The 72089-nt window shown below is 40.2% G+C and overlaps 1 pseudogene; it reads left to right on the forward strand.

The window, feature by feature from the left end:
* The first annotated feature begins 855 nt into the window (after window positions 1–855).
* On the forward strand, window positions 856–45157 carry LOC149143676 (uncharacterized; annotated as a pseudogene).
* Window positions 45158–72089: the final 26932 nt, after the last annotated feature.

Here is a 72089-nt window from a genome sequence, read left to right on the forward strand (position 1 = left end):
TTAGCCGTGATGTTTTTCATCCAAAATCTTCGTCACTATATCCTCACGCGTACCACCAAGGTCGTAACAAACTCCAACCCCATGACCTTCCTATTGAGTCAGTGGATCATTAATGGGAAGTATGCACGTTGGATCATCATCCTCCAGGAATTCAATCTCGAGTTTGTTACACCTAATAGTAAGAAAGGTTTGGCCCTCACCGAACTCATTTCTGAATTACCCACTGGTGCATGTGATCTACCGGTTAACGACGAGCTCCCGGATGAACACTTGTTTGTCATCACTTCAGACGATCCTTGGTATGGAGATATTATCACATATTTGTGAACCCAAAAGTTTTCTCCACATCTTTCCTATGATGATTGGCAATGGATTCGATACCAGGCCCCTCACTACCTCCTCATCGGTGACGACCTCTACTGTTGCAGTATGGATTTTATCCTCCGTCATTGTCTCACTCATCCTGAAGTAGAGCAAGTGTTAAGTGCTTGTCATAGTGGCGCTTGTGGTGATCACCTCTCCGGTATGGCCACTACCTAGAAAGTCATGCGAATTGGTTACTTTTGGCCTTCTCTCTTCAGTGATTTCATTGAGGCAGTCAAACACTACCCCAATTGCCAACATTTTTCCCCAGAGACAAGAGCCCCACTAGCTCCCCTCCATCCTGTCATTGTTGCTAGTCCTTTCTGTAAATGGGCCATTAACTTTATGCATTGTTGACCACCATATTTTAATAACCATAAGTATATTATCATGGCAGTTGATTATTTTACCCAATGGGCTAAGGCCTTGCCAACATTGTGTTATCACTTAAGAAAAAAATTTGAAATTTTTCTTAATTTGTCAAAGCCTATCATGCAAGATCAATATCTCGGTGTGCAAGTCGGTGGATCTGATGGGTGCATAAGCAGGGGCGGAAGGTTGGTTGTGAAATCGCACTCATCCTTGGTTTTTCTGACATCTTGCAGTCCTCTCGGGGAGAAGAAAATTAGCATAGGCTTACAACAGGTTATAAATTCAAGGACCTTGCTGTCATCTACAGCCAAAGATTCAGGCAAAGATGTGGAGAGAAGGGGTCCTCTAATAGAGTATGAAAGGCGGATAGCAGCAGGAGAACTCATGGCAGGTGACACATGTCAGGAAGAGACCCTCAGAGCTCTCCAGATATTATATGATGAGCTGGTAGATGCAGCTGAATCTTGTGGATTGGAAAGATCCACATCTTCTAATAAATCCAACAGCTGGTTCTCATTCATAAAGCCACAAGCTTATTTGTCACATGTTCGTGGTTTGTACCTATATGGTGGGGTATGCACAGGCAAAACAATGTTAATGGACATTTTCTATGAGCAACTGCCTGAATCTTGGAGGAAAAAGAGAATTTACTTCCATGATTTTATGTTGGATGTACATAGCCTTCTTTAAAAGAAAAAAGGTCTAAGTGATCCTTTGGATGTTGTTGCTAATGATATTTCAAGTGAAGCAATTATGTTGTGCATTGATGAGTTCATGGTAACAAATGTGGCAGATGCATTGATCCTGAATCGGATGTTTAGACATTTATTTAACAAAGGAATTATCTTGGTTTCCACTTCCAACAGGGCTCCTGATAATTTATATGAAGGTGGTCGAGCGATGTGTTGTTCATGAGATTGGATCTTCCACTGACTATCGAAAGCTCACTTCAACTCAGAAAGGATTGTATTTTTGTGGCAAAGATTCTTCTCATTTGCTCAAAGGAAAATTTCAAGAATTGATAAATGGATATATGGTCACTCCAAAAACTGTTGAAGTTGTCATGGGACGGACATTACAGATTCCTTTTGGGAGCCAATGGTTGTGCTTATTTCCAGTTTGAAGATCTCTGTGAAAAACCTTTTGGTGCAGCAGATTATTTTGGGCTTTTTAAGCATTTCCATACTCCTGCACTGGAAGGTTGTTCTAAATAATGCTCCCCGCAGAGCTCTTGGTGGTTTCGCTGGTGAATTTTGTGGCGTTTCTGGCCTGAAATCCAATCAGCCTCCTATTATAACAAACACCACCATATTTGCCAACAATTCGTCCAGCAAAATCGGATTCTCAGCTGCTAATTCCCAGCCTTGGGAGGTGTACTGTTTGGTTATGATATTGGTGCTACTTCAGGTGCCTCTGTTTCATTGCAGTCGGCTGATTGAGTGGGATAACCTGGTACAATCTACCATCTATTCAAACTGGTCTGGTGGTTAGTGGTTCCCTTTATGGTGCTTTATGTGGTTCTCTACTAGCATTCAACGTGGTAGATTTTCTAGGGAGATGGAGGGAGTTAATTATTGCAGCAGTGCTATATTTATCAGGAGCTTTAATCACAGTGTTGGCACCTGGACTTCCTGTGCTTATAGTTGGTCAGCTGTTGTTTGGACTTGGAATAGGTTTGGCTATGCATGCAGCTCCTTTATACATTTCTGAGACTTCTCCATATCAGATTCGTGGAACACTTGTATCCTTGAAGGAACTTTTCATAGTTCTGGGAATCTTGCTTGGTTACTTAATGGGTAATCTAGAAATTGATGTGATTGGTGGCTGGCGATACATGTATGGCTTGAGCACACCAATTGCTGTAATCTTGGGTATTGGCATGTGGTGGTTGCCACCATCCCCTCGTTGGCTTCTTCTCCAGGCTGTGCAGGGTAAAGGCAACATGGAAGAACTGAAAGAGAGAGTGATTTTTGCATTAAGCAAATTAAGAGGTCGGCCTATGGGTGACATAGCTAGTGATGTACAAATAAAAGAAACCTTGAGATATTTTGATGACTTACCTTGTTGCAGTTTTTCTTGAAGAATGATGCATCTGCATTCACTTTTGAATAGCTTCAGGGCAGTTGAAAAGGATATTTCAGTATGAAGAGGCGCAAAACAGTAAAATTTTGGTTCAAAGCTGTGTTTTTGTAATTACACAGCAGTTTCGTAGCGCGCTACGAAACTGCTGTAGATGATGCCTAATGCACAGCAGTTTCGTAGCGCTCTACGAAACTGCTGTAGCTACATAATTAAACTCAGTCGACCAATTTTGAGTAATCAAGGGAATATTTTTTGAAAGAGGAGTGTCAAAAAGGATCAGTTACAATGTGCAAGCAACCGGCAGAGGTAAAACAAGCGGAGGAAAAGATATATGAACTATAAGTTTTGTCATACAAATCACCGCTAGTTTTGTCCACGACATTCCAAACGGCTTTGAAGAAGTTTTGTCTCCATACGAATATATGTAAAGGGTCTACAGCACATCAAGAACGTGGCACTCAAATACACTCTTGTGTAATCAAAGAAGACATCTGGGTTAATTGGTCTCAAACATCCTTGAGGAAACCAAACGCAGGAAAACAGGGGCAGTTTCCTACTTTGCAGGAGCAGTAAAGGAGATAAGACATTAAGGGCCAGCAAGGAACTTTAAACATTCACCATAGCTAAACTAAAGAAATACCACTTGTCAGAGAACGAGTTTTGATTGTAACAAATGCTGCTACCAACATGATGAAGAGTTAGAATCCTAATTGTTTTAGGTTTCTAGAGCTGTCAATTAGTAGTAAATTGCTTTTAATAGTTAGTTTAATATGTCAATAGGTGTCATGATAAGGAGAATTCGAGTTCCCCTCATGCTTGAGGAGGAATCTCAGTTAGGTAGAAGAGCTCTATATATAGGAGAAAGAGCAATGTAATAGGGGTGGGAAATTCTCAAAGAAACAGAGGACTTTGGGTTACTGTATGTGACTGTATGTTTTCAGGATAATATAAGGAGTTGATTTCACTACTCAGGATTCAGCAAGGGTTTTTAATGTTTGATTTTATTCATGGTTTCTTTCCTATACTTACTTGTAGTAGTACAGATACATGTTACACAGAACTCATTTGAAGATGCTCTAATTTCCTTCATGTATTTGTGGACTGTGTTCCTGCACTATATCTCTGTTCTACTCCTATGTGAAAGCCCTCTATGCCCTGACTTCCATGTGAATTTAATCTCATTGTTGTACTAAGACACACCTTGACTCCATGTCCCAATGGAATTTTGTTAATTGATATTTCAACCATTCATATACTGCTGTTTGAATTTTTCATAGAGTTAGCCATCTTAATCTTCAAAGTAAAATCATTAACCCTTTGAGAGAGCCCTCTCAGGCTAAGGAGGCTAAGCCTTAGCTAAAAGATCGGTTTGAAAGAGTTACTTGAAATCTACCTGATCATAGCAGCCTATCAGGGTCTGATTTTGAGATAACGTGTTGAATAATGCAATAGCTACCGCAGCCCTTTTCTTCTTTAACCATGTTATCGCTTGATTTGGGGTTTTGAAACAATTGGTCTCTGACCATGGCCAACATTTTGATGATGAGGGATGACATGAACTATCCTCACTGTTGGGCTTCCAGCACCAATATTAATCATCTTATTACCCCCAAGGTAATGGACAAGTTGAAGTAGTCAACAAGATTCTCAAGGCAATGCTTCAACGGATGGTGAATAAGCACAAGACCAACTGGAACCTTATGCTCTTCCCAACTTTGTGGGCCTATAGAACTTCTGTTAAAACCACCACCGGGTTTACTCCTTTCCACATTGTCTTTGGTGAGGAGGTAGTCTTACCAATCGAGTGTGAGATCCCTTCCCTCTACCTAGCTATCGAAATTCTCCCCGACACCCAACCATTAGAACAAAGACTTATCATGCGCTTGAACGCCTCTGAAGACCGTCATGTTTCTTTTTAAATCATTGAAGCGGCCAAAAAGTGCACCAAAGCTCAATATGACTGAAAAGTCACCCCTTGTGCCTTTCACGAAGGTGATCTTGTTCTGGTGTATGACCAAGCCCATGATACCCTGGGGCATGGGAAGTTCAAATCATTATGGCTAGGACCTTACATCATTCGTAAGAACTTAGGTAAGGGGGCATTTCTCCCAGAGGATTTCAAAGGCCAACTCCTTCCCAATCCTCGTAATGCACTCTACCTTAAGAAATTTGACCCATAACATTTCCCATTGATTTGCGTGTATTTATTTTGGTCATGCATTTAGGTAGGTTGCACCACTTCATTTGATGATTTGACACTTCACCCAAAAACCATTTTCCAAGAAGTTCGTTTCATCGTCTCTCAAAAAAAACTTCATCATAAAGTGACACTTGTACTTTGAGGTCCACCTCCTCTTAATACTTGTCGTACCATATGTCAACTTTCGTCGTGAGTAACCATCATTTACTCATGTTTTCATGGTCCCCATCGGGCCTAGTCTTTGTGGCAGCAATCGAGTCACCCTTGTTCAGATCATTCGCGATGAGTCACCCTTGCATTCTTGGAGTCTATTTCATTTCCCATCACTTCATGTCACAGTATTCCATCAATATCTACATACCATTCATCTTGTGTTGCCCATTTTTGGCCTCTAGTCGTACTGTCCCCATCCCCTCCGGAGTTGAGTAAGTTGTTGCCAAGTCAATCATGCACTTTATGTTTTGACAAGGGTAATCATATGTTTGTCCCTCATTCCCCCTTTCCCATTATCCCTGGTGTCATTCCATCAGTCACATTACTATTTTCCCATGTGCTTTAGTTGAGGACCCTCATTGCCTCATATATCGCAGGCCCTATTTTGTTGACATCAGCTCATTTATTCCAAAAGAACGGCATAGAGGGCGGTGTATCTTGGTTCCAACTTCCATTCATGTTCGGCACATTGGATCGAGCAGAGGTTCTCATTATTTCCCTTTGACTTGGTCATTTCATATTCGTGATCCATACACTTGATGGTCTAGTGATGCAGCAGATTGTACCAGTGATTCCTGGGTGTGTGTGAGATGCTTCAGACCTCATGAGGGGGTGGCCCTTCAAGTAACCCCCCACATGCCCGGATGTATACCTACTATGCTATAGCCTTAGATGTAGTTCCATAGAGTTGATGGGTTTGGTTCCTATCGATCGCAATGTTCATCACATGCACGTCTCCTACATATGATCCATTCAGTTTTACAGAGCCCTTCCTTGTTCAGTAGGTCTTCTTTGGTTGTTCTACCCTCCTTCCCACCCATTTTTTGAGGGAAGGGGATTTGTATCTCATGTACTCAGATATTATTGTATTCAGTATTGGCTCATGTGTTTACCAGGTGCATTATGTATATGGGACACATTATATTATTTAATGGATCTATTATGCCAACATGTCATGTACCATTTAGCATGTACTTTATTAGTCAGTTTCATATTTCTAGGAAAACCATTATTTTTGTACTAAGTGATCTTGGGAAGTATGGGTATGCCTCCCCTGCCTCATTGAGGTCTGATACCACAACATAAAAGGATACTTGCAATAGTATCACCCCCTCTGTCACTATCCTCTCTCAACTTCAACTTCATTAGTCTCTCTCTCTCCCCTTGAATCCCCTGTGTTGTCTAAGTGATTGTGTCTTTACAACGTACTTCGGTTGTACGTTTTTATCCTAACACTCATACATTGGGGGGAAATCTGTTATCACCCAAAAATTGATCATCTAGCCTAATTTACTAGATCGATCGAAGTATACCATGTAAAGCCAATTTTACCCTAGTAAAATTGCTTTCACTATGAGAAATTACCTAATAAACCACCTTTATTAAGTAATTTATAGTTAGACCCGTGAAGAATAATTAAATAAATCACTATTTATTTGATTTTCTTCTAGGAATAATTAATTAAACCAATTTTTATTATTATTCCTTGTTGAATTTGACCCAATCATAAAAAATAAACAGATAAATCATTATTTTTCTTATTTTTCTTTAAGAAAAACTAATTAATTACTATTCTTTGTTAAATTTGACTAAATCCCTTAGGAATAATTAAATAAATCATTATTTTTGTATTCAAGCTTATGTGATCCATAATTAATTAAGCAAAGTCTAGTTGCTTTTGTGGTCCTTCCAGAAGCAGAATTAATTCTAATCAAATCTCTGCTCTCTGATCTTGGGTTGATGGTGTTTCTCACCCTTCCACCATCGAAGGTGAAGCTGGAACAATCTCGTATTCACTGGGTCAGATTCCCTCAGGTTCGTTGTCCGTTAATTCTTCTTTGGATTTTGTTGGTTTTGGTAATAGTGTAAGTGGTTCTATTAAAAATAATATTCAATTGAATAATAATAATAATTGGTTTAATAGTAATACTAATAATAGTGATTGTATTTTCACCTCACATAAGAATAATAATATTAAGAATAGCAATAGTAATTTATGTTTGGATGATAATAATAATAATAATCATATTAATGAGGTTAGTGACTCTGTTTTCAATTCTGATAATTTCAATAATAATAGGATTGGTAATAAGACTCTAGGTTTGGATAATATTGTTTGTTCTAATTTTCTTTCCTCTTTTAGTAATAGGGTTGTCAATCTCTCTAGCTTTTCTTTTGATACCCCTGTCTTTAGTATTTTGGAGAAAGGTTTAAATTTTTCTCTTGCTCCTAGAAAGAGCTCGGTCGATGATATCATCTGTGACATTGAATATGGTATTAGAGACTTACTGGACGTCACTAAAGATATCATTCGCCAAGACTGTGCAGTTGTCCTTAGAAAGGAAAATCCCACCAAGAATACATCAGCAAACCTGAGTTTGATGCTCTCAAATCATTAAACAATAATAAGAATATTGTTGTTCTCAATGCCAACAAAGGTGGTGTTGTGGTTACTCTTGATAAATATGATTATCGTCGGAAGATGTTGGACCGCCTCCATAATAGCGAGAGCTACAGGAAACTCAACAAGGATCCCCTGAAGAAGATTTACAAAAGTGTGGTTCTTGCTATAAAGGCTAGTAGCTTGGTCAGCTCGCTTAGTCATAAGCTTATTGAAATTTGCCCTCTTACCCCCAGAATCTATGGTCTACCAAAGATTCATAAGGAAGGGGCTCCTCTGAGACCCATTGTCAACACAATAGGAGGACCACCTTATCTTCTTGCTAAATGTTTAGCCCAGAAGCTTAAGCCCATTGTTGGCCATACAGAATCCTTCGTCAAGGACTCTACATCATTTGTTAATGAGCTAAAGAGTTTCAAGCTTGATCCTGATGACAAGCTTGTGAGCTTTGATGTGGTCTCTCTCTACACTAATATCCCTATCAACAAGGCCATCGAAGTCATCAAGCGCATCACAAATCCTGATACGGCTTATTTAGTTGGTATTTGTGTTACTTCTACTTTATTTTCATTCGATGGGTAATTCTATGAGTTCCCCCCTCTCCCCTGTGATAGCTAATCTATTCATGGAGTATTTTGAATCAAAGGCCTTAGCTTCTTCTCGTATTCTACCTAAGATGTGGAAGAGGTTTGTGGATGACACTTGTGTCATCTAGTCCCATGGTAAAGAAAAGTTGGAATTGTTTTTCCTCCATCTTAACAATCAATCTAATTCTATAAAGTTCACCATGGAATTTGAATGTAATGGTAGTCTTCCCTTCCTTTATGTCCTCCTCTCAAGGAATGATGATGGCTCTTTTTCTCATCAGGTATATAGTGAGAAAACTCATACGGAACAATATCTTCATGCTAATTCTCATCATCTCCCAGCTCAAAAGCTTGGTGTTCTCAACACCTTAGCGACTAGATCTTTAAGAGTTTCTGATGAGAACCATCTCAAGGAAGAGAAAGCACATCTCCTAAGTGTTTTCTTTAATAATGAGTATAGTAGACACCAATGCACTAAGGCTTTCCTCAGAGCTAAAAATGGTCCTAGTGCTAAGAAAGATACCAAGGATCAATTTTCTAGTGTTAATCTTCCTTTATTCCAAGGTACCACTGACAAGATTGCAAGGATCCTAAGGAAGCATAAGGTGGCCTCAACATTTTGGCCTTTAAATACCATTCGAAGCTCCCTTAGATCTGTAAAAGACCTAGTGGACCCCAAGAATATGAAGGGTGTTTACATTATCCCGTGCTCTTGTGGGACTCCCTACATTGGTGAGACTGACCACTCAATTAATCAAAGGATTCGTGAGCATGCTTCTGACATCAAGCATGGCAGGACCCACTCCTCGTCTTTGGTGGAGCATGCAGATAAATCTAAGCATCACATTTGCATTGAGGAGGCCCAAGTCGTTGCTAGGGTTAGTCATTTCCATCATTGTAAATTGAGGGAGACCCTAGAAATTGAAAAAAGACCCAATAATTTGAATAGAGATGATGGTTGGAATATTAGTAGAAGTTGGGTCCCTGTCCTATCCTCCAAGTTTTTTAGGGATTTTTTTGGGATTTATTTTGTTTGTTTGTTTATCTTTGTAGGTATTGGAATCCTTTTTATAGTATTTTTTGTTGATTTATTCTTCATTAGAGTTTATTTTCTTGATCCTTCATGTTTTTTATGTATTTTATCATCCTATTCATTCTTAACTCCTTTTAGTATTTTTGTTATTTGTTTAATGGGCCTCAGCCCCATATTTTATTGTTGACCCTGTTTTATTTATTGATTATTTTTCTTTGGATATATATATATATATATATATATATATATATATTGACTTGTGTATATCTTTGTTTTATTTTTTTTCATTAATTATTTTTAATTTATTTTATTTTATTTCCATTAATTATTTTATTTATCAAATGATCTTGTCTTGATTAGGGTCTTCACTCGTTTTTATAATTTTTGACTCCCCTCCTTTAAAGTTTGACTTTGATTATTTATTATTTATTTTTTATTTTAATATTATTTCTCAAAAACTAGATGTTTAATATAGCAGTTACTTATTAATAAACTAATATCACAATTTAAATATTATTTTTCAAAAACTAATAATATTTGGTTTTAATAAATTAATTTAAATATTATTTTCAAAAACTAATCGTTTAATATAGTCGTTACATATTAATATTTTTAATAAATTAATAAACTAATATCATTATTTAAATGTTATATTTCAAAAACTAGTAACATTTGGTTTTAATAAATTAATTTAAATATTATTTTTCAAAAAATAGTGGTTTAATATAGTCGTTACCTATTAATATTTTTAATAAATTAATGAAATAATATCATTATTCAAATATTTTTTCAAAAACTAGTCATTTAATATAATCGTTACTTAATAATATTTGTTTCTAATATACTAATAAATTAATATTATAATTTAAATATTATTATTCAAATATAGCCGTTACTTGAAATTATGTCTCTACATTTCTCTCTATTTAAGCCTTTGTCATGGTCTGCCTCTTCATCTAGTCCTGATGATGAACCACAGTTGTTGGTTCGAAACGTGTCAGCCAAAAATTTTCTCATGTGATTTCTACCGAAAGACTTTACTTAAAGAATTATTTGTTTATTATTCCTTAACTAATTCATTGAGATAATAAATAAATCATTTATTTATTTATTATTTCTAAATAAAAGTTTAAATATGTTTTCCCTCCTAAACAGATATAATAAAATATTCTAAGTGGTAATTCCAAGAATGGGATCAATAATATTTTATTATTGCTCATTATTCGAGGATAACTCAATATTTTGTTATAAATAGGAGGGTTTTCCATTCATTATTCACTTTTTATTATTTTCATTGTTGCACTCACTGTGGTAAGTCTGATTATTTTCATTGTCGCACACCATATTTTTGTTGGGTTTATGCATTATAGAGGAGAGAGACTCTACAGAAGCTAAAAGCGTTAGAGGATTTCCAAGAACCCATCCCATAGAGGGGAACTGGTAACATATATTTGTTCCCTTCACAGGTGTTATAATAAAATCATTCTTTACATATCTAGTTTCCATTGGATGTTTTGGGGTTATTACTCTTTATTTCATTGTTTAACAATGATTGCAGTATAGATCAGAATTTTGGCAGGTTTTGCTTTTATCAATAGCTACAAATCTACAATGTTTTGCAGTCATTTCTATTGTTGAGATCATTTGTCATCCACGATCTTAAGTGGGTTCTTTTAGTACATCATTGAGAATAAAACGCTACAACACCATCACCTCTCCTTTCTGGAGTATCCAACAACCTTCCATCTCTAATAGTGTCATCTCTATCTGAAATGTGACCACCATGATACCTACTTCCATATGCCTCATTAGTTTTGTCATCATGTCCATGGCAGATCCGAAGTGGCCCTTTTCGCTGTAGATCTAAAAAAATTTGAAGAAGTATTGCATTAACCTCTACTTGTTTCTCTTGTGCTTATATGATTTTGCCATTGTCCCCTTTACAACTCCTAATTCCTTACTTCAAGCTTCTTAATGAGTCTGCCAAATCAAAAGAGTGCCCAACACCACGCTACTCATCTGATTCATAGGGAGAGTCTTTGTAGTCTACCATCTTGCTAGTCATTTTGATCTTTCTCCTGCAAGGCATACTATGTCAGCTAAACCAAATCACAATAAACCAACGTACCTTAGAAAAATTCGGGGAGGATATCTCATCTACAAGATCATCAAATCAGCGTGATACATGTATAAACATAATCATAATAGAATATAGACATATAATACATAAGCACATAACCATTTAACCATCAATCTAGTTAGAGTCAAGTCGTCAATGCATGAACATATAAACCACACATATCATAACCCCATGCATGGAAACACAAGCATACCAATGTACACTGACACTACGAAAGCATAAAAATCATGTAACCAATCATACACTCACGACGAAATACTTCATAACAACAACATCCTCTTCCACATGGCGCAATTGCTACAACCATAATTGACACCATGCATATGCAACAAGCCCATATACCACAAGGATGATTAGTCACACATGAAAATGACATCAATGCATGACCAACACACTGCCCATCCAGTCTAAGGGGTGAACCATGCTCTGATACCGCTTTGTAACACCCTCCTCCCACATCTACCCAAGTAATGGTCAACTGGGGTAAACATGTGAAGAGAGGCTACTATGATTGGATTCAACCTCATATGTGACATTAAGGAAGTGGAATAGATGGAAACACAACATGTAGACCTTCCACATCAGCTACAAGGCTCATAAGAACCATCCCAACCACTCAGGTAGCTAGCCCCTGGGTCTCACTGAAGTTTTTAACCACTTGAGCTCTAGACGCTCCCGTGCTATAGGCTTGCCAACATCTAAAAGGCTCTAGACGCTCTCATGAAAAGGCATGCTAGCGTCTAGGGACTATTTTTCTCAGGGTTGTGCTAGTGTCCCCAGGATTTGAGCCACATTTTCAGACCTAGAGCCTAGGTCACTGCCCATAATTAAATGACACCTTCAGAATATTAAGGTAATAGGGAAACAATGATGCAAAAGTAAATACTTGCACAAGCCCTTATTCGGATCCCCACTAGCCATGATAGGACTTTCATCAAACATATCACAAATATGTAATCTATAGGTGTAAACAATAGATTTAAGCATAGGGATCTCATACTTATCTGAGAATTGCTAAGGACCATTGTTCCCTCATATCATTTTCTGCATTATCATCTATTAGGTCATAGATACATTGTCCATTCATTTACAAGTAAAAACATGTTGAGAGCCATACATAGCCACTGTCATAAAACACATACATAATAATTATAATAGAAATAGAAATACCAATAAAACCATAGCCATATGATCCACATATAAACCAATATAATACACATAGAAATACAAGGAAAAATAACCTCATATTGATGATGTAAAATCCAAACCTGCGATGAGACTTCCACGTTCCACCCGACCATAGAATGGTTGAGCAAAATCTCTCTTTAGCCATTCATCCTCGTGCCAAATTCCAAGCATGAATGTGGGACTGAAACCAAAAGAACCAACTAGGGCATCCCAAGGCTAAACCACCTCACCCTCATCAATAGAAACCAGGCTTTACTATAATCCATCATGGATCACTAGGCAAACACAATGAACATGTAATAATAGGATTTACCATGATCTCCACCAGATCACTAGGCCAAACAAGAATGGATTCCACCAGATTTCTCCACCTGCACCATGAGGAATTTTCTTGTCTCCTAGTCTCTCAGGCTTACTGCAATCCATAGTCTGATCCAGGGATCACTAGGCCCTAAACCAAAACACACCCTCTAGGCTTTACGGTATATCCTGCCATTCACTGGAAAGGATTCCTAGGCCTATCAAGGGCAACCACCTTTAGGCTTTATTGTATATCTTTCAATTCACCGACAAGGATTCCTAGGCCCACCGAGGCAACACAATCATGACTTTATCGCAACCCACAGTCTGGCTTAAGGGTCACTATGCCAATGGATTTACTGTGATCCATAGTCTGGTTCAGGGACCACTAGGCCATGTGCTCTATCATTCGGAGGTCCACCTCTCTCAGCTTTGAATCCATCCAAAAATCTAGCTCCACCAAAACATGAGAACCCCATCACACCATGGCTATCTTAAATGGCAAGGCTAGGCTGAAAACACTATCACACCTGGAAAAAATCGTGCCATAATAGCAAAGAGAAGCACATGCAATACCGTGCATGCCAAATTTAGCTAGGAAAATACACATGTAAATTGATACCTGCAAAGAATACTATTATAGTTACTTGATCTTGCTCTTCCATTTTTTATCTCTGCTTCTGCTTGCCTTCTTTTCCTTTCTTGATCCAATACCAAAGTGCTCCAAGAAAAAATCTAAGTGTCCAAGAGTGTGAGAGAGAGAGAGAGAGAATAATGAGAGAGCTCCAAAACTGAACTGACAAATGGTTACAAACTAGTCCTTAAAGGCCTTTTTATCAAATACGCATCTATTTTCTTCATTTTCCATTATTTTCCTTAATTTTCCTCCTCACATGCAACATGTTGCCTTTCACCGTCCTTTTCTCCTAATTTCCATTATTTTCGTAAATTGTGCCAAAAATTCCATTTTTCCTTTCCAAAGCCTTAGCCATTGCATTTTACAATTTCCTTAGCCATAATAAACTAAATGAACACCCACTAGGATGTTTTGCCCAACATTCAAATTGGAAAAAGTGTCTCATCAACTATGGTTATTATTTTTCCTTTATTAACTTTTATTACATGGAATTTTCACCAAGGTTGTTACATGTGATGTTAGTCTTGCAATATTTCAACCAATTCGAGCCCTAACTCCTTATACCCTAACCTCGTTGGGGACATGCAAAGAAAAACATAGAAAAAGAAGATTGCTCTGATAACACTGATCCGGACTTACTTAGGAATGCAACAGAATACAGGTATAAACATAAACATAGAGATGCAGCAGAAATAAAACTTCATTTCATTAATATCAAAGAATTGAAATATGCTTACATACAGAATGGAAATAAACTAGCTCGAGCAATGGTAGCTTGTCTCTGAGAAGAGATGTGGTGGCTACATGCCTCTGAGTTGTGTTACAATGAGTCTCAAAGGCCTATTTATAATAGAGAAGCAATGGAAAACCATAAACATCCAAAAACCTAACCCTAGAGTGCCAAAACTATGGGTCCTGTTGGGGTAAATTGGTACATCAACTTCCCGCTTCATAACTTTGGCATACGATCTTCATTTGACATGCACGATACCTCGTTAGAAATATATATCTAAGTAATATAACTTATTACTGCAAACATTATGGAAAGCCTAATGATTTCCCATTTTCCAAAAAAACATCGTTCGGGGCCTCAAAATGGCTCTGGAAGTTCAGGACCCCAAAAACTGCCAAAAATAGTAAACTATGCTACAATTAAGGAAACTGAAAATTTGAAAGAAACAATGATCAGAGTCCAAGTGGAAATTTAGGTAGATGGCCACCAATATCCACCTGGATCACTGCAGGTGTCGGAGATGTTGCTACAAGTGCTAGAGATGTTGCTGCAAGTGTTGGAGGTGTTTGGACAGGTTGTCATTATTTCTTGAGGAGTTAGAAGTGTTGGTCTTAATGAGGAGTTCGATAGACTAGGGACCTCATGTCACTTACTTTTTGCAAAGGTTCTTGGCCTATGTTATCAGTTGAAAACTTTTCACATAGGCTCGGAGGTGTGTTTAGGAATTGGTGAAGGTGTCTAAGAATTTTGGTAGAGTTCTGATCTGATTTGAGTAAATTTTCCTTATGCTCTACCCTAGTCGCTCCCATGCAAACTTATGCATGTGATTTAGAGGCTCCAATTGCTGGAAAGTAGGCTTGTGCATGAGTCCATTAGAAATCAGCTAGTGTTGTGCCTGCAACTAAGGCTTAAAATGATTTTTTCTCCAGATTCCTCACACATTTAAGCTAGTTTTTATATTGTGGCAATGTTCTTGATCGAAACATTTCAGTATATGGTCAAGAAAAGTAATGGAGCTTCTATAAGTTGGTTAAAATTGATAATATCCATTAAGTAGTGGAGAGAGTGGCTTGATCAAGTCAATGAGATGAATTCGAATCAAATCAAGCATATGAACAAAGATTGTGGAGCTTAGTAGTTATTTGTATTTATTGAGTTTAGCATATAAGTTCATCCATATAGTGAATAAATCTCAATGATACTATGGTTGATTCTCTTGATGTGTTGAGTGAGTGAAATATTGGAGGATTGTGTGCAAGTTGTGTGAGGGTTGTGTGATGTAGTTTTTTTGAAGTAGTTTGCAAGTGTTGCAACAATTAGCTGAATCATGTTTCAGCCAGCGTTTTGAGCAAATAATGAGGAGATGAAGTGGAGATTGATTGTAGATCTTCTTGGTGTTTGGTAACATATTTTTTATTCACTAATTTTTTGGTTGTGTGAATCAGTTATTTGTGAGCGGATTTATTATTACAGAGAGGTTTTGTTGATGTATTTACATATTATTTTATGCATTATTTGATGATAATGTGTTGTAGTTTGTGATGTTTTGATTTTGTGCTTTGAAGAGATCATTGTTGTGGTGTTTCTGTTGAGAAGATTGGGAGCCCATTCTGAAAATATATGAAATGTGTTTCGCATGGAGGCTTTAGAGTAGATAGTGATTTGGCGCATTCAATGGAAGGAAAAAATTTCTGCATCCAATCGGTGTTGGATAGTCTAATGGGTGTCGGGCGAGGATCGTTGGTCGTGGGTGCTTCCAACAGAAACAGAATTCCTAACTGATATGTGTGATAATTTTGTAATGAAATCTAATGGGTGTAAGCTAATCCATGTATAATATTTTCAACTGATTAATAAAATATATTGAACAGTGCAGCAGCAGCGGGTGGTTTTTTTCCCTAGAGAGGGTCTTCCACTAGAACTATTTGTGTCCCTTGTGTTGATTGCTTTCATGGTTTCATGTTTATATTTGATGCTCTAGTCTATGCTTTTGTGTTTCAGGTTATGCATGATTAAATAATAATAATTTGGAGAAAAAATTATAAGTGTCTTCACTACTGATTCCCCCCCCTCCCAGTAGTGATCTAGTTTCCAATAGTCGAGGTCGAGTTCCTCACGTTCATTCGTAAACGATAAGCTAATTTATACTTTGGAGTCAACTTCTAACTATCTTTCAGTCACACAATGCAAGGTTGGGGTCGAATTCTATGAGTTGATTTCCTTGAAAGGTATTGGCGTGGCCAACCCTGACTGAGGCGTTTTCGCATTGATTCCATTGCCTCCATAACAGGCATCCCTCTACAAAAAAAAAATTACAACCGTGTCAATTTAATTTAAACAATACATGCTTTAAATAGGAAATTGAGAAAGGTCACAAAATATAAAGTTTTTAACAATGCATTTAGTACCTTTTTTAAAGGTAAAACTGAGAAATTTTTGAAAATAATAGAACTTCCATTTTTAAACATTATGATATATGTTGGTTTTTTTTTTTTGTAAGCTTGGTAGGACTACATCTTCATCATGTCCAAACCTCACCCTGATAGGGGGGATAGCACAATATTTGAACCCAAGACTTCCAGTTCGGTGAGACTTCATTTCCACAACCATTGCCAATTGAGCTACCCCAAGCGAACATGATATATGTTGTTTTTGAAACTGATTTTAATTTTAATTTTAATTCATTATATAAATAGAATATATTGTGTTTCAAATATTTTTACCTTAAATTTTAAAGATATTTTTAAATTCATATAATAATTAATATTACAAAAGATTACAAACTTTAATATAATTTAATTTATTTATTTACTTGTAAGCTTGGTGGGACTACATCTTCGTCATGTCCAATATATCACCCTGATCGGGGCAGGGAATTGAATTAGTGACTTCAAATCAAGGAGTGCCTTAACAGAGCACCCAATCACTGTCTATCCAAGACCCTGTGGACAATATAATTTAATTATTAGTCAATAGTATAAATAGTAATTATCATTGTATAGAATGAAATTTTTAAATATAGCTTAATTACTAATAGATTGCATAAATAGTTATTATTACTTATTATTTGTAAATATTTTTATACATTAGAAGAGGAAGCTAAAAACATGTTTCCATAACTTTGTTTGAGCATCGTAAGCTAAAATCCCTTTGACGTTTGGTGTAGTATGTAGATAGGAGGAGGAATGGCATATAAAAGGCATTGGAATCCTAGAACATTTGTGTGTGTTTCGTGGACTCAATTGAAAAGTGAGGAGTCTAGTTTGATTAGATTCTTTGGGTAGCATCCAATTTGCAATAAGGATTCGAGATCTAAAGTATTGGTGTGTTAAATGACCAGAGGGCTCAATTGTCAGCTCTGTCGAGGTTGGCAAAGCAGGGCCAAAATTGTGTGAAATCAACTATAATGGTACCAACTCCCAACCAACCAAATAGTCGAAATTCGTGTCATGGTGCATAGGTATATAGTTGGACATGTTTGCAAGGATCCTCAAGCCATTATAACTAACATTTGGATGTTCCAACTTAGACATTTTTGTGACTGTGCAAGACACTCGGTTTTACCAAATTAAATACAAGTATGGAAATGTTTCAATCCAACAACATGATAATTTTACATTATGATTCTCTTACTTCAAAAAACTTTGTGATTTTTTAAAGTGCTTTGGTCAAAAGAATATTAGTTATGAAACAATGAACTTAAAAAAATATGATTAACTAAAGGTTAATACAATCAAACTCAACACTTTATGCACATAAAATTTAAAACTAAGGCTTATATTTTTCCCATTATTATGATTACATCCCTCTTAATCACCCCCACTCAATGCTTCATTTTTGTAACTACATTTAAACTAAGCAAAAGTAACTACAATGCAGCCTTTATTCAAATGTGGCAATGAATTCATACCTTTCAAAGTTCAATAATTAAACTAAGCGGTAGAACATGTTAGCTATGTGGCCTTGTTATAATATTGTTTCATTATTGTAATTACTATTATTTCATTATTTATTATTATTACATTACATTACATTATCTTATTTATTTTTATTATCTTATTTAATATATAGTAATAATTAATTAATGAAACTATTACATTTTCTAATTATTGCTACATCTCTAATTAACTCATTTTTTTTAATTAACCTATATTTTATTTAATTTTGGTTGACATAACATTTTTTAACATTATAGTTTATTTACTATTTATTTACATATTTGATCAGCTAAATTGTCCAAGATTCTTCCATGGATCTCTTGATGATGGGTTGTGATACTTAGCCTGAAACATCCATAAGAAAACTCTCCACGCAGGACTCCATACACTCTTCAATGAAAACCTGTGAAAACACAAAAACATTAATATAACACATACCCAAATGGTAGGATTTGTTGAAGAAAGTGTAACTAGGATCGGTCTTCTAATGACATGAACTTTGTAAATGATGAAATAAAAGGAATAAAATTATTTTTGTATGCCTTGCTAGATGGGTTTCATGAGCAAGAGATTTACTTGTTAGTGGCTCCCATTGAGAGCCTTAGTATTTATTATTAAGTCAAAGAGTCAATGTCATGTATGAAGAAGCTCTTCTTGAGCATGAGTCAATGTATATAAATATGTCTAAATAGCCCTCCAAAAGACAAGCATGAATCTCCTCTTGAAGTCAGCCTACAAGATGAATTAAATAGATCATGTCAGCTTGCATCAATAGACACATCTCTTGATATTGTCATGTCAGCTTAATATGTGGGTCGAACTACTATAAATACCCAACTAGGGTCTTCACAAAACTGCAGTGTAGAACTCAGTTTCATCTGATGTTTTCTTAGGGAAGTCACGGGAAGGATTTTCGATGTCTCTTAGGAGGTCTATCCACAGTACTAAGGAAGTATTGACCTCCTCACAGTATTGGTGATCATTGTCTCAGCTTGCTAGATGCAATTATAGTCTCGGCATATTTTTGATGAAGGAGGATCTAGGTGATCTCACAGTGATACACACTCTAGGAAAAGTCACAGTCTCAGCATAGTTGTGATGAGGAGGATCTCGACAATCCCATAATGACACACTTTGTCTTGGCATACATTCTAGAGATAGTCATGATCCCAGCATAGTTGTAATCATGGTCTCAGTCATTATCTTGATGAAGACAAAGTTATAAGGTTGTGATCTTAATGAAGATCTTGGTGCAGCTCTCATATCTCATAATAGATATCTCATTGTTATGATGAAGATACTGGTGGTGCAGCAATGATGCAGAAATGATCTCGGTGCAGCAAGGTGTAGCAATGATGCAACAATAATGATCTTGGTGGTGCAGTAGTGAAGGCCTCAATGTTGCAGCAGTGATAACTTTAGTAACACTGATGATGATCTCAATAATGACAAAGAATAGGATTGGTGTCTTGGTCTTGGAGTGGCTAAATAGGTCAAGGGTCATGGTCTTGGTATTCGTCAATTGGAACCTCTATAAGAAGAATTTGTGTGGATTTTCCTCTGAAAGAGTGAGAGGTTTTGGCACTGGTAGAAAGCCAACATCTTGTGTTCTTGTCTATTTTGTTTTGGTAACTATTTTATGAAGTAAGAAAAACACACTCTAATAAAAGAAGATTGTGCTAATAAGAAAAAGCAAAAAGTACGTCACAAATAGTTATCATCGTGAGAATATTCTTATTGACCTAACTACCCTAGATTCTTCAACATGGTATCAAAGCTAAGGTGCTAAAGTCAAATGAAGGGCAGCAAAGAGAAATTAAAGGATCAAGTTTCAAGAAGGGCATCAAAGAAATTTGAAGGTTATCAAAGAAAAGGATCAAGATCTACATTGAAGAATCAAACCCTGATTTTGTTCAAACCCTAGATCGAAGAAGCAGTCTACAGTAGAAAGAGATTTTGTTTCCGTAGTCATCATCAAAAGGCCACCAAGACCCTCATCAAGTTGTCTACAAAGCAAGGTAACTCAAAGGACCTCAAAAATGAAGATCACATCATCTTGGAGAAAGACGAAACTCTAAAAGCAGTCTTGATCTACATTACAAAAGAAAGCAAAGCATATTGAAGACAAGAAGTCATTGTCATCTTCAAGGTTATAAAAACAAGCAAGGATTGTCTCCTTTCCCTAGAAGAAAATCATATGAGGAAGTAGCAAATCATCCTCATCAAAAGGAGCAAGCTTTTCTATTGAAGAAAGGTCTTTTCATCTTAAATAATATCATCCAATAGGAAGCTCTAATACATCTTCTTCAACCATCATCAAAGTGATCAAGTCGAGGACTTCATCTTCACTTGTCAAGTAAGTATCTTTAATTCTGTAATCAAGTTTGGTTAAATGACTTTGTGTTTGCAAGGAGATCGATAAATTGGTTGGGTCATCGAAATTCCTTGCATAAGAAAGGAGGATAGATATATTCCCCAAAAGAGAAGTCATTGATATCTATGGAAAAGTATCAGAAGCTTAAGCATTGTTTGAATGCATGGAAAAGGATCAAGGGACTCATAGAATTCTTATGAAATCAGTCAAAGGTCCTCTCATCCCTATGTAGGAGAGGAGACATCAAAGAGGTATATGAAATGCTAGCAGATATATTCTCTGAAAAATGCAGTAAGGAAGTTCATATCACTTAGACCTAATCTACACGAAATTGAAGGTATCAAAGAATGAAGGGATATATTTATAAGATCTCAATTGGGGATTTGGGAGAAATGATAAGAAATATAATCATCATTGTTCTTAAATGCTCTAAATTTACCTCATTCAAAAACTTGTGGTCTCTATGCTAGATAAAAAAAATAAAAGTTGAGGGAAAAAATTTTGAAGGTTAAAGGACTCAAACATGTTGGGTATGGAATCCCCCCACAGCATGTTTTGGGGCTTAAATCCCAAGTTTTGGTCAAAGGTTTTGTAAGACTCCATGAACTGTGGGCACGGAGCGCGCAGTATAGGTTAAGTCATAGGGTTGTGTGCCATAAAATATTGTAATGTAATGTAAAGACATGTCAGCCTACCCATGGACCACGGACCATGGAATTGTATAAATAAGAACGAGGCTTTAAGTGTAAAGATAGCGAAGGAATAAGAGAAAAGAATACGAATGGTTTAAGCTTATAGAGTAGGATTCTAAGTGTGTTGGGTAGTAGTAGTAGTAGGAAGAGGTTCTACAACTGAGTGCACAGAGGCCTAGTAGAGTCTGCAGCTGAGTGCGCGGACCCCTACAGCTGAGTGCGCAGGGCGGTGTTGAGTCTATAATCTGGATTGAAGATTAATAAAGAGAAGTTTATTCCTATTTCTATGTATCTATTGTGCATTGCCTTCTTTATGTTTATACTATTTTATTTATCGCGCGCACTGATATGATTGTTGAATATGCTGTAATAATCATTAGTCTTACATAAACAAGCTAAGTAATTGGATAATAACAAGGGACTTGGGTATTATACGGGTTGCGCCCTGAGTAGGGTTGCACGGAAGCAACATCATACGTTGCGAAGGGATAGCAAGTGCACATAGCAACGGGCCAGACCGCAGACCTCTAGAAGCTCATCAGACATCCCCAAGGTGCAGAAACCTGGTTCTAGCACCCTCCCATACTACTTCGAGTGATACCTTAGTCCACGCTCCACGGACTGTTGCCGAAAGGGCCAATAGTACCGGGATTTGCTTGGCTAAATCACCTTTGAACCTGGGTCAAGCCCATACAAGCCAACAAATGGTTCCATTGTTGAGACCAGGATCTGCATAAAGGATGTCTGATGTCATGCCACTGGAATCCAATAAAGAAAGAAATTGAAGAGTGGTTGGACAAGAGGATTCACGAGTTCACGACACAGGAAAATAGAAATCCACGAGTATCTAAGGAACAGTGGTTGGAGCTCTACTTGTATACAGAAACCCACAAAATTTTCTTTGCATCCTTTCCTTCTGAGCTATATGAGTGGATCACGAAGCTAGCAGATAGCCAGGGAAGGTGTAGGCTCGACAAACCAATAGTGTGGACTCCGGAATTAGTGCGCAGACTAGAAGCGTTAGGAGATAAGATAGCGCGAGTTGTGGACCATTGGCCCAACCGAATAATAGGAGGATTTATTAATGAGTTTGTGGTAGACACAACCGTTAGCTACAGTGAGGCAGAGTGACATTTTGTCAAGGGACCACGAGGTAAGTATATTAAATCTTTGAACACTTGGATTAAGATGCTATTGTGTGAAAAGCGGGTTATGCGAATAAATTAATGTTTGGGACTACGTGAAGCGGGAATATCTATAGAAGCGGAACTAGTGAAGAGTTGGAAAATAGTCCCTTAATTTCACCCTCGCGTGAAAGTGAGGAAGAGGTCACGAAAGTTTCTCTGAGGAGCGCAGTCAGTCTGATAAGGTAGCGTATTCTGTGTTTACCACCTCCACCCACACTGCCACCTGTCTCACCCTCCTCACCTCCATCTCCACCCACCCCACCTCCGCCACCACCACAGTTCAGTATGGTGAGTGCGATCAAACTACCGGTATTTAGAGGAGTGGGAAATGAAGATCTAGACCAATTCTGGTTCGTGGTAAGAGCAGTATGGGAAGCATAGGGCATCGTGGATGATAATATTAAAAAGGTTACGCTGGTGAGCATGCTGTAGGATCACACATTAACGTGGTATATCAAGCATTCTAATGACCACCCGAATGCAGGAATCGTAGAGATCCAGGCTGTGCTAAACAGGGAATTTAGCAGGCCAAAATCAGAAATGCAATCAATCATCGGGTTTAAGGAGATCGCGATGCTCTCGAGCGAGACCCCCTAGGATCTGGACCAAAGGCTGAAGAGTACGATCCATGAAGCTAATATGACGTTAACAGATGCACAGCATCGTGCATGGTTTGTGGCCTCACTTACGCCACACTTAAGGACAACGTTGTCACAGCAAAAACTTTCCACCCAGGCTGAAGCGTTGGAGATGGCAATGAGATTACATGAGACCCCTATACAAGACCCTGGGTTGGGAGTCCAACAAATCCATGCACAACTACAGAATCTATGTCTATAAATGCAAAGTTTGAAACAAGACAAGACACCTTGGCCAGAGGTACGTGAGGAAGTATAGTGCATAAAATGCAAAGGCCAAGGGCACGACAAGGACCAATGTCCAATGTTCGCAAACTACTTGGTAGGAGGAGGGTCGATGTTGTTAAGACTGGAGGCACAAGCAAGGCCAAGCGTGGCATATGCACTATGGTGCACAATGTGCCAGATAGGAGGAAAACACACTACGGACAATTTCCATCTATTGCAGAAGTATACGAAGACATCCCAGCAATTGTTTTGTAATTTTTGCTGGTTGGTAGGCCATGATGAACACACATGCCGAAGCTACGAACTAATGATGGATCAGACTCCTGCCTACAGGGTTCAGACCAAAACACAAGCTCTTGACCTAAATGTAGGGATGGCGCGCGCTGGGTTTCAGAGGCGCGGTCGAGGTCGAGGTGGAAAGGGACCAGGAAGGGGTCGCAGACAACTAATTTGTTACAATTGCAGAGGGCTAGGGCACTATGCCCGTGATTGTACAAACCTGAAAAGAATATCATGTCGATATTGTACTCAATTTGATCATGAGGCAGAAGACTGCCCTTTGCTGATAGCGAGGATGCGCGAAAAGGGGGTACTCCAGCCGCCTCCAACCTAGAATTTGCAGATGATGAGGTCTGAGCCGCGCAAAGAAGACCTGAATGTAAACATGATGCTCAGGAGCAGTATGACCACGTGAGATGATAAAGGGAAGCAGCCAGAAGAAAGTGTGAGGGTTCACAAGGCTCCTACAAAGGAACCTGAGTTTGATTTAGAACACATGAAGGAGACATTCATGGAAACTAAGAAGAGCTTCATGGAGGCCTCCACTTCAGGTAGTAAGGATCAACTAGAACCAGGGATGGATCCTTCAATGCTCACTACCTTTCTGGAGACATGCATGAAACTACTGTGTCAGAGCAAGGCATTCAAAGGACTACAGGAACTTATCACTATGTGTGTGGGGTCAGAAGAACCGCGTGTGGTCCAGAAACTGGGAAATCATGCATTATGCACAGGAAGGGAAATGAGGTTGACTTCGCAAATTGGCGAGTATGAAATGGATCAGGTAATCCTAGATATGGATTCGGACGCGAATGTACTACCAAATCAAACATGGGAACGCATGGGCAAACCCGCGCTACAGTGGTCTCCTATTCGGTTATGAATGGCAAACCAACAAAAGATTTTTCCCGTGGGAAGATTGCAAGGGGTAACAGTCAATATTGAAGGTGCGAGCGCGCAAGTGGATTTTGAAGTGATAGAGATTGTCGATGACAAAAATCCCTATCCCACGCTACTAGGAATAGACTAGGCTACCGATATGAACAGAGTCATAAATTTGAAGAAGCGCAAAATGATCTTTGAGAAAAATTCATTATGCGTAGTAGTTCCGCTAGATCCAGCCGAAGGAGCGCGATACACTGAACCAGTGTGCGACAATGATAGTTATGGAAAATTTTAGGGGCTAATATTCGCAAGATGGCTAATTTTCCATGTTTTTTCCAAAAAAAAGATTCGCTAATTTCATTTTTTTTTCTAATATGATTCGCCCAAATTTTATAGTACACCATTATTTTACCTCAAAAATCGCCAAAATATTATATCAACTAATATAAAATCATTTGAACTCTAAATATTTCTATGAAAATATCACCAAAAAATTTACAATTTGCATATTAGTGACTAGTAAGATTCGCCAAGATTTCTAAACTTTAAGAAAAATTTCCATCCTTAAAAATTTCCTTGATGACAGTGATGACGATCTCAATTGTATTTACAAGATAACTGCACAAGAACAAGATTGGGTGAATCTGAATGCAGATGGAATAATTTCGTGGGAGCGCGAAAGCTCCTGCACTTCAGATTCAGACGAAGAAGTAGAGCGATGACAGAATCGGCTGCACGAAGTAACAACGCTTAATTGCAACATGATGACCAGATCACTGCATTGCATGACAATAGAGGCAAGGGAGTTGCCAACATATGATGGATTAACAGCATTGGATGAATTTGTGAGAAAATTTGAAAGCGTAGTACTAGAACAGCAACGATTCGATGCGCTAAAGTGGGCACTATGCGCAACATCCACACAATGGTGGGGTACACATCAAGGAAATTTTGAGGACTGGCGTGGCTACAGAAGAATGATGCGCCTACGATTTGGGAAACCACAAATATGGCTAGTAGAAAAATATGATGGATGAGACACGCACACACCTCGCGAAATGGACCAAGGTCTATAGGGAAGAGACACGGCTTAAATGGGTACATTTATTCTACCACACCCTAGATGTTATACCCATGAATTGGTATACTGAGAGGGAGCTCTGCCGTGGTACGAGTGAATGGGATGTCTTGCACGAGGGATTTTTTTTAACGTTCACGTTCGAGGATCGTTGGTCAGATACTATTGATGATGCGCTACAAGCCGTAAAAGCCACTATCTTCAAAATACCACAGAAGCCAATGGGAGTACTTCAGCCATAATGGGTGACACAGTTAAGTAGCACACTATTGTTATAACATGAATATTGAGGAGGATGATGAGGACCCGTGAAACATTAACATTCTAGAAATGGAAGGCTATCGTGAGATGACCATTACTTGAAGACCCTGACATCACCGTGCCGCTAAAGACAAAGCAGGTCAACACTCTAGGTACGGCGCTCAGCTAAGCATCGGTCTCTCTAGACTGAAAGCATTAGCTAAGCTAGGTACGGTGCTTAGCTAAGCACTATGCCTACCTTTGGGAGTGACCTTCGGTGCTATCTAGAAAGAAAGAAAGTCGGTCTCCCTTCGGTAGGCTGCCGAAGGCGAGGACGAAGTTGTCTAGCGTTTTCTTAAGGCAACTCTCCTTATCAATCGAGCCCCTTTTGGTCCTCGATAACAGCCTCGTTTCTCTCCTGATGGTCGAGAAAGCGGGATACTGATCTCTCCTTTTGGTTCAATCACCTCACCCATATGAATGAGTGAGTCGATGGCAGCCTTATAGTCGAGAGTTCAGCGCCTCCCTGGCGCAAAGCGTGTTACTCGGTCACCTGTAGGTGGAAATAGCGTCTCTTTCACTTCCATAAGGGGTAGGATTCTTCCACAAGCCCATGCTTCCGGGGCGGGGGGAGCAAGCACATAGTCCCGCCACTGTGGGATGGGCCTTCGCGGTGACTCCGACAATGAGTGCGTGCAGGAGAAAATGATTTAGTAATATCATATGTGCCCATATGAATGGAACTGATGACTTCTCTCAATCACTAGTTTCCTCTATTAAAAAATCCTTGCAGGAAGGGAATCAATCAATCTGCATTTCCGCCCATCCATATTTTCTTTCCTCCCTCCGGAGCTAAACTATCTAGCCATTTCACTCCCTTCGCACGGTTACATACGAGCCTACTTACGCATCCCCAAATGGCAAAGTAAACCAACCCCTTGGACTACTACGAAAAACACCATCAGATTTTAGAGTAGCACGATCTAATTCAAAAATTTCACCTAATTGAGCACATCTAGCGTATTTTTTAACTATAGCAGGATCACCAAACTGACCCTGTCAAGTCCACCACCATAGAACTCAACAGTTACACCTACTTGTTCAACACTATACTTTGATTTTGCCCTCCTAAAAGGAAACAAACTAGAAGTAGTATAGGTTTATATATCCCATCACATACACATCATGGGTATCTAACCCGGTCCCTGTTAACAAAAAGCATGGTACCATTCGGGTATGCACCGACTTCAAGGATCTCAACCAAGCATGTCTCAAAGACAACTTCCCTACTCCTTTCATCGATCAAGTTGTCGATGCTTGCGTCGGTCATGAAGTCATGTCTTTCATGGATGGGTTTTCCGGTTATCATAAGATCTGAATCCGCCAGAAGACCTACTTCCGCCCTAGGAAAAAAGATTAGTGGATATCTGAGAAGAGGTGGCATACTGCATAATCACGTCTCGAATCATGATTTGAGATCACTAATCTCGATCATGATTCGAGATCAGGGAGGAATCTTCAAAACATCGTCTGAAACAATGCAGTAGTTTACATAATGGGTTTCATGGATATGGATTATGACATCATTTCATATTCGGATCAAATGCCCTTGGCTCAACATTATTCTTATTTTATTATATACTCTCCAAGTAAATTTCGTTTCCACGTGATTCCATACAAAGATGACGATTCGGCCTTGACTCACCCTCCGTGGACGAACCTTGCAGAGGAACCCTTAGGTTTTTGGGGCATTGGATTCTCACCAATGTTTGCGTTACTCAAGCCGACATTCTCGCTTCCGCTTCGTCCACATGTGCTCGCACCGGTGCTTCCCTCTAAGGCGGATGATGTACTAAATATGCTCGATTCTGTGGACCGAAAACTTCACATTGCTATAGAAAAAGTTGTGAAACCCTATAGAAAACCTAATATTCTTGCAGAGTATATTGCCCTACAACTAGAGAAGAGAGCGCCGTACCTAGAGAGACCGACGCTTAGCTGAGCGCTGTACCTAGCTTAGCTGATGCTTTTAGTCTAGAGCTAGAGAGACCGACGCTTAGCTGAGTGCCATATCTAGCTTAGCTGAGCGTCGTACCTAGAGAGACCGACGCTTAGCTGAGCGATGTACCTAGCTTAGCTGATGCTTTCAGTCTAGAGAACGGAGGCAAAGCCGAAGTACGCAACGCTTGGGGACTATTGGGAAGATGCCACGGTCAATAAGGTCATTGAGTTACTCCGCGAATACCAAGACTTTTTCCCGACCAAAATTACGGACTTAAAAGGGATTGTTGGTGACTTAGGGATGATGAGGATCACCTTGAAACCCAACGCGAAGCCAGTTAAGCAGCGGCATTACCGCTTGAATCCAAAGTACAAAGAAAAGGTCCATGACGAATTAGACAAAATGCTCGCATCCGGAATTATTGAACCATTGGAAGAATCCGATTGGGTGAGTCCTATTGTAGTATAGGAGAAAAAAAGAAGGGTGAAATAAGAATATACGTAGACCTCAGGAAGCTGAACGACGCTTGTGTACACAATCCATTCCTAACACCATTCATAGATGAAGTATTGGAGAATGTTGGTGGTCAGGAAGCATACTCATTCACGGATGGGTTCTCAGGGTACCATCAGATCAAGATCACGCCGGAAGATAGGAGAAAAATGACCTTCGCAACAGAATGGGGCTGCTTTCAATACACCATTATGTCATTTGGACTGAAGAACGTGCCAGCTATATTTTTGCGCATCGTGGTAGCCGCATTCAAAGAATACATCCACAAGTTTTTGGAGGTCTATCTGGATGATTGGACTGTCTTTGGATTAGTTAAGCACCATGTAGCGAGCTTACGCTTGATGCTAGATACTTGCCGCCGACACCAGATTGCGCTGAACCTTAAGAAGTGCACATTCCTCATTCCCTTTGGAAACCTGCTGGGACATGTGGTCTGCAAACAAGGACTAATGGTGGACCCTGCAAAGATTGTCGTTATCCTAAATTTGGAAGCACCATGAAGTGTTAAACAACTGTGCACTACCTTGGGACACACTGGATACTATAGGAAGTTCATCAAAAGTTATGCCCAAATAACCACGTCGATGGAAAAGCTATTGAAAAAAGATGTTACATATTGTTGGAATGATGATTGCATGAAGAGTTTGGATGTCCTGAAGGGGAAATTGGCCTCCGCTCCAATCCTGGTATTCCCAAAATGAGATGTGTAATTTCATGTACATGTGGATGCGTTGTGTATCGTGTTGGGTGTCGTACTCACATAGGAGGGCGCGGAGGGTGTGGATCACCCAATCGCATTTGCGAATCAAATATTGTCCAAAGCAGAAAAGAACTACTCTACCACCGAGCACGAGGGGTTGGCGATGGTGTACGTGCTCCAAAAATACCGACACTATTTACTTGGAGGACATTTCAAGATGTATACCGACCATTCCGTGTTGAAATACCTGGTAAATAAGCCTATGTTTGAGGCGGCGAATATGCAGATGGCTTCTACTATTTCAAGAATATGATTTTGAGGTCATAGTCAAGCTGGGATGCTTAAACGCAGGACCAGACCACTTGTCACGAATTGAGACGGGCGAGGAACCAACAAATTTGGAGGAGGGATTACCTGATGCACAGCTCTTTGCAGTGTGCATCATGGCTAGACACTTCAAAGATATAATGCATTTTCTAACAATAGGGACTGCGCCAAAGGAATACTCAATCCAATAGGAGAAGGAATTGGTGGTGGCACGGTGGACTTTTCTATCATCGCGGGGCACTTCTACAAGATGGGATACGATGAGATATTGCGAAGATACATACTTGAATTTGAACGAGGTCAGATCCTTGCGGAAGCACATGGGGGCGCTGCAGTAGGACACTATGCAAGACACGTGACCGCACAAAAGATTATTTGCACAGGGTTATGGTGGCCGACCCTGAACTAGGATTCGAAAGCGCACTATAAGGCCTGCGATATATGTCAAAGGATGAGAAAACCATCACGCATGGACGAGATGCCACTAAATCCCCAAATGACACTGCAGTCGTTTGAGAAATTGGAAATCGACTTTGTCGGCCCGATCAAACCTTAGGGAAAGACGGGTGCATGCTACATCATCACCGAAACGGAGTACCTGACACGACGGGCAGAAGCACAGCCGATCAAGGACTGCATGGCTGCTACAGCTACAAATTTTCTGTTTGAAAATGTGTTTACAAGATTTGGATGTCCGAAAATCTTAATGAGTGATCGCGGAACACATTTCCTGAATGAAACCATCAGTGCACTCACAAAAGAGTTCCAAGTGTATCATCAGAAAATTACACCGTACCACCCACGGGCCAATGGGATAGTAGAGGCATTTAATAAAATACTAGAGACTGCGTTGACCAAAGTATGCAACACACAGCAAAATGACTGGGACCTGTGCATACCTACTATGTTATGGGTGTATAGGACAACGTGTAAGAAATTGACAGGACAGACACCCTTCCAGTTGATCTATGGTACGGAAGTTGTCATGCCGATGGAATACATCGTGCCTAGTCTACGAATACAAGTGCTCACAGGCATGACGAACCGCAAAGCTCTGGAAGAAAGGCTCACGCAATTAGAAGAACTCGAGGAAGAATGGTTTCTGGCTGGATTTCATCAACAGGTACAAAAACAACATGAAAAGGCTTGGCGCAACCACCATATCGAGTTGCACACCTTCAAGGTAAATGACTTAGTACTACTATATGATAGCAAGTTTGAAAAATTTCCGGGGAAATTTAGAATGCACTAGTTGGGACCATATGTGGTAAAGGAGGTCACAGATGGAGGCATGGTCTAGCTAATCAAACTCAATGGATAACCCTTCCGAGGCAAAGTAAACGGCAGCCACTTGAAACCCTACACGGGTGGGTCGGCTCTCTGACTGACCAGCCACAGCACAGTCTTTGCGACCTGAAGAGCCAGACAAGGGCGCGAGACTATAAACATATGCACCAGATGTCAGTATCAAGGAAAGGATACGATTCAGACATGAAAGATTCAGAAGCAAGAATGTAGCAGGTCTAGCAAACCGCAGAACAGTGTGCCACAGACCTCCGAGCAGTACAGGACCAGTTGGAGGGGCTCTGCGCCAAGGTCGCCGCACCAGCAGAGTAACTCGGGATGAGTCACGATTATTGTGTTGGGGAACTGTTGGGCATGGAATCCCCCCGCGGCATGTTTTGGGGCTTAAATACCAAGTTTTGGTTAAAGGTTTTGTAAGAATCCACGAATTTCGGGTGCGAAGTGTGAAGTATAGGTTAATTCATAGGGTTGTCCCCCCTAAAATATTGTAATGTAATGTAAATACATGTTGGCCTACCCATGGTCCACATACCATGGAATTGTATAAATAAGAGTGAGGCTCTAAGTGCAAAAGATAGCGAAGGAATAAGAGAAAATAATATGAATGGTTCGAGCTTAGAGTAGGATTCTAAGTGTGTTGGGTCGTAGTAGTAGGAAGAGGCTCTACAGCTGAGTGCGCAGAGGCCTAGTAGAGTTCGCAGCTAAGTGCGCGGACCCCTAAAACTGAGTGCGCAGGGTGGTGTCGAGTCTGTAATATGGATTGAAGATTAATAAAGAGAAGTTGATTCCTATTTTTGTGTATCCGCTGTGCATTGCCTTTCTTTACATTTATATTGTTTTATATATCGCACGCACTAATATGATTGTTGAATATGTTGTAATAATCATTAGTCTTACATAAACCAGCTAAGTAATTGGATAATAACAAGGGACTTGGGTATTATATGGGTTGCACCCCGAGTAGGGTTGCACGAAAGCAGCATCGAAGGTTGCGAAGAGATAGCAAGTGCGCGTAGCGACAGGTCAAACCGCGGACCTCCAAAAGCTCATCAGACATCCCCAGGGTGTGGAAACCTGGTTCTAGAACCCTCCCATACTACTTTGGGTGAGACCTCAGTCCGTGCTCCGCAAACTATTGCCAAAAATGCCAGTAGTACTGGGATTTTCTTGGCTAAATTACCTCCGAACCTGGGTCAGGCCCATACAAGCCAACAAAACATTTGCAGAAAAGGGAAGTTTGGTCCTCAAACAAGACAAAATAGTATAGCTAAGATTCAATGCTATGTAAATATTATGGAAAGAAAGTTCATATCAACATAAACATGGAGGAAGTTGAAGAAAATGGCCAAGAAAAGAGGGAGTCATAGATCTCTACTATGATTGAGATGGTATCCCTCATAAAATGGTCTTATCATAAGCTCCTAAATATTTTTTTATAGATATGAACATGATAAATAATAAGGTGCATCATGGCATCATGCAAGCATTAGAAACAATATATCGTGACTTCACCATGGGAATTTTTTGACGGTGTTGGGCCCGCCAACATCATGGGATCACCCTAGTATGAAGTCCTAAATAGACCTCACAATGTTGGGTGTGGGAGACCCATCCGATACGATGACCCAGTTTCCATTATATTAAAGGTTTTCCTCAACTCTTGCTTTTCAGCACAGGAGAGTGGTCTGCTTTGTCTTGTGAGCAATGAGGTTCATGCACCTGGTGATTGTAAGTGTCTCTTATTTCAATGGTTCTTTCACTGTAGAGGGAGAGGGTGGGAGTGAGTCCCAAGTCAGTTGGGAGGAAGCCCCAACTTTGTTAGGAACACACAACACAATAGGACATGCACAGCTTCAGGAAGAACAGTCCACATGGATGTGGAAGTCACAACACACAAGGGAAGATAACGTGCACAACACTCAGCGGATGAGTCACATGAGGGCAATAGTTGTTATAGAAATTTTTATGGAAAGGTATGTCTGATGTCCAGGATGGTAGCCAACATGAGAGAGGCAATGCTAACAGCATATACAACACATTTTCATTAACATATATGTATTATGACAAGTGAATGAGTTCAAGTGTTAAACACAGGTTAAAGAAACAGTCATTACAAGTGTTCAAGATTAGTCTTACAACATTTACAATACATATGTGAAAATGTGATGGCATATTAGCAGGCTTCTGAATTAAGCGAAAGTTCAAAGACACATTGTTACACCATACATCACTAACCCCATGGGTGGAGCATTGGATCCATTACTTACTCCTCAAAGAAAATATTACAGACTCTCGAGGCTATGTGGGAGGAGCTGAGGTAAAAATTCCTTTGCATGTACAAATGAGGGAGTATTTATAGCCAAGGGTGAAACTAACCCTTATGGTTGTTCGACTACCATCATGACTGTTTGACTTTCATGACTTTTTGACATTACATGACTCTTCATACAACAAGTGGATCTCTTAGACTTCCACGTTACATTACATTGATTGACATTATGGTCCATAGTAGAGATGTGGACGACATGACTCAACATGATAGTGCTGGTACATTCATGTTGCTATTGGTGTACATGTCGAGCTATAGTTCCATTGGGTGATGGATGTCCTCATGGTGTGTCATGGCTTCACCTCCTCATGGCAAAGTGCATAGAGTCTTCGATGGTCGTTCATTCACTTGATGTTGCATTCACACATTACTCCTTTCTTGTATGTTGGTAAGCTTGAAAGGTTCGTCCGTTCGCGAAAAGTGCATGTTCGTCCGTCCATCTGTTCATGAACACATCTTGCATGTTTTCTCATATGTCCATATGCGAACACATATTTGAATTATCATCCATTCACGAGCATATCTCTTTGCATACATCATCTGTTTGTCTATTGGTGAACCTGTCCTTTTTCATGTGCTCCCTTTGTTCATCCCATTCATCATTGTGCCATGTTTTTTTGTGTACCTGTGTCTACAGTCAGTCATGACGAGACAACATCAAATCCATAAACCTCCTAGTCTACCATAATGCATGATCATTTCAGTTGTAGGTGACCAGGAGAGGTGACAAGGTTGCGAGGCTGGATGGAGGCTCCGGACACTACTGATGAAAACTGCACAGGAGTCACTGAGTGATGAAGATCAGAAATCTAGATAGACAATGACTATCTGTGGGGTATGGCTCAGCTAGAGGACAAAACTGTGCAGTTTTTTGGAGGAACAATCCGAGTTGCGGAAAGGTTGGGCAAGCAAAAGTTGTGCAATTTCCAGAACGAGCTGGTAGCAGGAGATTGGCAACAAAAACTACGCAATTCTCGAGAGGAACTAGTAGTCAACTACTAGGTCACTGGCAGAAAAAAATTATGCAATTCCTGAGGGGAACTGGCAGTCAGCTGTTGGGATCTTAGCAGCAAAAACTCCACAACTATTGGAGGGAACTGGCAGTTAGATGTTGGAGCTTGGTAGCAAAAACTACGCAATTCCTAAGGGGAACTGTCAGTCAGCTGCTGAGAGTTGTTGGCAAGAAAAATTGCACTGAAACTGGGAGGTTGGCCTTCTAGTCACCTCTGTGTAGTTTCTGAGCTGAGTGGACTATTGTGCAATAGAGGGATTGCTCATGAAAACTACCCAATTTTCTTGGTGAGCAGTCGTACGACTGTCGAGAAGGTTGGCTGGAAAAACTGTGCAATTTTCTAAGGGATACAAGGATGGGCACTTGGTTTCTATTCGGCCTGTCTGCGCAAATTTCTCAGTCAGTGGAGAGGGAAATTTTTGTAGCCTCTGCGCAAATTTTGATGGGAGTCAATCCTAGGGTGGCTACCGAGTCAAACTCTCGAGTTGACGAGCATAAAGGTTGATCGATTTTCTTGCGGGCAGCACAACTCGAAATGGCTTGCTTGGTGCTTCTGCACTATTCTAGGTGACAATCGATTGAGTTGATGGCAAGGTGATGTTCTGGTTATCGGAGGGGAATCTGGTCATCAAAACTCCAACAAAGCGACTAAGTGTGTGAATGAGCGAAAGATGGATACGTGATCTTACAAACACACAGTTACATGACTTGATAACAAGACAGCTCAAACCATCTGTTGGGCACGAGATCCCCCAAGGGCAGTTTTGGGACTTAAAGCTGATATGTTGGTCAAATTTTGTAAATCCAAGTGTAAATACTCTGCATTTTGTGGTCGCGCAGCGCGTAGATATTAAAGATTCATAGGGTTGTCTGCCCTTATTTTGGAAATGTAATGTCGGTTGTAGAAGATCTTTCCATGGTCTGCGGACCATGGGATTGTATAAATAGAGCTAAGCTCTAAGTTCTTAGAGGTATGAATAAGATTGAACATGTATGAGAGATAGCTCTGAAGTAGAAGTCTAAGTTTGGGTTGTAGCGTAGGTAGAGGCTCTGCAGCTGAGTGCGCAGAGGTCTAGAAGTCCACAATTGAGTGCATGGACCCCTGCAACTAAGTGCACAGGGTGGGTCAAGTCTGTAATTTTTCAAAATTATCAATAAAGAGAAGTATTCTACAATTTCTACATCTTTATTCCCTGTTTATGCATCTAGTTATGTTGGGTATGAATTTCACTTATAATGCTTATATGATGCGCGAATATATGTGATTGTGTTGCTTTATTAACGCAACTAAGAACAACTGTTTACGCGAAGATAACTAAGATCTGTTAATAAGACAAGTAAGATACTTAGCGTAGTTTGTGAGATATCGTAGCTCATTGCCCTAGCAGCACGAAAGTATATCAGCCCCTGGTTAGGGCTGCACGAAAGCCAATTGTATCCTTTCACGAAGGTATTGAAGGGTGGAACATAGGGCTAAGCAACCTACACACGGGCAGGTATATCCGGGATAACCCGACATCACAACCATTTCAAGGGTGTGGAAACTTGGTTCTAGCATCCCCCCATACTGCTTCAGGTGAGACTTCAGTCTGTGCTTTGCGGGCTGATGCCAAAAGGGCCAGTAGTGTAGGGATTTGTTTGGCTAACTAACGTTGAACCTGGGTTAGGCCCCCACAAGCCAAAAAATGGTTCCATTGTCGGGACCAGAATCTATATAAGAGATGTGTGATTTCGTATCACTAGAATCCAACTAAGAAATAAATTAAAGGCTGGTTGGACAGAAGGATTCACGAGTTTGCGACACAAGAAAACAGAAACCCACGAATGTCAAAATAACAGTGGTTGGGCTGATACCTGTATACGGAGATCCACGAAATCTTTTTCGCCTCCTTACCTACTAAGCTATACGAGTGGGTCGCGAAGCTAGTAGATAGCCAAGGAAGGTGGAAACTTGACGATCCTATTATGTGGACCCCAGAGCTAGTGCGAAGGTTGGAAGCATCAGAGGATAAGATCGCCCACACTATCAATCATTGGCTCAATCGTATCATGGGAGGATTTGTGACTAAATTCGCGGTCGACACCTCAGTCAACTATAGCGAGGCAAAGCAACGCTTTTTCAAAGGACCGCGAGGTAAGTAAGTAAAATCTTTGAATACTTGAATTAAATGTTGTTGTGAAAAAAACAGGTTATGCAGCTACCTTGATGTTCGGGACTACGCGAAGCAGAAGATTTTATAGAAACGGAGGAAATAAGGGCCCAGAGCATAGTCCCTTGATTTCACCTCCACAAGGGGATGAGGAAGGGATCGCGAAGGTCTCTCTACAAAGTGCTATTTAGTTGACAAAACAAGGATTCTCGCGAATACCGCATCCTCCCACACCACCACCAACTTCACTGCCATCACCTCCAACTTCACTCGTACCACCTCCACCGCGATTTAGTATGGCAAACACAGTGAAGTTTCCTTTGTTCAAAGGCATGGGAAATGAGGACCCGGACCAATTCTGGTTCATTGTGAGGGATGTATGGGAAGCTCAAGGTGTTACAGATAACCATATAAAGAAAGCGACACTAGTTAGCGCTCTGCAGGATCGTGCGCTGACCTGGTATATTAAGTACTTCAACGATAACCCGAATGCTAAAGTAGCGGACATTCAGGTATCACTAAATAGGGAATTTATCAAGACTAAATCTGAAGTGCAGTTGATTGTGGGATTCAAATAGATCGCGATGCAACTAGGAGAGACACCTTGGCAACTAGATCAGAGGCTGAAATGTACAATTCGTGAAGCCAACATGAATTTGATAGGTGGACAACATTGCGAGTGGTTTGTGGCTTCACTACTAACACACTGAATCAGTGCGTTGTCGTAGTAGAAAATAACAACTCAGGAAGAGGCCTTGGAGATTTCCATGAGACTACATGAGACTCCAATGCAAGATCCTAATCTAGGAGTTCAGCAGATCCACGTGTAGCTGAAGAATCTGTACCTTGAGATGCAAAGCTTGAATCATGATAGGACGGTTTGGCCAGAGGTAGGTGAAGAGGTATGGTGTTTGAAATGCAAGAGTGAGGGTCATGACAAAGACCACTGCCCGATTTTTACAAATTACTTTGCAGGAGGAGGATCGATGCCTTTAACGCTGGAAGCTCAAGTAGGACCTAGTGTGGTGCCTGCCTTATGGTGCATTATCTGTCAGGTAGCTGGAAAAAATACCACGGATATCTGTCACTTGCTACAAAAGTATGTGTAAACACCACAATAGTTGTTCTGCAACTTTTATAGGTCGGTAGGACATGATGAGCATACTTGCAGGAGCTATGAATTGATGATGGACAGAACTCCCACCTACAGGGTTCAGGACGAAACACGACCCCTTGACCAAAATGCAGGGATGGCGTGGACAAGATTTCAGGGGCGCAGACGAGGCTGAGGCAGAGAAGGACCTAGTAGAGGTCGAGGACAGTTGATTTTCTACAATTGCGAAGGACCAGGACACTATGCCCATGATTGCACTAATCCAACACACCCGTCGTGCAAGTATTGCATGTTGTTTGATCATAAAACAAAAGATTGTCCTACGTTGATAGCTAGGATACTAACAAAGGGGAGCTACTGCCTCCGCTGACTCAGAACCTATGGATGATTAGGTATGAACCGCGTGAGGAAGATCTGAACGTAAATATAGTGCTCCAGAGTGGAATCGCGACGGAATATGACAAGGGGAAACGGCTAGAAGATAGTACATGGGTTCATAAAGCCCCAGAGAAAGAAGCTGAGTTTGATTTGGAGCACGCTCGTGAGGCATTCATGGAAGCTAAGAAGAGCTTTGTTGAGGCCTCCACTTCAGGAAGCAAAGATAAGCCTGAGATAGAAATGGACCCCTTTATGCTCACAACTTTCCTGGAAAACTGTATGAAGTTATTGTGCAATAGTAAGGTTGTAAAAGGGCTACAAGAACTCATCAATAGATGCATTGGAACCGCGCCATGTGAACCGCACGTAGTCCGCAAGATTGGAAAGCATAAGGTAAGGATAGGGCGTGAAATGAGATTCACTGCGCAGATCGGAGAATACGAAATGGATCAAGTCATTCTAGATTTGGGATCAAATGCGAATGTTCTACCGAAACAGACATGGGAACGAATGGGAAGACCTACACTACAATGGTCTTCGATTCAGCTAAGGATTGTGAATCAGCAGAAAATCATACCCATGGGGCGACTACAGGGAGTAATCGTGGATATTGAGGGAGCGAACACGCTGGCAGATTTTGAAGTAATAGAGATTGTTGATGACAGCAATCCCTACCCTGCGCTCCTGGAAATTGATTGGGCTACTCATATGAACAGGGTAATCAATATAAAGAAGCGAAAGATGATATTTGAGAAGAAATTACTGCAAGTAATAATACCCCTAGATCTTGTTGAAGGATCGCGCTGTACAGAACCAGTCCAAGACTATGAAAGTGATGATGATCTGGACTGCATCTATAAGATAACAGCACGAGACCAAGATAGGGTGAATCCCACTGTGGATGGATGGATTACATGGGAGTGTGAGAGTTCTTGCACCTCGGATCCCGACAAAGAAATAGAATGCTCGCAGAATCAGTTACATGAGGTAACTAAGCTGAATTACAATATGATGACCCGGTCGCTGAGCTGTGTGTCATTAGAGGAAAGGAATCTGCCTACTTATAATGGTCTAACTGAGGTAGATACCTTTCTGGATGCATTTGAAAATGAGGTGCCAAAAAAGAAACGCTTTCAGGCCTTCGACTGGGTACTACGCGCTACTCCCGCAAGATGGTGGGGTACGCACAAAGGAAGCTTTGATGATTGGCGTGAATGTAGGAGGATGATGAGAGCACGATTTGGGAAACCTAAGATGCAACTGATAGACAAGTATGATGGACAGCATGATCCACACGCGCATCTGGCCAATGGATGCAGGTCTATGGAGAAAAGCCACAACTTGAGTGGGTACACTTGTTCTATCATACCCTGGATGTTATCCCGATGAATTGGTATATAGAAATAGAGCTCCGCCATGGGACAGGTGAATGGGATATCCTGCGTGAAGGATTCATGATGACATTCAGTTTTGAGGATGGATTTGACAGTATTGATGAAGCACTACAAGAGGTGAAAGCAGCCATCTCTAGGATATCGCAAGATCCTTTAGACTTGATTCAGCCTGAATGGGCTGCTCATCTGAGTCGCGCACTGGAACGTTATAATGTTACTGCTGAAGAGGAGGACAAATATCCATGAAAGATTAACATTCCAGAAATAGAAGGCCACCGTGAGGTTCAAGGGCCACAAATTGAGAACCCTGATATAACTACGCCGGTGAAAACTAAACAGGTGAACATTGGTATGGAGGCAGAACCCAAATTCGCAAAAATTGGAGACTACTGGGATGACATGATGGTGGATAAGGTCACTAAATTACTCTACGAATATCAGGACTTATTCCCTACTAAGTTTATGGATCTGAAAGGAATAATTGGATATCTAGGAGTCATGAAGATCATGTTAAAGCCCGACGCGAAGCTAGTTAAGCAGAGGCCTTACTGCCTAAATCTGAAATACAAGGAGAAGGTCCACTTAGAGCTAGATAAAATGCTAGCAGCAAGCATCATTGAGCCTGTGGAAGAGTCTGATTGGGTAAGCCCAATGGTGGTGTAAGAGAAGAAGCAGAAGGATGAAATAAGGATATGCGTGGATCTCATAAAACTGAATGACACTTGTGTGCATGATCCTTTCCCAAATCTGTTCACAGATGAAGTGTTGGACAATGTAGGTGGCCAGGAAGCATACTCCTTCACTTATGGGTTCTCTAGGTACCACCAAATCAAAATCACGCTAGAGGACAAGAGCAAGACGACCTTCGCGACTGAGTGGGGTTGCTTTCAATATATTGTAATGCCATTTGGATTGAAGAATGCACCTGCTATCTTTTCACGCGTGGTTGTTGCGGAATTCAAGGAATTTATTCATAAGTTCCTGGAGGTCTATTTTGATGATTGGACTATATTTTAGCTGGTTAAGCGCCATGTAGAGAGCTTGAACTTGATGCTGGATACTTGTCGAAGATACCAGATCATGCTCAACCTATTGGGGCATGTGGTTTGTAGGCAAGGGCTGATGGTAGACCCCATGAAGATTGCGGTGATTCTAAACTTGGAAGCACCGAGGAGTGTGAAACAGTTGCATGCCACTTTGGGACATACAAGATATTACAGAAATTTTATCAAAGGCTATGCCCAAATCATAGCACTGATGGAAAAATTATTGAAGAAGGATGTCACGTTCTGCTGGAACGATGACTGTAAGAAAATCTTGGATATATTGAAAGAAAAGATGGTTACTGTGTTGATTCTAGTCTTCCCAAACTAGAAGAAAGAGTTTCATGTACATGTTGACACGTCATGTATAGTGTTGGGGGCAGTACTAACACAGGATGGTGAAAGAGGTTGGACCACCCTATCGCGTTTGCAAGCCACAAATTATCCAAAGGAAAGAAGAACTATTCCACCACTGAGTGCGAAGGGCTAGCTATGGTGTATGCGCTCTAGAAGTACCAACACTACTTGCTAGGAGGCCACTTTAAGATGTATACGAATCACTCCGCACTAAAGTACCTAGTCAATAAGCCTGTGTTGGGGGCACGAATCTTCAGATGGCTCTTATTGTTCCAAGAGTAAGATTTTGAAGTTGTTGTGAATATTGGATGATTAAACACGGGACCAGACCATCTGTTGCGCATCAAAACAAGGGAGGAACCTACTAATTTGGAGGAAGGATTACCTGACACGCAACTCTTTGTTGTGTGCATCACGGATGGACATTTTGAGGATATAATACACTTCCTAACAACAGGAATTGTACCTGAGTTTAAACAAAGCAACATCCTCATGGACACTCATGGAGGCACCACGAAAGGACATTACCCAGGGAGAGAAACCGCGTAGAAGATTCTACGCACAGGGTTGTGGTGGCCAACCCTTCATCAAGATTCAAAAGCATATTGTAAGGCGTGTAATGTATGTCAAAGAATAGGCAGGCCATCGTGGATGAATGAAATGCCTTTGAATCGACAAATAACGTTGCAACCCTTCGAAAAGTGGGTAATATATTTTGTAGGACCTATTCATCCCCAAGGAAAGACAAGCGCAAGGTACATTATCACTGTGATAGAGTACTTGACTCGTTGGGCAAAAGCGTAGCAGGTGAAGGATTGCACGGGTGTGACTGTCACGAAGTTTCTATTTGAGCATGTACTGATGTGATTTGGATGTACAAAGATCCTGATGAGTGATTGAGGTACGCACTTCTGGAATGAGACGATCAGCACACTAACGAAGGAATTTCAGGTGTATCACCAAAAGATCACACCTTATCACCCACAGGCTTACGGGATAGTGGAGGCATTCAACAAAGTGCTCAAAAACGCGCTGACCAAGGTATGTAATGCTCAGCGAAGTGATTGGGACCTATGCATACCTGCAGTATTATGGGCTTATCGGACGACGTGCAAGAAGTTAACGGGACAGACACCCTTTAGGCTAGTATACGGGGTTGAAGCAGTGATGCCTATGGAATACATCGTGCCTAGTCTACGCATAGCAGTGCTCACAGGTATAACGGATTGCATATCCCTGGAAGAGAGGCTCACACATTTGGATGAGCTTGAAGAAGAGCAATTTTTGGCTAGATTTTACCAGCAAGTCCAAAAGCAGTGTGCAAAAGCATGGCACGATGGACACATCAAGCTGTGCACATTCAAGGTAAACAATCTGGTTTTGTTGTATGATAGTAAGTTCAATAAATTCGTCGGAAAATTCAGGATGCACTGGTTAGGGCCGTATGTTATTAAGGAGATTAATGATGGTGGCGCGGTGCAATTGATTAAGTTGAATGGAGATCCCTTCCCAGGAAAGGTGAATGACAGTCGATTGAATCCATACATAAGTGACCCAGCCATCTAACTAGGCAATAGAAGCACAGTATTAGCGCCCCAGGTAGCTAAAAGGAAGCGCAGGACTATAAACTACACTACCTAGATTGGGGAGTTGCGTGATGTCAGGATTGCGTGAAGTAGCGAAGTGTCACAAGGTCAACGACAACGCAAAGGCAGTTGCGCTAGCACACAAGTCTGTTGGAAAGTGACCGTTAAAGTCACTATTCACAATTTGATGGTCGGTTTGAGGCCAAATGGAGTGGGCGGTAGGCATTTAAGGCGAAATTTATGGGTTAGATTCTTGAAAATCTGTTGCCAATCTAGCATTAATGGGCCGAATGTGGGGGGAACGGTCGAATTTGAATTCAAAAAGCCCTATAAATTACAAGTGGTTGTCTAGTGAAAAACACTTGGCATTTTAAAAATTTAGTTGTTGCACTATCAGCTGTGTATGGACCTTTCGAATTTTGAGGCTTTGAGAGCAAGTTCAGTGTTTGAGAGATTGTCGAAGGAGATGCAAGACCTCCTGACTAGAATGATGTCGACGCATGAGGAAGTCGCGCAGGAAATTGTGGTAGTAGAGGCCCCAGAGAGCACGAGAGTAATAGTTTAGGTCCCTAAATGACCCAGAACACCGAGACCTAAGAAGGATAAGCAGGCTACGATCCCGGTGTGCATCTCATAAAGAAACCCACAGAGGACCCAAGCTCACCTTGCAGGAAAATGGGAAGGCCATTAATTTGGAGGTCGACCAGGAATAATCTGAAGAAATCCTGGTGGATGAGGAGGATGTGGAAATGGAAGTTGAAACCTAGGGTGCGGATCCTATTACCCAGTTACCAGAATATGTTCCTTCATGCAAGGGTAAATCCAAGGTGTCGAAGGACATAGATGAGAGCAAGAGCTCCCTACAAACTTCGTTGCTCCCAAATGACATTGTTTTTGAGGGGCCGCTCTTAGGGCGAGTTCCTATCCTAAAGTTTGAAGATTGGGACCTCAGAGATCATAAGAAATTCCCGCATTTAGCAACTAAGCAGCTAATGCACTAGCATAATGACGTGATGGCTAGAACAATTAAATTGGAGCCGCGATGGCTCAAAGGTGTAGAGAAAGTCGGGTTGCTAAACCTTCTCTTGGTGCCGCATTACCACCGTGCCCCAGTGACCGTCTTCGTCATCAGGCAGCTGCTCTTCTTGGTGCATGATGGGTGTTTATGGTTGGAGGAGCCCATTCCCATCATAGACCACTTGATTCATCAGATCACATGGCTACCTTACTCAGGGGAGGATCTAGCCAATATATCATAAGGAAAAGGTGGCGAGTTGGGCCTCATGGAAGTGATGAAGAATAAGTTCAAGTTGGAGAAGAAGAAGTAAGGATATTCCATCTCCAGCATTAACAACCCTGCAGTCAAGGTTGCAACACAAATACCAGCAGGGAAAGTGATGCGGAAGTGCCACGCAATTGAGGTTCCCACGCCTATGATTGCACTGGCGGCCCAATGTGCTACAGGACTCTAGTTCAACTGGGAAAATTATCTATGCGGCGAGTTCCTTGCGAACTATCGCGAGGCACAAGAGCAAGGCAAGACATTTCACTACATATGACTCTTGTTGTCAATCGTACTGGTGGGATGGGAGCTACCCGAAGACAACCAATTCCCTTCAGTCATGTCGGACCTTCCAAAGGCAGTGAAGTACGCTTCGCTATGGGTGACCAAGGATGTGTAGTGAATAAAAGAAAGCAAGATCTTTTGGATCTTGATGGAGATGAGTATCTAAATGGGGATCAATCGCAAGTCGCGGTTGTCACCCATGGTATACCCCAGTTTGCAGAGCTTTGTGGAGGTCAAAGCAGATTTACACCATGTCTTTATTAGGGCGTGGAAGGACCCTATGAAGACATGGCATAACCTACCATATCTGGCGATTAATGATGTAATTTTTGTAGTCCTCGAGTCTTGGCCTCCAGAGTGGCACGCTCCAGCTGACTCTGTGTGGAAATGAACAAGTCCATTGCAGAGCACAAAACGGAAGAAACAAAGCTCTGAATGGCGCAGCTGGCGGAGAAGCACAAAAAAGAGGAAGTAGAGGCTAAGGCCCAGGCACCACGTGACGCCGCGAAATTGGTGGAACAATAGAAAACAGGAGGAGAAGATTGCGAAGGCCACAAGTCACCTTCGCCCAAAACTGAGGTAGAAATAGAGACAGAACAAGGTGGCGCGGACCCACAGAAAACATCCACCCAACTCAAGTGTCTGCGACCATGAGAGCAGGCAGTGCCACAAAAGAAAACCAAGGCATCAAATACATCATTCGACCCAATCACCCTCACTGAGGTGGATTTGTATAATATCGAAGAAACAGTGAGGGATGTTACCGTGGAGGCCCTCCAATAGTTCGAAGAGCAACAGTAGTTCGTATTGGGGGCTCTCTAGATAAAGCTGTAGGAGTTGCAGGTTCACACTCCACAGGCTGGCACGATGTCCACTAGCCTCACGATCGGCACTTCAGCTGCTGAGGAGATGTTGCGCACAAGGGTGACCAACATGATAGTGCTACCAAACAAGGCACTTACTACAGAGAATGAGGCTGACAGGCCCATGATCAACAGCTCGAAAGGGGTAGGATTGAATATGGTCATGCTCCCTCGAGAGACACTCTACCTCTTGCAGGATGGAGTCACCACAGAACTCATGGTCCGGGAGAGTCGCGCTCTGCAGGTGATGAGCGAGCAATGCATCAACATCAAGAAGTTGGGCCTGCAGTGCAACGAGGCATTAGAGTAGAATAAGCAAATAATGCAGGTAATGGAGGAAGCCTATCGAATGGTCCTGGAGTTGGACATTCAAGCAGAAGAACTGGTAGAGACGCGTGTCCGCAAGTTGGCCACAGGGGTGCATGACACTCTAGTAGAGATGGCCCAAGTTCAGTTCAAGTTGAACCTACAAATCACAGAATTGCAGTTGAGGGCTCAGCCTTCAACTCCGCTGGAAGTCAGGGAACAGCATACCACGTTGTTACAATAGCAATAGCGGCAGTTGATAGTGCAGTGGCAGACTACATGCAGCTTTTTGAACAGTTATTCAAGGTCCTAACCACCCTGCAAGAGGACCTAAATGTAGAGCACCTGGAGACAAAGGCGCGCAAGCTACAGCAAAAATATGACGAGGTCAAAGGGGCTGCGCAGATAGTTGCCCTTACATAGAGGCTCGCATGAACGCAGGAGGTAAAGGCTCTCAAGGAACAGGTGGATGTCACTTGGCATAAAGAAGTGGTCTTAAAATCGCACCTACAGCCATGGATAGATGAGGCTTATGCGATCACAACCTCCATTGAAGGAAATCTCACGCAACTGCAAGCAACTCAGCAGAAGATTTAGGGCAGTAGTTCAGCAGTAGTCACCGAGCAGCGAGTGGAAGAAGTCCAGCAGGCGGTCGCTCAATGCATTGTCGAGGTTGTGGTGATCCAAATGGAGCTAGAAGGTCTTTACACTAAGATCTCCACACCTGCAAAGTGACTCGAGGGCGAGTCACGATGTTTGTGTTGGGGGCCTGTTGGGCGCGGGATCCCCAAGGGCATTTTTGGGGCTTAAAGCCAATATTCTGGTCAAATTTTGTAAATCCAAGTGTAAAGACTTCGCATTTTGTGGTCATGGAGTGCATATATGTTAAAGAGTCATAGAGTTGTCCGCCCTTATTTTGGAAATGTAATATCAGCTGTAGAAGATCTACCCATGGTCCACGGACCATGGGATTGTATAAATAGAGCTAAGCTCTAAGTAGTTAGAGGTATGAATAAGATCAAACATGTATGAGAGATAGCTCTGAAGTAGAAGTCTAAGTTTGGGTTGTAGCATAGGTAGAGGCTCTACAACTGAGTGCACAAAGGCCTAGAAGTCCACAGCTGAGTGCGCGGACCCCTGCAGTTGAGTGCGTAGGGCGGTTCGAGTCTGTAATTGTTCATAATTATCAATAAAGAGAAGTATTCTACAATTTATGCATCCTTATTTCCTATTTATGCATCTATTTATGTTGGGTATGAATTTCACTTATAATTCTTATATGATGTGCGAATATATGTGATTGTGTAACGCAAGTAAGAACATCTATTTACACGAAGATAACTAAGATATGTTAATAAGACAAGTAAGATACTTAGCGTAGTTTGGGAGATATCATAGCTCGCTGCCCTAACAGCGCAAAAGTATATCAGCCCCTGGTTAGGGCTGCATGAAAGCCGATTGTATCATTTTGCGAAGGTACTGAAGGGTGGAACAGAGGGCTAAGAAACCTATGCGCAGGTAGGTATAGCCGAGATAGCCCAACATCAGAACCATCTCAAGGGTGCGGAAAATTGGTTCTAGCATCCCCCCATACTACTTCGGGTGAGACTTCATTCCGCACTCCGCTGGCTGATGCCAAAAGGGCCAGTAGTGTATGGATTTGTTTGGCTAACTAATGTTAAACCTAGGTCAGGCCCCCACAAGCCAACAACATCCAAACACGCATACTCAACATGATTGACCGACGGTGTAAGCAACAAGCGCGACACTTGTGATTGATCATTGGTCAAGTGTGATGATGCTTGAGCGATAGTGAATTTGACTCTGTGTCTGAGTGTGACGAATGTTTTCATAGTGAACAAAATGAGTACACATGAAGTGAAGACTTTGAGTATAACTAGAACATGGTCACCAGCATGACTTTGACATCAACATGAAAAAAATTGGGTGAAATGATCAAGAAATGTGGGTGTGAAGACTCACACAAGCTCACGGGGTGAACTCGAGTGTGTACAGTAATCAAGTGAAACCCTTAAGGGAGGCTCTGAAATTGGGTGCAAGCCAAAATTTTGGAGGGTGGTTGTAGCTGCTACAACACTTGGCAACACACTAGTAGAACTCCAACTTCTCTGTTTTGGTTCATTGATAGCACAGGGCCATGTTCTTTTAGGGAGTACTGAATCGATCGGAAGATTACTTTTGATTCCCCACTTACCCCATGGACATACATGGTTCATCTTTTTTCCAACTCAGTCAAACACAATCAAAATTTCAGCTTGATCACAATGTTTCGAATTTGGGAAGGGTACTTTAGTTCGCAAGTTGAAGATTTTCAGAGTATAAGTTTTCATCTCTGGTGTTGCTCCGCTACCAGCAAGCTTGGACAGTACCCCGGTGGAGTCACGCAGGAACACACACATTGCTCCACTTCCAGCAAGCTTGGTCAGTACCCTGGTGGAGTTGGATGCTTCACCTCTTTGCACAGGAAGCCTTTCTCTTCTTTTGACTTTCTATTTTTCAAGAGCACTTTGCATAGGCACTTATTTATTTTTGGGGTGGAAGAGGGATCCTGACTCATTGAGAGCAAAATAGGTTGTTCCTTCAGAGAAGCATGTAAGACCTCTGACATTGGCTTGCTCGTTTATATTTTACCCATCTCCATTTCTATTGGTTAGATGAGCTTGAACACACAGAGTAGAAGGTTGAGTACAAGCATGGGACTTCCCAGTGTGGACATAGGTTCATGGTTGGACAAAACTTCCCTCACAGATGGCTCATATTTTCCATCATGACTTCATCATCTGAGGATTATAACCAATCACAGAGAAGACTGACACAAAACTAGGCCAGTGTTGCAGTGTCACAAGTTTCTTCAAATCTCAGCCACATAATCTATTCAAAATCCATAACACAGTAGTTGGTAGCACTTCTTTCCGAAAACTAAAATAGTAAGGTATTAAGAAAACCAAATAAATTAAAACAAAAATAGTAAGAAAAGAAAACAAATTGAAAACAAAAACAAGCAAGCAAAGAAACCAAGTCAGAAAACAAACAAACATGCCAACCAGAAAGCAAAGACAAGTGAACAAGAAAACACTACTCCTACTCCTACATTAAACGGTCAGGGTTAAGCGAAATGAAATTTCCAGTGAAGCCACCGTAAGCGTACTTGACCTGCAGTCACAAAGATACGAGCGATTAAAATAAATAAAAAATAGTGTGCAACCGTAAATGAAAAAACTTGAAAAACTTGCATACGAGAGAGAAGATCTCACATATGGGTGGAAGAATGTGTCAGAACCACCCAATGCACACGCTTACCTCTTCCATGACTACCATTTTTCAATAAACCTCAGAGGCCTCTTGCGAGTGTGTGTCATTCTGCACCAAGTTTCTTAGCGAGTGCGAGGAAGGACTGAAGCTTGTTAACTGCAACACAACTCACGAAGTAAGATTTTTCCAGACATTCAGCGATTGGATCATAAAATTCATGATGGTTGTTTTGAAAGATTCGTGATCTTTGAGAAGACGGATTCTTGATTCAAGAGAGGAGATCACAATGGGAATCTGATACGAATGGATAGATCTAGTCATTCCCATTAATCATTTCAAGACAGTGAGGGCCTGCCATAGCCATCAACGCAGGCCGAGCTACCTCACTTGCTTGACAGAAATATAAGAATAAATATGTTACACAGTGAAAATCATAATTTGCAAAGAGACTGCCATTGGATGTAATGTTGGGAAAATGATAAACTGCATGACAACCACCCAAGGTAGAAGAAAAATCAGACCAGTCGATTGAGATGGCAGATTCCCAGTTTGACACGAACAAAGAAAATTTTTGAACAATCATGCGAACGCTCTGAATGAGGGAACCAAGTTTGTTGTCTGCTAGACATGATAGAACACCCACCTACAACTGGTGAAAAAGTGCACAAGCATCATGGTAATCACATAAATGTAGAAAGGATGCCAGCACTGTGAATGTGTGAAACCAGTTGGGGTGTGGTGAAATGAGAGTAACTTGATTCACGCGATAGGTTGTGTGCTCGTCATCACACAGGGAGATTGTTGGTGTGATGAGTGGGTAGATTTGACGTGCGAAATTTGCAAAAAGACCAAGGAGCTGATTACGAGAGAGAACATCTGATAAGTATGATTCCGGATAAAGATAGTCTTTGAGATTATCAAATTCAATGTCCCATGGTTGAATGAGGGATGGATAATCCCAACCTGAATCAAATGTAGGAGAGGTGCATGAAGACAAACATGTTGTAACGAACTCGTGGATTAGATCATTAGCGAAAATCTGAAATTTTGAAATATCACGCCCAGAATAGTAAATATTCTTTACACGTGGATCCACGTCGAGTGCAACCATGCAAATATATGGATTGTGCATGAGAAATGAGATAAGATTTGGTTTGGCGGGCTTACCAAAGTCGCAAGGTCCTGACATAACCATTAACAGACGTTGAAGTGCCTCGACTCCCTAGCACGTCTCGGAACTTTCCAAAATTGAAAAATTGGATTTTGAGATGTGAACTAGATCATGCATGGCTTGAGGATGGATGTTGTTACTGATTTCAAAACTTCTCTCAGGATGACAGCCATCTCTGTCACAGGCTTCATCAAAATTTTCAACAAGCTGACTTGATGAGTTGTCTTCATGCAACACACAAGATGATGACGAGTGGGAAGAGTCTTGTGTGTTGAGACTATTTTCATCATGGGAAACATCATTGACTTGTGTCGATCAAGGAGATAACTCATGGGATGAAGAAGCAAGAGAACGTGGAATATCTCCAACACATGTTGATGCATTGTGAATGATAGGACACACGGGCAAGTGAGGTGTAGAGGAAGCTTCAATATGGATGTCTGCTTTGATTGGTGTGTACTCCAGATATGAGTTAGAGTGTACATGAGATGACAATAGATCATATGATGTGCTTGGGCGTTCATCACAACATACAAAAGCATGGGAGTGATGACAGCCCAAGACTGGAGGTTTATCAAAAGAATTGATTGTGCATGATGTTTCACCAAGATTCGTGAATTGAGAATCGATCAAGAATGGAGGCTCAATGTTTTGAGAGGAATTGATTATGTCTTCATTGTCATTCTCCTTCGTTTGTATGATGAGACTGCCTTGCACATGACTACAACTTGAGCCAGTAGCTCGAGAATCAAGAGAGTGTGTGCAGCTAGCTTGCGAAGCAGATCGCTCCAACGAGTCATGGTGCAAGAATTCATGGCTTGTAGATGATGGAGGATGGCAGAGATGCAGATTAGACTCAAGACTTGGGTTATGAACGGTAATGTCCTCTTTTGGAATGGAGGGATGAGTTTTCGCCATAGGCTTTCTGCACCATTATGGAATTTCCTTTGCTGGGGTGGGAGACATCCGAGCAGATGGGTTGGGAACATGCTATGCAGATTTCTCAGCTTTGCAACCGCTTTGAGGGGGTACCTGCTGCGAAGATTTCTTAGATTTGTGATTACTATGAGGGGGTACTCTCTTCAAGACATGAGGTGTCTCGTGATATGCAAGAGTCGAGGAAGAAGGAAAATCAGGCGGTTCACCATTTCAGGAGATATGAACCAAGAGTTTCAGCTCTTGGCTCATGAATTCAAGGTCCACGAACTGTTTAGGAATTTTGTGACATAGGTGAAGGAAGAGGGTAGCAAATTCCTCAACTGATTCGCCAGGCTTCATTCTTAAACGAGAGATTCTTTCATAGACATTTTGGTGGTCACACTCATCAAAGGCTTGATGGAGCTCCTTGAGGAAAGTGAGAAGGGAATGGACAGAAGCAGGTGGCATGGCATGACACCACCGATTGGCACGACCTTCAAGGGTGAGGAATAAGAGTACACAAACAATCTCATCACTATCGATTTCATGAGATTCACATAAATGAAGAAAATAAAAAATGTGGTTAGTTATGGACGTTCTGTCCTCACCATTAAACTTTAACAAGGACAAGTGATTGAGAAGCTCATCGTGGATTGATAATTGATTGAGGGAGAAATGAGAGAAACACCCCAGGAGCATGAATTGTGTATTATTCATTGGGTAAGAGATTCAACCCAGATGTACGGGCTCATCTTGTCATTTGGCCCTCCTTCTAGCGCCAAAATGTTGACAGTGTTGGACCCACCAACATCAGGGGATCACCCCGATATGAAGTCCCAACTAGACCTCACACCATTTGGTGAGTGAGTCCCATCTAGTACGATGGCCTGGTTCCCATTATCTTAAATATTTGCCTCAACTCTTACTTGTCAGCACAGGAGAGTGGTCTACTTTGTCTTGCAAGAAGTGAGGTTCGCGTGGCTGGTGATTATAAGTGTCTCTTGTGTCAATGGTTCATTCACTGTAGAGGGAGAGGGTCTGAGTGAGTCCCAAGTCTATTGGGAGGAAGCCCCAACTCTGTTAGGAACACACAACACAACAGGACGTGCACAGCTTCTAGAAGAACAGTCCACACAGATGCGGCAGTCACAACACATAAGGGAAGATAACACATACAACACTCAGCAGATGAGTCGTGTGAGTGCAGCGATTGTTATAGCAAGTTTTATGTGAAATGTCTGTCTGATGTCCAAGAGGGTAGCCAACACGGTCGAGACAGCGTTAACAGCATATACAACACATTTTCATCAACATATATGTATTACAACAAGTGAATGAGTTCAAGTGTTAAACACAGGTTAAAGCAACATGCATTACAAGTGTTCAATATTAGTCTTACAACAGTTAAGATATATGTGTGAAAACATGATGTCCTATTAGTAGGCTTCTGAATTAAGAGAAAATTCCAAGACACATCGTTACACCATACATCACTAACCCCATGGGCAGGGCATTGGAGCCACTACTTACTCCTCAAAGAAAAGATTACAGACTCTCAAGGCTATGTGGCAGGAGATGACATGAAAATTCCTTTGCATGTACAAAGGAGGTGGTATTTATAGCCAAGGGTGAAACTAACCCTTGTGTTTGTTTGACCACCCTCATGATTGTTTGACTTCCTTGACTTTTTGACTTTACATGACTCTTCATACAAAAAGTGGGTCTCTTGAACTTCCACGTTACATTACATTGATTGGCAGTATGGCCCATAGTAGAGATGTGGACAACATGACTCATGACATGACTCGAAATGATAGTGTTGATACATTCATGTTGCTACTAGTGTGCATGTCGAGCTGCAGTGCCGATGGGTGATGGATGTCCTCATGGTGTGTCATAGCTTCACCTCTGCATGGCAAAGTGCGTAGAGTATTCGATGGTCATTGGTTTGCTTGACATTTCATTCACGCATTGCTACTTTCTTTTATGTTGGTAACCTTGATAGGTTCATCCGTTCGCGAAAAGTGCATGTTCGTTTGTCAGTCCATTCGTGAACACATCTTGCATGTTTTCTGGTTCATCCATCCGTGAACACATCTTTGCATGATCATCCGTTCGCAAGCACATCTCTTTGTATACATCGTCTGTTCATCCGTTGGTGAACCTATCCTTTTGCATGTGCTCTCTTTGTTCATCCCATCCGTCATCGTGCCATGTTTGTTTTTGTACCTATCTCTATAGTCACTCATGATGAGATGACATTAAATCCATAAACCTCCTAGTCTACCATAATGCATGATCATTTCAAATGCAGGTGACCAGGAGAAGTGACAAGGTTGCAAGACGGGATAGAGGCTTTGGGCACTGCTGATGAAAACTGTGCGGGAGTCACTAGATAGTGAAGATGAGTGATACAGATACAGTGACTATTTGCGAGGTTTGGCTCAGTTGGAGGAAAAAATTGTGGAGTTTTTGGGAGAAACAGTCTGGGCTGTGGGAAGGTTAGGCAGGCAAAATCTGTGTAGTCTCTGAAACGAGCGGGCAGCGGGAGCTTGGAAGCAAAAACTGTGGAATTCTTGAGGGGAACTACCAGTCAGCTATTGGGTCACTGGCAGAAAAAATTGCGCAATCCCTGATGGGAACTGGCAGTCAACTGTGAGGAGTTTGGCAGCAAAAACTACACAATTCTTGGAGGGAACTGGCAGTCAATTGCTGGAGCTTGGCAGCAAAAATTGCGCAATTCCTTAGGGGAAGTCGGCTGCTAGGAGCTGCCGGCAGGAAAAACTACAATGAAACTGGGAGACTAGCCTACTGGTCACCTATGCACAAATTCTGAGCTAAGCGGACTGTTGGGCAATATAGGGCTTGCTCATGAAAACTGCGCAATTTTCTTGGTGAGAAGTCGGTTGACTGTCAGGAGGGATGGATGGAAAAAATGCACAATTTTCTGAGGGAGACAGGGACGGGCACTTGGTTTCTATCTGCCCTATCTACGCAACTTTCTTAGTTAGCGGAGTGGGTAAGGTCTGCATCCTCTATGCAAATTTTGAGGGGATTCAATCCCGAGGTGGCTATCGGGTTGAACTCTCCAATTGACCAGCATGAAGGTTGATCGATTTGCTTGCAGGAAACGTAACATGAAATGGCTTTCTTAATGCTTCTATGTTGTTCTGGGTCACAATCGATCAAGTTGATGGTGGGGTGATGGTCCGGTTGTCAGAGGGGAATCTGGTCATCATAACTTCAACAAAGTGACTAAGTGTGTGAATGAGTGAAAGATGCATACGTGATCTTGCAGACACACACTTACATGACTTGACAACGAGACGGCTCAAACTATTCAGACACACATACTCAACATGACTGACCGACGATGGAAGTGACAAGAGCGACTCTTGTGATTGATTGTTAATCAACCGTGATGATGCTTGTGCGACTGTGAATTTGACTTCGCGTGTGAGTGCGACACATGTTTTCATAGTGAACGCAACAAGTACACACGAAGCAAAGACTTTGAGTATAACCAGAACATGGTCGTAAACATGAATCTGACATAAACATGCAAAAAATTGGGTGAAATGATCAAGCAAGGTGGGTGTGAAAACTCACACGAGCTCACAGGGTGAACCCGAGTGTGTGCAGTCATCAAGTGAAACTCTCAAGGGAGGCTCCGAAATTGGGTGCAGGCCAAAATTTTGGAGGGTGGTTGTAGCCGCTACAACATAATCATGGAGGACAGAAGGAAAAAATCCATGGTAATCAAATATGAAGGATGTACCTCTTGGGAACCTCATTGGACATTCAAGGAAAGGATGAAGTCATCCAGGAAAAGGCTCATCATAAATCAAGTTAAAAAGGAAACACTGCCAGATGGGGATATGCAATATCCTCAAGATTCTCTGATGGAATACTCATCAGAGGGTTCACTAATCTAGAGAGGAAGCAAGTGTTTCATCAGGAACTCCAACTTGTGGAATTCATGGGATGATGGTATGATGACATGAGACATAAAGTAGATAAAGGGGTTGAAGATATTTTCAATCAAGAAAGTTGTTGAAAGAATCCTAGATGACCTAAAGGTAAAATGAGGTATGTGTGCTTGTGTTTAATATTATAAATTCATGTCATATGGTTGCAGGTAACATGGATCACTACTTCTATCTTGAGAAGTATTATCAAAGGAAAAAATATCTCCTCCTCTGAAAGGATGCAGGAAGGCATAAACCACACTAGATGAAATCAACATAATATGTCCTCATATGAAGTATGAGGTTGTTGACTACAATAAAGGAACTCTGATTGGAAGCTCCTGGGAATGTAATGTGTAAGAACAGAAGACATCGTGAGATATGAAACCATGATGAAGGTGATCAACATCCAAAAGACCAAGAAGATTTGAATAGGAATATCTCGGAAAGATATGAAGACTCTAATGGAAGTCTAAATAAGATGGAGACCCTTGACAATGGATATCTTTAGGAGAGGTGTCAACAAGTATGCAGGATGTTGATACCTACTGGAATATGTCATGATGAAGAGCCATCTCGTAAGGTACTATTATATTTAATTTTATGTTTTGATTTCTTCAATAATATCTGGATGAGTTCATGCAGGGCTACTGGAACAAGAGTTGTAAGCACAAATACAAATAGAATTTATGTGGTGAATGGAAAATTCCTGAAATAAGCATGATGAGAAAGAAGTAGTCATATGAAGAAGGTTCCAGATATACACCAAGAAGGTCACTTTCCATCAAGAAAGTAATGACATGACGAACCAAGCATGAAAGTGATCAATGACTAATGCCCTACAAGGAAGAAGCTCGATTGAATTTCATGACATCAAGGAAATAAATTGATGAATCAGTTGAAGGACCCACGAATAAAGAAGTTGTTGATGCAAAGGAGAGCCCCTAGTTAAGATGGATCTCTGACAAGTCCCTAACTAAGAGGGAGCTTAGGAAAGTCCCTGGTCATAAGGAGTTTGGGTACATTCCTTTACAGGAATGGGTACATCTTCTCTAGTTGAGAAGGAGAGATAGACACAACATTCTTATCTTCACTTGGGAAGAAATAATGGAGGATTGGGTAATCATATGGCATCCAATGGTGTGTAGGACATCCAAGATAAGAGTAGGAAATAGGACCGATATTCTTTGAGGGATGGGAACCCAAGATAAAATAGTCCTAGAAGGTCATACTCAGTGAACACCTAGGTGGGTATGTACCTTGGGAGACAATGATGAAGGTGTCTATAGTCATTAGTATCACCAACAATGTGCTCTAATCTGATGAGAGATAGAGATGTAATTCAAGGCCTTGTTGTGGAAACAATGTTGGTTACTATGATGTTATACAGATGTGTTACTAATCTGATTCTTCTTATGAGAATTTATTCAGATTGAGAATGACCAAGCCCCATTATGAATACCTCCCTAGTTAAGAGGAAGTGTTGAAGAAAATGTAACTAGGTTCGATCTTCATAATGATATGATCTTTGTAAATGATGAAATAAAAGGAATAAAATTATTTTTGTATGTCTTGCTACATGGGTTTCATGAGCAAGAGGTTTATTTGTTAGTGGCTCCCATAGAGAGCCTTAGGATTTATTATTAATTCAAAGAGTCATTGTCATGTATGAAGAATCTCTCCTTGAGTATGATTCAATGTATATAAATATGTTTAAATATCCCTCCAAAATACAAGCACGAATCTCCTCTTAAATTAGGCCTACAAGATTAATTAAATAGAGCATGTCGGCTTGCATCAATAGACACATCTCTTGACATTGTCATGTCGGCTTAATATGTGGGTCGAACTTCTATAAATACCCAGCTAGGGTCTTCGCAAAAATGCAGTTCAAAACTCGGATTCATCTGATGTTTTCGAAGGGTAGCCATAGGAAGGATTTTGGATGTCACTTAGGAGGCATGTCCACAGTACTAAGGAAGTCTCAGCCTCCTCACAGTATTGGTGATCATTGTATCGGCTTACTAGACGCAGTTACGGTCTCGGCATATTTGTGATGAAGGAGGATCTAGGTGATCTCAGAGTGATACACTCTCGGCATACACTCTAGACACAGTCACAGTCTTGGCATATTTTTGATGAGGAGGATCTCGATAATCCCACAGTGACACACTCTGTCTCAACATACATTCTAGACACAGCCATGATCTCGACATAGTTGTAATCATGGTCTAGATCATTATCTTGATGAAGATGTAGTTATGAGGTCATGACCTTGAGGAATATCTCGATGTAGCTCTCATATCTCAGTGTAGAGATCTCATTGTTATGATGAAGATCTTGGTGGTGCAGCAATGATGTAGTAATGATCTCGTTGCAGAAAGGTGCAGAAATGATGCAATAGTAATGATCTCAGTGGTGCAGTATGTTGAAGAATCAAGGGGAATTAGGTGTAGTGTGATTCTTCTTGACTTGATAAAAAATTGTGGAGTCTTTTTACAATTTGTCTTATTAGCTTAATCTTCTTGTTCTTCTTATTAATACATGTGTGTGTACTTCATCAAACTACTACCAAAAACATAAGAACAAGAACACAAGATGTTGGCTCTCTGCCAGCGCCAAAACATCTCTTCTCTTGAGAGGAAACCCCTTTGGTAAATTTATATTATTGAAGCTTCTTATTTATCAATGCCAAACCCTAGACCCTTGACGATAATGTCCTCCAAGAAGAATTCAATTTCTTCCTCCTTTCTGCACTTTGTTCCCCGACACTTCCTTCTTTCGGCACTTTGTTTCTTGGCACTTCGCCCTCCTTCCAACTGTTGTTAGATCTTGTTACACTTTCTCTAGAATAGATACTTTGGATGAGACTCTTTCCTTATGACGATCCCTTCTTTCTCTTCACCAACCAACGAAATTTGTATGGTTGTAACGGGAAGGATGTTATAACAATAGAGACAACCTCCTTCTCTTCACACGTGTGACTGTAATAGGCTTTAGAACATCCCTATTACCTTCGCTCTTCTTCCTTGCTTCTTCACTTGAGTGGGAGGCCTTTTAGGCCTATGTTCTTAGCCAAAATGATGAAGTTTATGTGACTGTGATAGAGGGTTTCTATGAGATACCCTCTCCTTCTTCAAACGTGTGACTATCTTTTAGCCCTAGAACAGACTTCCAAAGCTTCGGTATTTCTTCCTCCTTCTTTGCTACACTTGGAGACCCTTTCTTCATCCTTCTTCACCCTTTTCTCGGCTTCCTACCTTCGTTGATTTCAAAGGTGATTTCTTGACATTATGAGGGAGTGGACAGCCTCTATATATAGATGCTTTTCCCTCCTTCAGGCCGACTTGGAGGCCGATTAGCTGTTTATAGGCTGACTTGATGTCTTTGCTTTGAATAGCTTCTTTGAGGGTGCCTTTGCTTTGGAGGAGACTTGACTTTGCTTGGAGGGATATTCTTTGACTCTTATACAAACATATACATGGTGCAACGTGCCCTTAAGGTATTCGACATTTTCTTTTGACTATTTGACTCACCTATAGCATTTTAAGATGTCCTAGACCTATTTCAACGAGCAAGAAACTCATTGACATATATTATAAAAATAATATTTCTTTTCTTGAATAAATACAAATATCAAAAGTGCATTTATGAATATTGAACCTAGGTACATTTCCTTCAACACACCCTATTAACTAGGGAGGTATTCATACAACATTACAAGGTGTTTGGCTATGTTTTAATCTTGAAGAATTCACATAAGAGAAACCAAATTGGAAATCCATCTATTATAGAATCATAGTAACCAACATTGTTTCCATAGCAAGGCCTTGACTAGCAGCTCTATCTCTCAATAGATCAAAGCACAATTTTGGTGAGACCAATGACTTATAGACACCTTAGTCACTGTCTCTCAATGTACATACCCACCTGGGTGTTCACTGAGTATGACCTTCTAGGACTATTTTTGTCTTGGGTTCCTAGCTCTCAAAGAATATTGGTCCTCTTGCATACTCTTGTCTTGGATTCCCTACACATCCTCAAAGAGTATTGGATGTCATATGATTACCCAATCCTCCCATTATTTCTTCCTCAGTGAAGACAAGAATGTTTTGTATATCTCCCCCTCTCAATTGAGGAAGACATGCCCAAGTATCCTTTGACAAGGTACTTGTCTAAGTTCCTTTGTAATTGGGAACTTGTTATAACTCCCTCTTAGCTAGGAACTTTTCCATTTATTAGCAACTTCTTTTTCGTGGGTCCTCTAGCTGCTTGATCTCATTCCTTCCTTCGATGTCATGAAGTCTTTGTTTGAATCGTCTTCTTGGTAGGGCACCATCCATTGATCACTTTCCTTCCTGGTTTTTCATTTCATAGCTTCCTTCATGGAAAGTGGCTTTCTTGACATATATCAGGTTCTCTTGTCATCTTGGCTACTCCTTTGTCATTTTTCCATGCTTCGGAATACTCTTCTAATGGATGCTTCATTGTACTTGCTTGTTTACATGCTTCGATTTAGCATCCCTTCATGACTTCTTCCTGATATTGCTTCAACATTAAATGGTACTTTTTCTAGATGGCTTCATCATCATGACATCTTCGTAGATTAGAATAAGTTATATGTACCTTCCATATCTCCAAGGCCTTCATAGGTGTCAAGGGTCCTTTGATCTTTTTCTTCCTTTTCTAGAGTTGTCATGCCTTCTTTTGGGAGATGTCTTCAAAGTATCTTATTATATAGAGAGATTCTTTGTGATCATGGTGTGCTTCACATGCTTGATCTATTTCTTAATTTTCTTTCTCATGGATATATTGGTAAACCACCTTCTACTCCTTGTGAGAGCACTTCTTCATCTTGGACTAGTCATCATTTCTTCTTGCTTCTTAGTCAACACTTTTATACTCCTTATGGGAGTATTTTTCTTTTATTGACCTTCATTGCATTGTATTGGTGAAATAGATTATTTCATACTTGATCATGTCATAGAACTATTCCCATGAATCAATAATAGACACATGATAACATGACTAAACTTTGATGCATACATACCTCATCTTGATTCTCCTTCAATCATCTTAGCTTCATTTGGTTGTCCTTGGTGTGGCCTTTCTTTCTTCATCTTAGCTTGTCTGCATATCATCCTTTTTTGAATCCCAAGAATGGGATTCCCAATGAGACATTTTCTTTTGTTTATGAATCTTCTACTGAAGATTCCATCATAGGATCTTGAAGACCCTTACCCTGCAAATGTTTCTTTCCTTTTGATGATGGAGATCTTCTAAGATTCTTTATCATGATCAATTTTCTTTCATTATGGATGAGGTCCTATACTAGGTATGCTCCTTCTACATTAATATCTTGAGTTATATCTACCATGCTCCTATATCCTAGAAGATATTTCTAACCATGCATTTTCTTCTATTTATAAATGCTCCTTCTACATGAGTATTTTTAAATCTATGTACATCATGCTTTTAGATTCTAGAAGATGTTTCTATCCATGCAATTTTATTATATTCCTACATGCTCCTATACTACTCAAAACTTTGAAAGAATACTTTAAGTAAAGTAGACTTAGTCATAGTAGAGATCCAGAGGATCTTCCTTCTTTTTCTTTTTGTCTTCTTGTTCCATTTCTTGAGTCATATGAGCTTCTTCCATTTTTATTTTTTTGTTGTTGTCCTTCTTTAGTTTAGGACAATTATTTTTGTAGTGTCCATATTATTGGCATCCATAGCATCAAATTTTGAACATACCTTTATTTTTTGTTCTTCGTGGACCAAATTTGCCAAATTTTCCCCTTCTCTTGGCCATGGAAGAAAAATCTTGCTCCTTTGATCCCACATCTTCCCTCACTTTGAGTCTTGTTTCCTCTATCTTATATAGAGACCACATTTCACTTACTGGGGTAGCTTCCTTCTTAGCATATATTCTTGGTGTGAAGTTTCGCCAATCCTCATCTAGAGCATTGAGTACTACAATTGTCATTTGTCTGTCGGACATGATTTCCCCTAGCTATTGAAGTTGATCCTTTATCTCAGAGATCTTCATGAAGTAGGGAGCTATTACTTCCTTTTATATCTTCCTCTTGTACAATTCATTTCGAATATATATCACTTCTCCAGTTGTGCTTACCAAGAATAGCTCTACTAGTTTATCATAGATTTTTTTTTTGATGTTTCAAGTTTGGAGACATAAGGAATGAGGGAGTGTTTGATGGATTCTATTAGAATCCTTTGAGCTCTTGTCTCATCCTTATTGTACTTGGCTAAGGCTTGACTTTGTTCCTTAGTAGGGATAGTGATATTCCCTTTGATGTGTTCTAGAAGTTCATTCTCCTTAAGAAGTAAATTAGTCATCTTCTTTCATGCAAGAAATTTATTGGTACCTACCAATTTGTTGCTTTCCTTGAAAAAATACATTGATGTGTATTCAAAAGGGGACATATACTTACTTGATATATTTTTAGATGTAGTCTTTCTCCTTGAATACTTGATGGATTTCCTTCCTTAAATCTTGATGTTCTTCAAGTTTCTTTCTTCCAACTTGGCTTGCTTAATGATGAGATTTTCTTGATAACTTATAGCTTGATGTAGGTCCTTCTTTGATTTTCTCTTATTGTAGGTTTCTTTGTGTAAGGTTCTTCTTCTTTTTGTGTAGTCTAACTTGATGAATGATAGATGGTAGACTTTCTTGTCCTTGAAGTGATTGAGACTTCTTGGCTATATGCTTCAACTTTTGTAGATTTACTTCCTTGATGAGTGTTCTTGAGATGCCCTTTCCTTGATGTGTCACCTTAGCTCTGATACCATGTTGAATAATTAAGGGAAATTAGGTGTAGTGTGATTCTTCTTGACTTGGTAACAATTTGTGGAGACTTTTTACAAGAACACAAGATGTTGGGTCTCTGTCAGGGCCAAAACCTCTCTTATCTTGAGATGAAAACCCTTTGGTAAATTTATCTTATTGAAGCTTATTATTGATCAATGTCAAACCCTAGACCCTTGACTAGGATGTCCTCCAAGAACAAGTCAAGTTCTTCCTCCTTCGTGCACTTTGTTCCGTAGCACTTCCTTCTTCCAGCACTTCGTCATCCTTCCAACTATTGTTAGATCTTGTTGCACTTGATCTAGAAGAGATAACTTGGATCAGACTCTTTCCTTATGATGATCCCTTATTTCTCTTCATCAACCAACGAACTTTGTTTGACTGTAATGGGAAGGCTATTATAACAGCAAAGACAGCCTCCTTCTCTTTTCACGTGTAACTATAATAGGCTTTATAACATCCCTATTACCTTCGCTCTTCTTCCTTGTTTATTTGCTTGAGTGGGAGGCCCTTTAGGCCTATGTTATTATCCCAAATGATGAAGTTTATGTGATTCTGATAGAGGGTTGATATGATAGCAAATAGACCCTCTCCTTCTTCATACGTGTGACTATCTTTTAGCCCTAGAAAAGACATCCAAGACTTCGGTATTTATTCCTCCTTCTTCGCTGCACTTGGAGACCCTTTCTTTGTACTTCTTCACCCTTTTCTCAGCTTCCTACCTTCACTGATTTTAGAGGTGATTGCTTGATGTTATGAGGGAGTGGACAACCTCTATATATAGAGGTTTGTCCCTCCTTTAGGCTGACTTGAAGGCCAACTTGATGTATTTGCTTCGGATAGCTTCTTTGATGGTGCCTTTGCTTTGGAGGAGACTTGACTTTGCTTGGATGGATATTCTTTGACTCTTATACAAACATGTACATGGTGCAACATGCCCTTAAGTTCTTCAACATTTTATTTTGACTATTTGACTCACCTATAGCATTTTAACATGTGCTAGACCTATTTCAATGAGCAAGAAATTCATTGACATATATTATAAAAATAATGTTTATTTTTTTGAATAAATACAAATATCAAAAGTACATTTATGAAGACCAAACCTAGTTACATTTCCTTCAACATAGTAGTGAAGGCCTCAGTGTTGTAGCAGTGATGACTTCAATAACAGTGATGATGATCTCAGTAATGACGAAGAAGAGGATTGGTGTCTTGGTCTTGGAGTGGCTAAATAGGTAAAGGGTCATGGTCTTGGTATTCATTAATTGGAATCTCTATAAGAATAATTTGTGCGGGTTTTCCTATCAAAGAATGAGAGGTTTTGGCCCTGGAAAAAATCCAATATCTTGTGTTCTTGTCTCTTTTGTTTTGGTAACTATTTGGTGAAGTAATAAAAATGCACTCTAATAAAAGAAGATTGTGCTAATAAGAAAAACTAAAAATTACCTCACAAATAGTTATCATCGTGAGAAGAATATTATTAACCTAATTGCCCTAGATTATTCAATAGGATTTTATGGCATATGAAAGGGAGAATAGTTTCTTGGGGGAGATTTTGTAGGAAATAGGTGCCCTCATTTGAAACCAAAGGTAAAATATAAATTACACTTGTTATTTTGGTTTGACCATAATTATAAGTATAGTATAATCATTGTTAGATATTATTGCCTCACACAACTTATTGAAGAAAGAGTTGGAAAGTAAACTTTGACTTGGAGTTGAACTCTGTGGTGCTTTAGTCAAGGAAATTAATTCTAAGGATAAGGTAGTAGTTGGGGTTACATCTACATTTCACATACAATTGGAAAAATGTAAGGGCCGTGTAGACTCTACAATATGTAAAATAGATGATTTTGAATTAATTCTTGGGCACAAATTCCTAAGGAGAATTTAGCTAGTTCTCATGCAATTTGTGGACAAGTTGGTGATACTTGGTGGATGAAATACTTGTGTTGTGCACATATAGAAAGGAATTTAGACAAATTTAAAGGTGTGGATTATATCTATGTTGAGCATGAAGAGGGAATCCAATACCTAGAGTCTCAACTTTTTGTAGTAATTATTGGAGAATTGGATGAGGGTGGAGTGGGGACTCCTATTCTACCAACACTTGCCAATATGTTGTCGAAAAGTTTGTAGATAAGAAGAGTTATTATTTACCTAAAGTGCTCCCACCTAGGCACACCGTTGGCCATCATATTAAGCTTGAATCTAGGCTACATCCTCCATCTAGAGCTCCTTGTCAACTTTTTGGACCCTGGTTGGAATATTTGAGTTGATAGTTGACTAAGCTTATAAATGTTGGATTAATCGGACCTTCCAGGTCCCCATATGGGTGCCAATATTGTTCCATAACAAGGACATACTAGAATTGAGGATGTACTTGGTTTATCATGCATTAAACAAGAAAACCGTCAAAAAATGATACCCCTTACCTTTGGCAATAGATTGATTTGAAAATTTGTTTAAGGGATATATTTTCTCAAAGTTGGACTTGAGGCAAGGATACAACCAAGTAGGGATTCTGGATGTAGATGAATCAATAATACCTTGTGTGACAATGTATGTTATAGTTTTTAATTCCTTGTTACACCTTTCTAGTTGTGCAACTCTTCAACTACACTTTGAACCTTGATGAACCATGTGTTCATATTTTACTTGGACAAATTAGTGGTTTCCTACATAGATTGCATTATGGTGTTTAATGGGAACATGGAATACCATAACAATTTCACAAAAGCGTTTGAGGAAATAAGGTGAAATAAGTGTTACTTGAAGAATTTCAAGTGTGTCTTTTGGCTAACAAAATTTCCACCCTTGGGACATTAGACTGGACAAAGATACATTCCCATGGATTCTATGGAGATAAGAGTGATTGAGGATTGGAAGGAACTAATAATATTTCATGATGTAATGAGTTTCCTTATATTAGTTAACTACTATTGTATATTTCTTCAAGGTTACTCTAACATTTTAACACTACTAAGTGATTGTTTGAAGAATAACTTATGATGGAATTGGAAAACGAAGTTTTGGACATCATTCTATGAACTAAAGAAAAAACTTGTGTAAGTAGCTATGTTGAAGATACGATACTTTGAACAATCATTTTAAGTGTAGATAAATGTTTAAGAGTTTTCCATTGGAGGAATTTTGTCATGAGAGAACCATCTAATGGCTTGTAAGAGCATAAAAATATAGGATCGTGAATTGAGGTATCATGTACATGAGATAGAGATGATCATAGTTGTAAATTGCCTACAAGCATGGAGACACTACTTCTTAGGAAAACCATTCATTGTGAATATGGAAAAAGTGAAAGAAAGTTACTTTGCTACCTAATTGAAGTTTTCACGTAAGCATACATGGTGGAAATACTTCTTGGTAGAGTTTGATATGACCGTTGAGTACTAGCTAGGAAAGTTGAACATAGCAGTGAACACCTTGAGTGGGAAGGTGCAAAGTGCGACCTTAAAGGAGGAGGAGTTTTTGATGGCCTATGGGAAATCAAGTTTGTTTTATCACAAACTTGTAAGAACATATCAAAGAGGGTTTTCACAAATATCCCAAAGATTTGATCATCATGAAGTAGGTGAAGGAAGGAAAAACAAGGAAGTTTTGGATGGATAATGGATTTTTTACTTTGGTGTTCACATTTGTATGCTTAAGTCATATAATATTCAGAAGGAACTCTTAAGGGAGTGCCATGATTTTCTTTGAGAAATCCACCCAGGATGGTGAAGGACAATGATGTTTCTAGAACAAGGTAAGTACTTGGAACATATGAGATGAGATGTGGAAGAATACATCCAAGACTCTCTTGTATGCCAACAATACAAAGAAGAAATGGGAATGCAAGCTAATTCACTCCAACCTTTGCTAGTGACGGAGAGACCTTAGGAAAGTGCCTCTATGGAATTCATCGCTCAACTTCTATTTTTACAAGAGTATACTAAGATTTTGGTTGTAGTTGACCAATTTTCCAAGTATGCAATCCTCATTCCAACAAAGGTGTTTTATGTAATAGATGTTGCAAAGTTGTTATTTAATAATGTTGTGAAGTACTAGGATCTCTCATTGAGCACTATGTAAAATAGAGATACAAGGTTCATGAGGGGTTTTGGATATAGTTTTTCAAGATTATTCAAACCAACACAATCATGGGTTCAAGTTATTATCTATGTATCAATGGGTAGATAGAACATATCAATGGCCTTTTGGAGGATTTCCTAAGGAATTTTTTTCATGCAAACAAATCAAACTAGCTAGAGTTATTAGATGCGGGTCAATTTAGTTACAACAATAAAAAATATGTTTATGATGGTATATACCCCATTTGAGTTGGAAAATGGGAAATAATTATTGACACCCCACACAATTATATAAGGCTACTATTTTCATAATCCATCAACCTTAGGGCTCATGAAAGGATGAAAAGACAGATTGGAGATGGCTCATGTTTGGTTGATGAATGTAATAGAAAGGATAAGGAATCAGTTACATCATGACATGAGGGAGGCATAGTTTAAATCTGGAAATTTGGTCTTAATTAAGGTGGCCAGAGGTTAGTTGAAGCCACTAAGTGGCATGTCTAGTGATTTTTTGTGGTAGTTTGAAGGATCATTCAAGTTACTTGAGAATATTAAAATATCACCTACAAATTGGAGATACAAGACCACATTAGAGTTCATCATTTAGTTTTCCATGTCAATCAGTTGAAGCCTTATAGGATTGTGAAGAAAATCCAAGAAAATTTTCACATCTAGTGCCCACACATTGATTGTATATAGATTATATCTAGAAGTGGATAAGATAATTGCATATAGGACAATCATATTTTGTAAGAATTGAAGGCACGAGTGCTTTGTTAACAAGTGCCTTGTCAAGTGGAAAGGTGGACGTAAAAAGGAAAACAGGTGAGAGAGGAAACAAGTGTTAGATGATTTTGGATTACTTGGGAACATGATTTGAATGTGTGGATGCAAGGGAATAAGCATACCTTAGCCCATGGTTGTACCTTCAAGTGCACTTAAATACACTTAGGTACACCTTGCCACACTTACTGGATGCATTTTTTGGACCTAAATGTTCAACAATAAGGAATTAAAGGAAGCAAAGTTGAAAATTGGCACTTTGGTCTGCTTAGAACTAAAGGAGATTGTAGATGCAAGGAAAGTATCCTATAAAAAAAAAGGCACTTAAAAAGTTATAAGGAATTGAAGAAGCATTGTTCATTCACACACATGTTACTAAAAGAACTCTATTATTTATGTCAGGTTTTGTGATTGGTACAATAGTGTGAATTGCAATGGATAATTGAAAAGAGGAAGAAGAGAGGACATGTGGCTGCTTCAGCGATCGCATTAACAATTCTTGTACGCATTTGTGTCTTTGTAATTGTAATTTGTAAATGAAATACAGGAAGTTGGTCATGATTTTCTATTGTACATTGTAACATTATTCATATAAATAAATTTAAGGCATCTTTCATGGGTTCCACTTATACGTATGTATTGTTGTCTAAGTAGAATTATTGTTTGGATGTCTTAAGTTCATGGTTGGACATGTTCCTATTGTTGCATGAACTTGGTTTCTTTTAACTTAGTTTTACATCTAAAATATTGTAGGTTAAGGTGAAGTTATGACTAAAATTTAAGTGAAGATCCACAATCTAGTTGTAGTAAGTGCAAGTTGATCGAACCATTGTATCTAAGGCAATCCAATGTTGCATAACCGAAGATGATGAAAAGAAAAAAATTGGGCAAGACTCTTATGTTTGGGACACCTAAGCTCTTAATATTTTTGAAAATCATGCAAAGCCACTTGAAGTTCCTCTTTAGAGTTAGGCTCCATTAGCTTCCCCATATCATCCTCGTTTACAAAGCTAGGAAAGAAAGATGCCATCTTTGCCAACTTTGCAATGGATACTCTATCCTCCTCTTTATAGATATACCCAAATTTGGCCACCCTAATGTACTAATATCCTTGAAACTTTTTTCTATTTAACGGCCTTCTTTCTACATCCCCGAAGTTATTGTATTAATGTTCTTCCTATTATTTGCATAGTTATGAAGGTATTTTATGTTCTCATCATCTTTATATAGTGATCCAAGTGGATCTTCAGATACAATGGCATGGAAAAGCTCAAAATTCAAAGTGGCAGTAAAGCAAGAATCTTAACATCAGATCGAAGTACTCGTCACCCTGGTTCCAATGGTGTGAACAACACTCTAATCCAAGTCCAGATGATGAAGTTATGGCAGAAAGAAGGTCACCTTGTTCCTTTGGAAAATGAGGGTTTTTTCCCTAAAAATGGCAAGGCAAAAATGCAATCAGAGAAGGTAAGAGGCAGGCTTAAGGCAGCTGCAGTGGAACCCCCAATCAGCGATCTCCGATTAATTGAATTCGGGGGCAAGCAATCGGTGATAACGGGATGATCGTGATCGGCGATCGAAGTGATCGACCAATCAGCGATCAGAGCAATCAGCCTATCGATGATTGGCAAACCAAAACCCCCAGGCCGTTGTACGAGCAGGATGCCGATGCTATCGGCGGTCGACAATCCCCACTAACGGTACCAGTGCACTAGCGATACGCTGATTGCGATATGGGGGCCGAACCCGATGGGTCGATAAGCCTGATTTAATGGAATTTGAAGTCCGGCCAAAAGGCTTTTTGGTTGGATTTTCTATGTTTCCATGTATTATCGATTCAAACAGAAAAAGGCCATTTTAAAGTGGTTTGTTGCCCACCGATCCTTTCGAGGAAACGGCTTCCATTATGAACAAACAACCTCCGATCCAAGCGCACCTATAACAAAAAAGAGACATTATAAAAGCCTAATGATTGGAAAGTATGGGGGAGAGGATTTTCAGGCACACAGTTCAAGGCAACAGCTTGTAGGAGGGGCGATTGATCATTTTGTCTGAATTGGACAAATCTTATATGTTTTCAGCCCCTCTCAATGCCACGGACGCAGTGGTGTTGTCCATTTCTCCATCTAAGTTCTCCATTTTACAGCCATTTTACAGAATGGAGGTATAAGCCTCTTTTTATGTAAACTGATGAATGTATTTTCCTCTTTTCATGCCATTTAATGAATGAAGGCCTCCCCATTGATTGAGCAAGGCCCAGAGACGTAGTCCAAGTTGGACGAACTCTGTTATCAAGTCTTGTTGTCTTCTTTTTGTGTCTTTATGTGTTTCTTCTTCTTTCTTGTGTGCACATTAAATTCCTATGTTAAGCTGCAATTTTCACATGTGATTCTTTTCATACATATATAAGCAAAAGATCCCTGGATCAAGTGGTATCAAAGCAGGGATTTTTATATGTGAATTGCATGTTTGTATGCTAACAAGAAATAGACTCCAAAGAGGCGAAGGGGAACTAGAGCCTTTCAATCCCGAAGCAGGGCATGCACATCGAAGGAGAAACATGGAAGATGAGGCTCATCTTGAAGAGGAGCGTAATTTCAGAAAGACCTTCTATTCAATGGCAGAGAATGTCGGTAAGCTGGTTTTAAGGCTGGAGAAAGTAGAAGAGAGAAACCTAGAAGAACAAGGTTCAGCGCATGGAAATGGTGGAGAAGAACCCCCTCCTTCTCCTTCCACGAGTGAAAGTTATTCTTCCTCTCACCACCATAATCGTAGAAATTCAAGGGATGCATCTAAGAAACCTTTCTTTAAATTAGATGTTAAATTTGATCTTCCCATGTTTAATGGTGAAAGTAATGCAAAGAAGCTTAATAATTGGATTAGGCAAATTGAGGTCTACTGCAGGATTCAGCAGATCGTGGAGGATGAGGCAAAGATTCAGTTGGCCTCTCTACGGCTGAGCAGCACCACTCTTGTTTGGTGGGAGAGAAAATTGCAGAGCAGTAAGAATGTGGGTAACCTCTTTTCCTCATGGCCTGATTTTATTTCTGCGTTAAAGGAACAGTTTTATCCCTTGGGATACAAGCAAAAAGATTTAATGAATTGGCAGTGTTTCAGGCAAGGCAAAGGTAAATATGTTCAGAGTTTTACAGAGGATTTTAGAAAGAAGCACTTAATCTGGGTATTGCACTTGATACACCTGAGGTTGTAACTAAGTATATTGGCTCATTGCATAGCTACATTAGGCATTCATTGTTGTTTTTTGAACCAACCACTATTGACTCAGCCAGCGTAAAGGCAATTCATATTGAGAATAGGGGAAAAAATGAACGAGATGATCATTCCAGAAACCACCGTTCAAACCTCCCAATGGCAAATCCAAATTGAAATGGAAACGAAAGGAGAAGAAAATGACAGTAGCCAAAGAAGGATAAAAGTTGTATTGCAATCACTACAAAAAGGAAGGCCATGATGATGATCATCGTTAGAAACAGCACCCAGAAAAGTGTCCAAAGAAGTGTGGAGGAAAAGGGAAGTAGAAGACAGTGGCAACTGCATAGCAAGACCTTGGATCGGATTTCAGAGATGAAGCATTGATCATAGCAACGGGAAAAAAAGGTACTCTTACACCTCATGTTACTTCTGAATCGCATGAAGGCACTAGTTCTGTGAATGAGTCCCTTCCTAATGATCGAAAGAGAATTGAACTGTTTCATATCAGAATTTTCATAAATCATACTAAAGTATAAACTCTGTTTGATATTGGGTCCCAAGACAACTTAATTGCAGAATCCTTGGTAAAGAAACTTGGCTTAGAAACAAAACCACATCTGAAACCTTACCCACTTGGATGGATACATGATAAAGAAAAACTGAATGTAACCAAGCAGTGTAAAGTAAAATTTGTAATCGCTTCTAAGCTAGTGGATGAAGTAGAACTTGATGTGATACCATTGGATATCTATGGCATGGTGTTGGGGATTTCATATCTATATGATAGAAAGGCAATCTTTTTTCGTCATGAAAACAAATACCAAATCACAAAAGATGGGGTAGAATATATTGTAAGGGCTCATCAAAATAAAATCAATGCCAGCCTTGTAAGTGTTGGACAAATGAAAAGGTTGGTGAATTCCAGTAAGGGTTGCATGCTTATGGTTGTAAGGGAAAAAGAGGCAGAATTAGCTGATGCTTTCCAGGGCTGCGATCAAGAACATAAACAGGAATTATCTTAATTAATTTCTAATTATGATGAGTTGTTTCAGGAACCGAAGGGATTACCTCCGAAGAGGGAAATCCAACATGAAATCCATTTGCAGCATGACGCTCCTTTACCAAATATTGGCATGTACAAGATGTCGACCATTGAGATGGAGGAAATCAAGAAACAGGTGTAGGAATTGTTGGACCAAGGGGTCATCAGGCCGAGCACTTCTTTGTGTGGCTCACCGATTGTCTTAGTCCCAAAGAAAGATGGCACATGGAGGATGTGCGTGGATTACCGCGTGCTAAACAAAATCACGGTGAAAAATTATTACCCTCTTCCACGCATAGATGATTTATTAGATCAGTTAAAGAATGTTGTTTATTTCACCAAATTGGATTTGCGTAGTGGTTATCACCAAGTCCGAATTGCAGAGCGAGACGTGTGGAAAACCACCTTCAAGACCAAACAAGGGTTGTTTGAATGGATGGTGATGCCATTCGAACTTTGTAACACTCCAGCCACTTTTATGACAGTCATGAATGATCTCTTCCAGCCTTTCATTGATGAATTTGTTCTTGTATATTTAGATGATATACTTGTCTTTAGTAAAAGTTGGGTTGAACATGTGTGTAATGTAAAGAAAGTGCTTGATGTATTGAAAAAAGAAAAACTCTATGTAAAGTTGTCAAAGTGTGAGTTCAGGAAAACCTCTTTCTGTTACCTAGGTCATATTGTTGGTCATGGTCAGTTAAACATTCATCCCTCTAAAGTTGAAGTAATTATAAATTGGCCTAAGCCTACTAATGTAACCGAGGTCCGCAGCGTTTTAGGTGCAGTCCAGTATTGGAGGAGATTTATTGCCAATTTCTTTGTTATTGCAGCACCTTTTCACACATTGACAAGTGTGAAACAGGTCTTCCAATGGGGAGGAAGACAGCAGAAGTCCTTTGAAACATTGAAGGAAAATATCAGCACCGCGCCAGTCTTCGCCTTACCCGATCTCCAACAACCATTCGAGATCGAAAATGATGCCAGTGGTTATGCCATGGGAGTTGTATTGATGCAGCAAAAGAAGCCGATTTGTTACCATTCTGAGAATTTTTCTCAATTTGTGATAAACTATCCCACTTATGACAAGGAGCTTTGTGCCTTGGTGTAGAGTGTGAAAAAATGGAAACACTACCTGATCAGCAAGGAGACCATCATCCATACGAATCATCAGCCCTTGCAGTACCTTCAGTCACAAACCAAGTTGCAGCAATCTCGTCATTTCAGGTGGATGGGTTTTCTTCAACAGTTTCATCTGGTAATAAAGTATAAGAAGGGCACTAGCAATAAAGTGGCCAATATGTTATCTCGCCCTCCTATTTCTGCTTCTGTTATTTTGCATAATGCTTCATTGTCTTTTGAGAGTTATGTTGAACAATATGCTAACGATGATGACTTTAAGGAGATTTATGCAAAACTAACCCATGGTTCATAGGTGGACAACTATCACTTGCAAGGGAAACTGTTGTATCACCTTGGAAAATTGTGTATTCCCACAGGGGAAATAGTACATGTAATTCAAGAGGCCCACACCTCTCTTGTGTCTGGACACTTTGGTGTCGAAAAGACTTTATGTCATGTACAAAGATTTTTTTTTGACCTCATATGAAAAACATTGTGACTCGCTATGTAAAGGGTTGTGTGATGTGTTCTGTTTCAAAGCCCTCTAATAGAAAACTCGGGCTCTACACACCACTCCCTATTCTAAGTCGCCCATGGGAAAGTGTGTCAATGGACTTTGTAGGAGGTTTGTCTTTGTCTAAAAAGAGTCACGACTATTTGTATGTCGTCGTTGACCATTTTAGCAAGATGTGTAGTCTTATGCCTTGTAAAAAGCAGATCACCGCAGAGCAGACTACTTCTCTTTTCTTTCATCATGTTTGGGTCCATTTTGTATTGCCCACATCAATTGTGTCAAATTGGGACTCTTGCTTTCTCAGAGAGTTTTGGACCAGCTTGTGGAAGATGATGGACACCAAATTGAAAAGAAGCACAACATTTCATCCATAGACTGATAGACAAACAAAGGTTGTCAACCGCACCGTGGTACACTTATTACGAGGC

Source organism: Pinus tabuliformis, chromosome X, assembly GCF_031772625.1.
Source record: "Pinus tabuliformis cultivar Carrire ecotype Pingquan chromosome X, CPIR1, whole genome shotgun sequence".
In the NCBI taxonomy this organism is placed as follows: Eukaryota; Viridiplantae; Streptophyta; class Pinopsida; order Pinales; family Pinaceae; genus Pinus; species Pinus tabuliformis.